Genomic DNA, 60,948 nt, shown 5'->3' with positions numbered 1-60,948 from the left:
ACTCTGTAGATCAGGCTGGTCTCGAACTCAGAGATCCACCTGTCGCTGCCTCCCCAGTGCTGGTATTAAAGAAATGTGCCACCACTGCCCAACCTGATACATTTTCTTAAAACAAAACCAAAATAAAACAATCAGAAATCTCAACAAAATGCATACACAAGATAAATAAATGTAATTAATTAAAAATCCAAAGAACAGAATGCACACATAGTAAATAGTTAAATGTAATAAATAACTGAAACAAGAGCAACAACAAGACAAGGCAGTGAGCAGTGTCCTCCATGGTTTATTGTCCTGACTTCCCTGAGTGACGAAGTGTAACCTGGAACTGTAAGCTGGAATACACCCTTTCCCTCCTCAAGTTGCTATTGGTCAGAGTGTTTAATCATAGCAGTAGACTAGTACGGAAATGAAACCTGGTGTGGAGACAGATGTCAGGAAGATGGAAAGTTTGAGGCTAGAGTGACATAGTGAGACCCTCTCTTAAAAGTAATAAGGGGCTGGGCAGTGGTGGCACACGCCTTTGATCCCAGTACGCAGGAGGCAGAGGCAGGCGGATCTCTGTGAGTTCAAAACCAGTCTGGTCTACAGAGCGAGTTCCAGGACAGCCTCCAAAGCTACAGAGAAACCCTGTCTCAAAAACAAAAAACAAAAAACCCAAAACCAAAACAAACAAACAAAAAACAACCTACCCCCCCCAAAAGCCATAATGTCTTGTTTCAATGGGAAATGAGGTACGCTATGGATTTAGGTCAATTGGTAGAGTGCTTGCCTAGCATGCACCAAGCCCTGGTTTGATCCCTAGTATGTAAAAGCTGGGGTGGAGATAATACCTGAAGTTAAAATCCAGGTCCTTCCTCAGAGCTGGATGCGGCTCGTGGCTCTGTTTCTAATGTAAGTATAGACTGTTTCCATCATTGTGGAAACATCTACTGGGAAGCATTGTTTTAGAATTTCTCTGCACATTAAAGTTAAAAAAAAAAAACTCTCAAAAATCCATGCAGTATCAACTTTCTCCATTTCTACTCCAGGGGTGTTACCCTTTAAACCCAGCACTCCATATTGCTCTGTCAGCTGATTCTCTAGGCTCTTTCCACATCAGCACACAGCAATGTTCTTCTTTCTTTATTTCAGTGGCAGATCAGTCCAGCAAATGGGGCACGCTATTTAAGCAGACCCCACCAGTAGGTAAAAGGTCACTGGCCATCTTTTGCTTATACAGACAGTGCATGGTGGAATGAATGTCCTTTGTTCATCTGTCATCTTGCATATGTGTAAAGGTCCATCAAAGATGACCAGAGGAATCAATTCTAGAGCACCAATTTGATCATGCTCTGTTCCCACTGAGCACACACTGCTTCTGCTGTCCTCCTAAGCCCCTGGAAAAATTCTACCCATTTGGGCACACTTGGCTTCCCTTCACTGTGATCATTTTCCCTTTCCCTTTCTCAGGCTGGGATCCTGTAAGGGAGGCACAAGGCCAGGCCAGGCACATGGAGCTCTAGATGCTTTCGTTTTCTTTTATTTATTTTTTAAGTGTGTGTGTGTGTGTGTGTGTGTGTGTGTGTGTGTGTGTGTGTGTGTTTGGTGTGTGCACATATGTGTGCCTGAGAGCATGTACGTTTGACAAATGTAGGCAAGGGCCAAGAAGGCCAGAAGAGGGGCGGTTGGGATACCCTGGAGTGGGGGATTACAAGCAGTTGTTACAGGCAGTTGTGAGTTAACTGCTGAGCTGCCTCCCAGTCCCTTTTCCTCCTTACTTTAAGTCTCTTATCTAAGTGTTACACATCCTTCAAGGATAAGTCAAAGGGCTTCTGTCTTCCTTGCTGGATTTTCTCATTAGTGCAGGTCAGCCTTGAATTTATCACCAAGGCAGGCCTTGAACTTGGTGATCCTCCTGCCTCAGCCTCACAAATAATTGATATTACAGGCCTGTGTTACTCTACCTGACTGCCTTCCTGGATTTCACCAGCTGTCTCCCCCACCCTGCCCTGAATGTAGGCAATTTTTTTTTTTTAGACAGGACTTCTCTGTGGCTTTGGAGGCTGTCCTGGAACTTGCTCTATAGACCAGGCTGGCCTCGAACTCATGGAGATCCATCCACCTGCCTCTGCCTCCTGATTAAAGGCGTGTGCCACCACCCGGCCGAACACTTGATTCTTCTCTTAGTTTCTGGAGATAAAGAAGCTCTTTCCAAAGAAAGCAAACACTGGAAAATCTTTTTTTTTTTTTTTCTTCGAGACAGGGTTTCCCTGTGTAGCCCTGGCAGTCCTAGAACTCACTCTATAGACCAGGATGGTCTTGAACTCACAGATATCCTCCTGCCTCTGCTCCCCAGGAAACAAAGCACTAAGTGCAAAGCAGAACTCTCTTCCTCAATGCAAGTAGGTCTGAGAGGTTTAGAAAGAAGTCAACTCTCTATGTGGTTAAGTGCCACCTAATATTTTAGTACCTTTGCTCATCTATCGTTTTCTTTTCTTTTTTTTCTTCTTTCTTTCTTTTTGAGAGTTGGTCTCTGCATAGCCCTGGCTATTTTAGGAAGCACAGGGATCAAAGGCAAGCACCACCATGACGGCCTTTTATCCATCATTTAGAGTCATCTCACAGGCTTGGTAGTGGTGGCACAAGCCTGTTATCCCAGCACTAGTAGGCAGAAGCAGATAGATCTCTGTGAGTTCCAAGCCAGCCTGGTCTTCATTGTAATTTCCAAGACAGTCAGAGTTACATAGTAAGACCATGACTCAAAAAAATTAAAAAGAAAGGAATAGCAGGGCTGGAGAGTTGACTCAGTAGTTAAGAGCACTTGTTGCTATTGCAGGAGACTTGTGTTCGGTGTCCAGCACCCCCATGGCAGGTCACAACTGTCTGTGACCCCAGTTCCAGGGGACCTGACACCTTTTTCTGACCTCCATGGTGTACATACAAACATGCAGGCAAAACACTCATACATATAAAATAAATCTTAAAAAAATTAAGGAAAGAAAGAAAAAAAAATGCCCCACAGAACTGCCCACTGGCCTGTCTGATGGAGGTAATACCTCAACTGATGTTCCCTGTTTCCAAATGACTCTAGCTTATGTTAAAAAAAAACTCACCAGCACACCAGATAAGGTGAAAAATTTCTGTAAGCCTAGCACTTGGGAATCAGAGGCAGGCAATCTCTGAGAGCTCAAGGCCAGCCTGGTCTATATAGCAGGTTCTAGTGAATCAGGACTATAATGTGAGACCCTGCCACACAGAAAAGAAAGTAATAATAATGATGATGCCGAGGTAGAGAATAATTGAGGAAGATACCCAATAGCAACCTCTTGCCTCCACGAGTAGAGGGAGCTTTTGTCCCGTTTGTCCCCACAGCCGTTTAGTCCCAAATAAATACAAAGAGGCTTATATTAATTATAAACTGTTTGGCCAATGACTCAGGCTTCTTATTGGCTAGCTCCCTCTTAATTATTAACCCTCCCCACCCCCTGCCTTTTTTTGTTTTTTGAGACAGGGTTTTTTTTTTTTTTTTTTCCTGTGGCTTGGGAGGCTGTCCCGGAACTAGCTCTTGTAGACCAGGCTGGTCTCGAACTCACAGAGATCTGCCTGCCTCTGCCTCCTGAGTGCTAGGATTAATAGTGTGCACTACCAACGCCCAGACTTATTAACCCATTTTTATTAAACTATATATTTCCATGTAGTCTTGACTGACTGGAGAATGCCCGGACCTGTTACTCCTTTGGCGACTACATGGTGTCTCCCTGATGGCTCCTCTCTTCGTCCTCTCCCTAGAATTCTCCTTGTCTGGTAGCCCCACCTATACTTTCTGCCTGGCTACTGGCCAATCAATGTTTTATTAAACCAATAAGAAAAACATATATTCATAGCACAAGACAGGATATCCCCCATCATTCACATCCCCAACACACAAATGTACATACACAGAGAGAGAGAGACAAAGAGGGCTATCCAAGGATGGCATCCCTGACAAGTTGAGTGGTATCTGAGGAAGGGAGAGGGCTGGCATGCCAAGCAGAAGGCATGAGTTAAGTGGGTTTGATTTGGAGGAAGGGAATCTTAGCCACACAGTGTCCTGCAATGGTAGGTGTTTCAGACATGAACCTCAAGTACTAATGAATCCTATGAGTCAGCATTGTCTTTCAGGAGTGCTGTGGTGGTCAGGTCCTGGGCCTTTTCTGTCCTGCCCTGATAGCTACTGAGCCTGGCTTACTAAGAGGGCAGTGGGGGGACAGGAATGGCAGAACCAGATTCCAGCATTCCATCCCCTTTCAGATTCCCACCCCATCCTACAGCTCACTGGGCAGAGAACATGGTGACGTTGAAGGAATGGGCAGGGCTCCTGGACCACTTTGAACGTGGAGAGGGCCTAAGAACAGATAACATCGATAATAGCAGCAGGTTCCTCTTATGGAACCTTAGCTGCTGTCAGGCCAGGCCCTGACACTGGGCATTCCTCAAACATCACCGCACAGGGCTTCTTTGGGCCATTTGGGAGAAGTCAGGCTGTAACACACACACACACACACACACACACACACACACACACACACACTCCAAATCCCCGCCACCACAAGGGCCTGCACATCTAACCAGAGCTCTACTTTCTGACCAGCTCCCAGTCTGCCCCGGGGCCCTGAGAAAAGAATCTTGCTGTTCCTGTCTGCCAGGTCTGCAGCTGACACAGGTCCAGGCAGGCCCTGGCCTCCCCCTTGGTGACTGGGGATGGCTCAGTGAAAGAATCAGGTTTTGCCGGCTCCAGAGCAGAGCTGAGTCAGGACTTTTCCTGGGGTTTCCAGGGCTGGGCCTTCACTCAGCCCAGCATTGGGCACCCTGGATCCCATTCCCTACTTCACTCCCTGCCACTATGGCTCTTCTGCTCCAGACCTGCCTGCCTGCTGAACCCCACCAGGCCCTTCAGCATGGAGCCATTCACTTTCTGTTCCTCATAGTGAGACTGTGAGCTTGCTCTCTGAAGTCTTTGCTCACACACGTCTCAGCAAGGCCTTCTCTGGCTGCTAGGACTGAATCCTCACTCCAGCCCTTTCCCCCTTTGCCCTATCCCAGCCCTCTCTTCTCCATAGGCCCTTTACTGCACGTCAAGCCCTACACCTTTTGGGTTTTTTGTTTGTTTGTTTTTGTTTTGTTTTTGTTTTTTTGAGACAGGGTTTCTCTGTGGCTTTAGAGGCTGTCCTGGAACTAGCTCTTGTAGACCAGGCTGGTCTTGAACTCACAGAGATCCACCTGCCTCTGCCTCCCGAGTGCTGGGATTAAAGGCGTGCGCCACCAACGCCCGGCTACGTTTTGTTTTTATGAGCCATGTTCTCATGCAGCCCAGGCTAGCCATAAGACTATATATAGTATATAGCCAAGGCTGGCCTTGAACACTGATCCTCCTTCTACCATCCAAGCTCTAGGATTACCAGTTTTACCACTGCACCAAGCCTCTCTACACATATTTTTGCTCAGAGCCCCCAACATGTCAGAGTTTGGCTTTTTAGCTGCTTACTGACTTTCTTTTTGTCCAGCACCAACAATGGTACCTGGTATAGAACAAGTTTGATTAATAAATAGTTTTTATATGAATGACTACAAAAGCCCTGGGGTAAAGCCCACCACACTATGAGGGACCACAGAAGAGTCTGAGGGGGCTGATGTAGAGCACAGAGTGTCACTGTCAGGGTCAGCACAACATCTGAAGGGCATTTTGTCCTGCGCGTCTGCACTTTGACCCCAGCTGTAATCTCTGGCAGGGTGGGTGTGGCTTTTGTGTAACCTTGTGCATGTTGGGCAAGTAGTCTGCTTTTGAGGTTCTCTCCCAACCCTTGCAGGGTTTTCTTTCTTTCTTTTTTTTTCTTCCTTCTTTTTAAAAATTTTTTTTTTGTTTTTTCATGACAGGATTTTTCTCTGTAGCTTTGGAGCCTATCCTGGCACTCGCTCTGTAGACCAGGCTGGCCTCAAATTCAGAGTTCCACCTGCCTCTGCCTCCAAGTGCTGGCATTAAAGGCATTTGTCACCAATGCCTAGTCTCTTTCTTTCTTTCTTTCTTTTTTTTTTTTTTAAGACTTATTTGTTTATTATGTATACAGTGCTCTACCTGTATGTAAGCCTCCATGCCAGAAGAGGGCACAAGGTCTAATTATATATAGGTGGTTGTGAGCCATCATGTGGTTGCTGGGAATTGAACTTTGGACTACTGGAAGAGCAGCCAGTGCTGTTAACCACTGAGCCATCTCTCCAGCCCCCTTTTTTCTTTTTTCTTGTGTGTGTGTGTGTGTGTGTGTAGGCCAGGAGGTACCTCAGTTGGAAGCTGTTCTGCCGGAGCCATCAGCCTTGTTTTTTTTTTTTGTTTTTTGTTTTCATTGTTTGTTTTATTGAGACAGATGCTGTCTATGTAATTCTGGCTGTTCTGAAACTTGCTATGTAGATCAGGCTGGGCTAGAACATACAGAGATCTGCCTGCCTCTATCTCCTGGGTGCTGGGATTACATGCATTTGCCATCGTGCCTGGCAGAGGTTTTATTCTTAATGTTAGAAAGAGGGCTGGAGGGGCATCTCACCTCCGTTGGTAGAATCCTGCCTGGCACTCCCTAACCCTTAGGTTCAGTCTTACAGCACTTCATAAACAAGGGGTGGTGGCACACTCCTGTTATCTTGGCATTTGGGAGGCAGAGATAGGACAGTCAGGGGTTGAAGGCTACATAGTGAGTTCAAATTTGCTGGCATATATCCTTAAAGAAAACATTAAAAGCAGGCAGGTCTCTTGAGTTTGAGTTCTAGGACAGCCAGGCTATACAGAGAAATCCTGTCTCACCAAACAAAAGATTTAATAGTTGAGTAAGATTAAGCTGGATAACCACGGCTGAAGGCAGATTTGATCCTGTGAATGTATTTTGCTCTCATGAACATTGTTAGATCCCCCGGAAAAACTCAGGTATCCGGGGGTCCCAGGCCACGACCTCGGTCATCCCAATCACCAGGCAGATTCGAGAGCTTGATGCAAACTGCACGAGGCTTTATTGTTTTTTTAACGAGTTAGCTCGGGTCTTTCACCCACCCGCCATGGCGGATGGCTAGAAAAGACACCTCAAACTGGCTGCCGAGAGATCTTGTAGGGCAGCGTAAGGGGAGTGTCTAGGGGTACGCACAGGTTCAGGATTGGTGTGCCTCCAGGCTTGGAGGGCTTGCCCTGTGTTGTTTGGCCAATTGGTTGTTATGGCCCATAGGCCCTCCCAGGGTGGTTGCTATGCTCTGCGAGTCATTGCTGTGCACTTGTCCGTAAAGCACACCCAGAGCCATAAATCATAGCGCCACCAGCTAACTTCTGATTGGTTCCTTGCCACGAGGCAGGCACCTAACCTCTTAGTGACCAAGGCAAGGTTATAGTGAGCATGTGTTACTGTCATGACTGCCGAAATGGGGGGCTGGTCCCTTCAAACATACGTTGGGAAGACTGATCAGTCTGCTTCGGCAGTCTCAGTCCTACTACACAGACACAGAATGCCTCCGGGAGCTGCCAGGACCCTCCAGTGACAGTGGTGTCAGCATTACTGTGATCCTGATGGCCTGGATGGTGATCGCAGTGCTCCTGTTCTTACTGAGGCCTCCTAATCTGAGGGGCTCCAGCCTCCCCGGAAGCCCTCCAGTCCTCACAGTGGACAGGACCCGCCCCTCCTGTGGAGTAATGTTGATGTGGGAAGCAGAGATTGTTAAACACTGTGCACGACCAAATGACTGAAGATGACCAGAGTACTCTTAACTCTCTCCTTTTCCACCTGCAATTTGAGATGATATTGTTTTCATGAGCTTCTAGAAATTTCACTTGCAAACCGACTTTTGCTTCTGTGTTGCCACAGTCCTTATTTACCGTATGCCTGAGTACATGATTCTGTTGGAAAGTCCACAGGGCTTGTTGATTGGCCTAAGCTTAAAACATTCCACTCGTGGTCCCTGGAACCGTGATCGTAATGTCCATGGTGGTTTCTGGCCCAATTGAAGGAAATTTGAGATTTCTGCATTTAAGTATTTTAAGTGGATTTAATAGATTTCATAACTTTTTCATAACTTTTTATTTGGTTTGAATGACAGAGACACACTGTATTTACTTTCCTTAGCAATTTATTTGTGGGTGGCAGTTTTCTGTAGTTCTTGGGGAAGTGATGCTTTTAGACTCCCTTAGAGCCTACAGCTGAGGTCTGGGGTGCAGCTGGCTTATGTGGCTAGACTAGGAAAGGTGAACTGGTTCTTTACTGATTTTTTAAAAATTATCATTAAAATTTCTGATATTAAGAATCCATAGTTTAAATAAACATGATAGATTGGAAAAAAAAGAAAATATAAGTTCATCCTTGTAGATCCAAGAGAACTAGATCTGAAACTGCCTCCATCATTGCCCTTCCTCTCCCTGTCTTTCTGGTCAATCAGGCTGGTCTGGAACACTCAATTCCCATCTTAGTTTTGCTCTTAAGTGCTGGGATTACAGACACACACCTTTGTGTGCCACCACACCCAGCACTTACTCTAAATCTCAATGTCCTTTTTAAATTGTAGATTTATTCATTTTACTATCTTATGTGTACAAATGTTTTTGGTTGGAGTCTATGTCTGCGAAGCATGTAGACGCTGGTGCCCATGTTAAGTCACAAAAGGTCTTTAAATACCCTGGAACTAATTATGCACAGTGTGAGTCACCATGTGGGTGCTGGGACATGAACCTGGGTCTTCTGCAAGACCAACATGTGCTCCTAACCACTGAGCTATCTCTCTGGCCCTCAATTTCCGCTGAAAAAGGAAACCAGAAAAAGTTCTTTCTGCAGGTGACTGACAGGTTTGAGAGAATGTAACTGATTCTTTGGTGAAGGTCGTGGCCAATCACAGTCCAATAAATATGGACTGCTGCTATCCACACAGCCACCATTGAAAGGTTCAGGCATTATGCAGGCCTGCCCCTGTTACCTGGTAGAATCCACTCAGGCAGTACCCTGGTCAGCCCAGGGTTCCATGGGAACTAAGTCTCCCCCACGCCGTGTAAAGGGCCCCTTTAAAAGACAGACCCCTGCCCACTCATGCCCTCTTCTGCCTTTCTCTCTTCTGTTTCTTCTCTTACTCTCTTGTCTTCCTCTCTCTCCCCCTGCTCTCTCCCTGCTCTCTCCCTCTCCCCTTTAATTAACTATAGTTAATGTATCTCTCGTTCCCATGTCTCTCTCTTGTGCTTTTTTCCCCCTCCATGAGTGAGGCAGAAAGACGTAACAGGAGAGTGAGAGACATTTTGAACAGGAGCATAAGAGTTCTAGGTAAACAGGACATTCCCATGTGAAAGAAAAAGAGTAACAACCATCCCCATCTGAGGATGGTGCATCTTCAATCACAGAGTTCTTTCATGCACTGAGTCAGCACGTTTTTACAGAGCATGTGTTGTGTGCAGGCAGACCTGTCTTCACAAGCGGATTTCCATATAAGGTATGTCACAGACAGTGGCCCTGTGGTGTGTACCCTCCCACTTCCTGCAGGTCCTACCCTGGCAAGTCAGGCTGGGAATGCTAGCCACAGACGTGGTTTGCTTTGGAGAATGGTGCCCTCTGCTGGGAGAGAAGGGAAGTCCCTTCGGGATAACCGCAGCAACTGATCGCTGAAGGTGTCCCTAGCAGTTTGGGAGTTTCCAGGAATTATCTCGATGGAAATTCACTTTTCAGGAAGGATTCATGTACATGGATACCTCACCAGGCCTGTCACTCCCCCAATCTCCCGTAGCAGTAATGCTAGCGATCTCACTTACTCCACCCTCTCACCACGAGCACCCAGATGAAAACTAGTTTGATCACCTCATTTGCAGAGAGCTGAAGTGATTTGCCCAAGGCCTTATCCAGAAGTGCAGGATCTGAATTTGACCTCTGAACCATACCTCCTTAGGAAAGTTGTATATGGTGGTGCACACCTTCAATCACAGTACTTGGGAGGCAGAGGCATTGGATCTCTGAATTTGAGGCCAGCCTGGTCTACAGAGAGAGTTCCAGGGCAGCCAGGACTGCACAGAGAAACCCTGTCTCAGGAAAGAAAAAAAAAGTTGGTGGGAGGTGGGAAGGAAGGCTCTGTCTTCACTTTGTGGGGAGATGCCCACAGAGGTCCCCAGCCAGCCAAACTAGATACACATGGGGTGGGCTGCTGGTGGGGCTTTCCAGGGGGACTGCCCAACTTTGTCAGTGGTGGCCTGTCACCCAGCTGACCTCACAGACAGCCCCTGCCTTGGCTGGAACATGGTCAGTCTCTACTTGGGTCTTAAAACCCCTCTCAGCCTATGCAATGACTGGACATGTGGAATTACCTGCACCGTAATGGAGGGGAAAAAAACAGCAACATAGCTTAGGTCAGCCACAGGTAAAAGGCCTGTTATGAAGTGAGCCAGGCTGACTTTACTTGGGGTGAGGAGAGCTTGTGAGGAGAATGCAAGGAGGAGGCTGAAGAGATAGGTTCCTCACAGGAAAACTCCAGAGCTTATTTTGCTGCTATTTGTTTTGAGACAGTCTCACTATGAGGCCCAGGCTGGCTTTGAACTCTCACCCCTCCAGCCTCACCTTCCCTCTACTGGGATGTTTGGCATGTGCCACCACATCCATCTTTAAAGATTCATTTTTTTTTCTTTTTTCTTGGGCTTGGAGCTTTTAGAAGTCTGGGGAGAGATTTGAGATTTGACAAGAGTGGACCTGAGAGGTCATCATCCCAGGTTGAACTCTCCACTCCAGACAGCCCTGACCTCAGCCAGAGCTGCATTCTCAGCTCTCATCACCAGATTGGAGGTGACTATGAAGCCTCTACAAAGATGGATGCCCTGGACCGTTTAATGTTGTTAGAAACAAAACCAAACCCTAGAGTTCATGTTCACAGACAGTGGTGAAAGCAAATCAATACCAAATTGGGTGTGATGGAGACAACAAAGTGACCCACAAACTGTTATGTAAAAGTGTGGCTCAAAATGTGGGTGCAGCTGGGCGTTGGTGCCACAAGTGCTGGCTTTAATCCCCAGCACTCAGGAGGCAGATGCAGGCGGATCTCTGTGAGTTCCAGGCCAGCCTGGTCTCCAGAGCGAGTGCCAGGATAGGCTCCAAAGCTACACATCCAAAGCTACACAGAGAAACCCTGTCTCGAAAAAAGAAAAAAAAATGTGGGTCCAACACCTAGGGGGTAAACATTGGAGGATTCACACAGCTACAAAAGCATAAAAGATTAACCAAATACCCAGGCAGTCCTCATTAGCAGGGCCGACTATTAGGGGTGTGCTGATTATTTCTCACCAGGAAGTTAGAGATGGTGACTCATTCTCTGGAAATATTTTTCTTTTGTTTTAAAAAAATTACATTAATATTTTTAGTTTGCATGTTCATGTGTGTGTGTATCCTGTGTGTGTGTGTGTGTGTGTGTGTGTGTGTGTAGGTCTGGGGACAACTTTAGGAAGACAGTTCTCTTTCTACCGTGTTGGGTCCCAGGGATTAATGAATTCAGGTCATCAGGCTTGGCAGCAATCACCTGCTGAGCCATCTCACCAGCCCCTGGTTCTTGTTATAGAACCCCATGGCCAAGACCTCATTTTGTAGATGGGAAGCAAGTCCAAGGCAGAACTGTGTGGCTTGCACCCTAACCGCCTATTCCAGGCCTGTTTTTCCCAGATACTCAGGTTGGTGATTTGTCCCATAGTCAAAAGACTCCAGGTTCATTCACGGAGGCCAGGTTTGGCTGTGAAAAGCCACTTCTCCTCTGACACCCTCTGCAAGTCCCAGGGGAGAAGCCGGGCCAAACTGTGGCTGTTTGGCTATTCGGTTTGTGACTAGCTGCAGATTGGATTTCCCTGCTTCATTCAGCCTCTGAGAGGAGAGCCAAAGATAAGGGGCAGCAGGTGTGACTGGCTGGGACATCCTACCCTTCCACACCTGCTTATCAACAAAGACAGAGGGCGGACCAGAGGCAAAGGGGCTCAAAAGAACAGGCAGGAGCAGCCTTGGTCAGGGGGCTAACATACAACAGGGCAAGGAAGGTGAGAAACCTACATGATTCCCTTAAATACTTATTATATTTTGATGAGTGTGCCAGCACATAGGTATGCAGGCCATGGTGCACCTGTGGCTGTCACAGGACAACTCGGGAGACTCTACCATGTGGGTTCCAGCATCACATTCAGGTTGTCAAAGCTGGTGGCAGGCACCTTTACCTGCTGAGCCATCACATTGGTCCCATAAATTCCCTTTTGACTTCTTCATCAGATGACAGTAGTTGTCAGTCTCCATACCAAGCCTACACATGCACCCAAATCACTTGGGGCCTGTGTACCTCACCACTGGCTCCACCATGTGACAGCCGGGGCTTCTGAGCCCAGGACTGGATTTGAAGTACAGTTGCTTTAAAGATTTAAGCATTCCTGGGGCTGGAGAGCAGTTTAAAGCAATTGATGTGCCTGCAGGGGACCTGTGGTCCAATCCCAGTGTGACAGGACAAGGCATGCGCTGTTTCCTTCATCTCATATTCCTTCAGAGGCCATTTTAGGTTTGACTAGAATTTGACCTCCTTGATTGAGAATCTCATGAAAAATTACCCAACTCTATTCTAAGAACCCAAGGGTCAAGATACCCCAGGTTATCTTTCTTTCTTTCTTTTTAAAAAAAAATTATTTATTTGTAAAATTATGTACATGGGTGTTTTGCTTGCATATATGTTTGTGTGAGGGTGTTTGATCCCCTGGAACAGGAGTTACAGACAGTTGTGAGCTGCCATGTGGGTGCTGGGAATTGAACCCAGGTCCTTTGGAAGAACAGCCAGTGCTCTTAACCGATGAGCCATCTCTTCAGCCGCCTCCCCTCCCTTCCTCTCTCTTTCTTTCTTACATATACAGTGTTCTGCCCCCATGCATGCCTGCATGACAGAAGAGGGCACCAGATCTCATTATAGGTGGTTGTGAAACATCATGTGGTTGCTGGGAATTGAACTCAGGACCTCTGGAAGAATAGCCAGTGCTCTTAACCTCTGAGACATCTCTTCAGCCCACCCCAGGTAATTTTTCTTGGTTTCTGCTAAACCGACTGCTTTTGCAAACCTCTCCCTGCAGCTAACTGCTTATCTTAGCATCTGTTAAGCTACCTGCTTGCACAAAGCCTCCCCCTGAAGCTGCCAAACAAGAGACCAAGATTTAGTTTTTGCCTTTAAAAGCTCCTTGCTTTAAAGGCTGGGGGCTGCATTTTGGGTCCCAATACCTGAGTGTAGTCCCAGTCAGCTAGAATAAAGACTTTCAATTGGCTACAGACTGCATCTGCCTGGTCTTCTCTGGTGGGCTCCCCATAACACCAACACCCATATGGCAGCTCACCACATGCTGTGATTCCAGTTCCAGAGGATCTGATACCCTTTTGTGGCCTCCCTGGGTACCATACACACATGGTGTACATACATAAATGCAAGCAAAACATTTATATACATAAAAATAAACATTAGAAAAGAATTACCCACTCTTAGGTGTGGGGTCTCAAACATGTAATCCCAGCATTTAGGAGGCTAGGGTGAGATTATCATGAGTTTGAGGTCAGTGGGTTACAGAGACCATTCTCCAAAAAGAAACAAATGAAAGCCACTCTCAGGGGAAGAAACATCCCTTGTAACATCAGCAATTTCTTCAGCCCCACTTTATTCTTTTCACTCACTGAAAAGAACAAGTTTGTTGATGGCCATATTTAATGCAATCAGTCTTTTCTGGAGAGAGAGATGGCACAGTGGTAAAGGATGCTGACTTCTCTTCATGAGGACCTGGGTTCAATTCCCAGCACCCATACAGCAACTCACAACTGTCTGTAACCCCAGTTCCAGGGGATCCAACACCCTCTTCTGGGGCCTCTGTGGGCAAAGGGGGCACTAGGCACACACATTGTATTGAGTCATACATACAGGGAAAACAGCCATACACATAAAATAAAGCAACAACAAAAGAACAATTATGGACTTCACTTTAAAGATGATATCATCCTTACTCCCTGGCAGTATCAGGGACATTCTAATTTTTAATTCTAATTTGACCAACGCTTTGAGTGAATTCTCTAATTTCCCATTTTGCTTGGCTTTGACACATCATTTTTTAAAAAGTTAAAAAATAAAACAAAACCCTCTCTTTACTGCAGGAAAGTCCCCTCACCCAGAGGATTACTGTGAGCCCAAGTTTAAAGAAATCGCAAAGTTAAGTGCTGTGGTGCTTGGGAAGTCTTGAGTAAGTGGTTGTACTTGCCATGTGACAGGTTATCAATCCAGCCAACAGTATGTTTGTTTGTTTGTTTGAGACAGGGTCTCACCACAAGCTCTGGCTGGCCAGGAAAGCATTTTTTCTGAGGCAAGAGCCTTGATATATAACCCAGTCTGACCTCCAATTTGAGAACTGCCTCAGCCTCTTTGTGCTGGGTTTACAGACACACACTACCCATGATCTGTCTTCCCCTCCCCCTGGTCACCCACCTTAGTGACCTTGAATTCCTGATGTCACCTCCCGAGTGCTGTAATTACAGGCTTGGGCCACTCAGTTCCAGGGGAAGTTAACTAGGGTTCTCTCGGGGCTCTGAAGCTGCAGGAGGGGAGGTCAGTGTTCCACCCCCTGACTGTTACAGCATTACTTCCATTATTGCCCTGGAGCCCACAGGGCAATAAATCCTGGGCATATCTATACCACCAGGGGGAAGTTGAGAAGTCAGGGGGTTTGCAAGAGCTTATTAAAAAGTCTAAAACCCACCAAACTGAACTGTTCTCATAAATGCATGGTAAGGCAAGAGAATTAGATTAGATAAGCGCTTTGTTTCAAATTCATTCCCCTAGCACCTCTGGGAAAAATTTGTTTAATAAAAAAAACCTCTAGAACATTTTTACACGATTGTCATCACTCTCCATCTACAGGACGCAACAGAGAAAACAAAAAATGCAAGACAATTTAGACATACTCAGTAAAAAAAGAAAAATAAAATAAAGCAGTGATCCATCTCAGTGAGTGAGGCCTCAAGGCTTGGAGATCAGAGAAATGCACCAGGACCAGTGAGCCCTGCAGGCTTGTTTTCCAGAGGGGTTGAGGGGACACTGACCCCACCGCCCAGCCTCTAACTTTTTGAAAATCGCATAAGGAAAAAAACAAAACAAAATAAAAAAGCTGCAGGAAGAGGCCTCTTTCTAAAAAGAGGGAACCATTGAGTAGAAAGTCAGGATGGGCATCAGAGCAGTTGGCCCTGGGGCTGAGCACTGTGTGGCAGGCAAAGACCTCTCAGTTCAGCCTCTGAAGCAACCCTGCCCTCAGCTGAGGGGATCAGTGACGTCAGTGCCACATCCTTCCATCTGAAAGGCTTACAGTCCAGCCTTCATGTCAGAGGCAGTGTGCTATGCACGTCACTTCCTGGCAAGCTCCGGAGTCCTTGGCTGAAGTGGAGATGCGCTGTGACCTGATCTTTAGTTCTTGCCTGGACAGCTTGGCAGGGCAGCCTAGTCATCCTCACCACCACCATACATGTCAGCCAGTTTCTTGAATCGATTTCCCCATTCATTAAGGTAGTTGTAGTCCTGGTCCTGGTCGGAGGCGGAGGAAGTGAGGGAGCTCAGGGAGGCAGCATCTGAGCCGCTGCCCTCATAGTCAAACACTAGCAGGGAGTCGTAGGGCGGGGCCGTAGGGTCCGTGTTAGCAGCCTTCAGGTTCTAGGGCAACAGAGCACAGCAGTTAGGAATGGCAGGATGGCGACCTTTGCCAGCTGCCTGGGTTCTGGCATACAGTGCATCTGCTGAACCTCAATATCCCTACCACCTCCACCCCAGGCAAGGTTGCCTGGCCTCTGCCCCCAAGGCTTTGAAAGTGGAATTTATAGAAAGTATTTAGCATAGCAGCTCAGGGCAACCAAAGCCAGTGGGCAAAGACCATGACTTTGAAGTCAGACAAATCAAGCCAGAAACTCAAACAGTTTTGAGACTGGGCAAACCTCTCAACTGCTCTATGCCCATTTCCCATCTGTAACACAGTGATGCCCCCGTGGCTTTTGAGGAACTGAGTACATAGAAAACTCTTAGTAGGCTAGTACCCAATAGTTGGACATCGTCTTTATATGTGCACACGAGGGGATTAAGACAGAATTTGCAAACTATGTAGAAACTGTCCTCATCTAACAAGAGGCTCAAAGCATCTTCTCTGAGCCAGCAGCCCTGAGCAACATTTCTAGGTGTGAGCACCCGAGTGTTTGATGTGAGCACCCATGTGTCTGATGCAGCTTTCCAGGTGTGAGCACCTGTGTGTCTGATGCAGCGCTCTTCCAAACAAAACTCAAGTAGAGAGGCTTGCTGCTAGACTGCTTCCAACAGGCAAGAGAGGCAAGCAGGTCTGTTTCAATCTCTGCAGAAGACAGGAACAGAGGGTGGAAGTTGGGGCTGAGGAGAGAGAGAGAGTGTGTGTGTGTGTGTGTGTGTCTGTGTGTGTCTGTAGATCAGAAGACAATTTAGGGAGTCTGTCGGTTCTACAAAATAACTTATTTGGGGAGTTAAAGCTGGGTTTGGGTCATATGCAGATCAGTGGAGGCCCAGACTTGGGAAGTGTGTGTGTGGGGTGTCAGAGGCTCCAGTGGTCTTGAAAATTCCCTGGAGGATTCCAGTGCCAGGCAAGTTTGGGGGCCTCTGTCAATCCTTGAAGTAATCCACAACAGCTTCCACAATTTTCTCCGCATTATAATCTTATTTATTCCTGCCAGGCAGTGGTGGGAATGCCTTTAATCCCAGCACTCAGGAGGCAGAGGCAGGCGGATCTCTTGAGACCAGCCTGGTCTACAAGAGCTAGTTCCAGGACAGGCTCTTGTCTGCCTGCAAGCCAGAAGAGGGCACCAGATCTCATTATAGATGGTGGTGAGCCACCATGTGGTTGGTGGGAATTGAACTCAGGACCTCTCGAAGTACAGGCAATGCTCTTAACCTCTGAGCTATCTCACCAGCCCCTCTAAAAAAAACTTTTAAATAGGTTGGAGTTGGAGTTGGAGTTGGAGGCCAGCCTGGTTTACACTGAAAATTCCACGACAGCCAGAGCTACATGGTAAAACCCTGTCTCAAAAACCAGAGGCTGGAGCAATGGCTCAGCAGCAAAGAGCACTCACTGGCTGCTCTTCCAGAGGAAAGGGGTTCAATCCCCAGCAAACCATATGGGGGCTCACAACTGTGTGCAACTCCAGTCCCAGAGGATCCACCCTCTTCTGGTCTCTGGGGATACTGTACATATGTGGTGAATGAAGACAAAACATCCATACATTTGAAATAATAAAATAATTTAAAAACAAGCAACAGAAAACCACACACACACACACACACACACACACACACACAGAGAGAGAGAGAGAGAGAGAGAGAGAGAGAGAGAGAGAGAGAGAAAAGAGAGAACCATACACACCCAAACCCTAAATCAAACCTAGATTGTCTGATTCCAGAATACTTTCCTAATAACTCAGTGTTTGATATATGATGAGACTATTTCTACAGATTTGGAGTTTATGGAGCAGGAAATCGAAGCCCACAGATTCTCTCTGAGTATTCAGAGATCACACAGTTGGGGTAGAGCCAGGACTTGAACTTGAGTCAATTCAGAAAGCCCATGTCTGTTCACCCATGCGACGTGCACTTGACAGAGGGCTGCTGTGGGCTAGTCTGCCATGACTCACCTCGATGATGAAGTTGCCAATTTCATCTGGGTTGGCTGGCCGGGGACGGTACATGGGTGTGGGGATGAAGGTTGGTGCCACATCATTGCGGAGAACCACCTCAGGCCTGGCCTCTAGCCCCCGGTGGAGTTGGGTGATATCATAGTCCTTTGAGAAAACAAATGCAATTGTTGGGTTGAGAATGTGCCCCATTCCCCACCAGTTGTATCTCCCCCCTCTGATGCTCTGGAAGTAGCCAGATATCCCCAAATCCCCCATTTCAACTGCCCTCCCCCCAATTTAAGGCACATTTGAGAGCCACTTAGCTGGGGCAAAGAGACTATGGTACTGGATACCCTCCCAGGAGAGGGAGTTGGTGGCCAGTTCTGCATGAAGACAGATGCCTCTGCCAGGGCTAGTCAACATAGCTAACAGAAGTCGTTGGGTGGCCCCAACACTTCCATCATGGGCCTTGGGAGCATCCATATCTGCCTCCTAATCCCTCCAGTGACCCACCTGGTCCTCTTCACCACCACCCTCTTCACCATAATAGAAGACATTGTCTCGGGTATCATCCTCTGGGAGCAGAAGGGGCTCTTTGACCTTTCTCTTCTTTCTCACCAACAAGAGGAGCGCCAGCAGAAGGGCTGAAAGAGTGGAGAAATGTGAGTACTCCCCCAACCATGAGGTCGGCCAGGCAGGCCCTCAGAGCATAGTGCATTTATTTATTTATGGATTTTTCAGAGAGGGACTCATGTAGCCAGGATTAGTTTCACTGTCTAGCTGAGACTAGTCTTGAACTTCTGATTCCCTTGTGTGATGGCCATTCCTGGTTCTCAACTTGACTACATCTAGACTAAAACCCAAGTATCTGGGCACCTGTAAGGGATTATGTCTTAATTAAAATCATTTGAAGTGAGAAACCACTTTTTTTTGTTTGAGACAGGGTTTCTCTGAGAAACAGTTATGGCTGTCCTAGAACTCACAGAGATCCGCCTGGCTCTGCCTCCCAAGTGCTGGGACTAAAGACCTGTGCTACCACCACCTGGATATTACTCCAGATATTTTGAGGTGGGAAGATCCACCTTTAATGTGGACCATACCTTCTACTGACAGGTAAATAGAGGACATGGAGGAAGAAAGCTTATTCTTTTTGCCTGCTTGCTCTCTTCTGGCTGGCAAGTCCATTTCTTCACTGGCATTTGAACCTACTTCTTCAGGATTCTGGCATATATATATATTGAAGACCAGCTGAGAAACCCAGCCTCATGGACCGAACAATTACTAGATTATTTTTTTTAAGTTTAATTAATTAATTAAATTTATTTTTCTACTGGATTCTCGAACCTTCCACTAATAGACAGTCAGTGTTGGATTAGCTGGACCACAGCCTATAAACCATTCTAATAAATTCTTTATATATTCATTCTATAAGTTCTGTTTCTCTAGAGAACCCTGATACTCTGCCTCCAAGACCTCCCAAATGCTGGCCCACAGGAATGCGCTACCATATCCAGTTCCATTTAGATTCAGAACCCTCCAGTGTCTGTCCCTTACACACATCCGCCTTTAGGTCTCCAATAAATGTCACCTCCTCCTGGAAGCAGCATGACTCCGACCCTCCCACCTGTAATCCTACAGCATTTACCACATTAGACTTTCCACAATGGTGGTATTGAGGGGGAGCCCTCTACAGTTACTTTCCATGAGACTCTCAGTCATTTGATATCCTCTAAATTAGCCACGGACTTAAAGGTAAAATAACCGAGTGTTGGTGGCACACACCTTTAATCCCAACACTCGGGAGGCAGAGGAAGGTGAATCTCTTGTGAGTTCGAAGCTAGCCTTGTCTACAGAGCAAATTCCAGGGCAGGCTCCAAAACAATACAGAGAAACCCTGTCTTGAAAAACAAAAACAGAAAAGAAAAGAAAAGAAAAGGTAAAATAATGTGATGTTGATATACCATAGTAATTGATCTAGTTGCAAATGCCAAGTTGGAATTTTAAGGAAAGGACTAGAAATGTTTATGTACTTATTTATTGTTATTATCATCATTATCATCATCATCCAAGACAATTTAAATGTATAACAGCTCTGGCTGTCCTGGAACTCATTTCTTTTTTCTTTCCAGAGACAGGATTTCTCTATGTAGCTTTGTAGACCAGGCTGGCCTCAAACTTACAGAGATTCGCCTGCCTCCCACGTGCTGGGATTAAAGGTGTGCACCACCACCACCACCACCACCACCACCACCAGGCCTGGAGCTCATTTTATAGACCAGGCTAGCCTCGAACTCAGAGATTAGCCTGCCTCTACCTCCAAAGTACTGAAATTAAAGGTGTGGGCTACCACATCCAGCTATTTGTTATTTTTTAAGTTAGCACATAAAGTAAGGGGTTTATCATGCCACCTTTACACAAGTGTTATTATACTTTGTTCTCATTTGTTCCTGTCCCCACTGCCCACTTGTGTTGGTCTCTTTTCCTTCCCCACATAGTGTCCCTTCTGCTTTCTTATTACACGTAATCTACTACCTCGTTCTACTTCCTCCCCTTGGAATCCCCATTCTAGTTTCATACATATAAACACACACAAATACACACATGCACACACACAAATGTATTTACATATGTAATTCTAAATCTGGGTACCATATGAGAGAGAAAACATGTGGTAGTGTCTTCCTGAGTCTAGTTTACTGCATTTAGTATAATGACTTCCAGTAGTATTCATTTTCCTGCAACTGTCATGAGAGAAATTTGTTTTTAATGCAACACTTCTGCTTTCTGGTCCAGCGATTCTTACACTGTGGCGTGTTTTAAAAAACCCCAGGGCTTGTTAAAACAAGGGAACTAGGTCTTACACTTAAGTTTCTGGATCGGCAGGTCTTTAGGATGGCCTGTTTTTTTAAAAGCAGGTTTATACAGCAAAGGACAGCCAGCTGGAGTAACAAGAGGTTGCCTGAAACCGAGAATCTGCCTTTCTAACAAATTCCTAGACTCCTCAGAGCAACTGTGTATACCTCAAAATGACATGACAGGAAGACATTACCCTGGCATATTCTGCAAATTCCAGAAACATCCACCGATTAAATGGTACTCATAGAATTTGGAGCTTAAGAAATTGATGAGTTGGGAAGGAGACAGACAGCTCAGTGGTTAAGAGCACTGGCTACTCTTGCAGAGTACTGGGTTCAATCCCCAGCATCTACATGGAAGCTCAGAGCTGTTTACAGCTCCAGTTCCAGGCTATGTAAACCCATTATAGCTTGTACAGACACACATTCATTGTACATACATTCAGGCAAAAACACTCATACACATAAAACTTTTTTAAAAAGAGAAAGAAATAGATGAAAAATATTGGATGTCCTCTTAGTCTCAGAAATTTTGAGAAAAATCAGGTCTCTTCACTACCCAGTTGCACATGGAGGCAAATGGTACTCACTCAGCAGAGCCAGGACAGCACCCAGGATGGGGAGGATGAAACCACCCTTCCAGGGGTCGGGGCAGTTCACCACGTGGCCATGGCAGTCACACACTTTGGCCCTGATCATGGTTAGCTGTTCCCTGTTGCCATGGTCAGACAGAGAAAGGTGCAAATCATATGTGTCTTGCTTCAGGAACTTCTTCAGGGACAAAGCCACCGTGTCTCCTGGAGAGACAGAGAATGTATTAGTCGAGGGATGTCATATGTGGTGTGCTCTGGGTATCAGATGATACAGGATTGAGAAGAGCTCAGCACTGATGAGCAAGAGGCAGTCTTTGTCTAAGTGTAGCGCTGTGATGGAGTGCCTGCTTAGCATCCACGAGGCTCTGGGTTCAAGCCCCAGAGCAAAAAAGCAAAACAAAACAAACAAGATGTCTCCAAAACTCTGGCTAAAGTAAAACTTAACATTGTGAGAAAGAGTATTGGGTTACAAAAATTACTTCATTTGTAGTTACCTTTTCTTTACCATCGTATTACTGTTGTGTTACTGTTGTTGCTGGGGTGTGTGTGGGGGCTGGGGCATGTGTGTGTTATGTTACACAAGTGAAGAACAGAAGAGTCTTTTGGGAATCAGTCTCCTTCTTCCACCTCTGCATTCTGGGAGTCAAACTCAGGTCTGCCAAGTTGTGCAACTCTTTTACCCTCTGAGAAATCTGGCTACCCCACAAAATGAATTAATTCATCTCTTTCTCTTTTTTTAATGTGTATGGGTATTTTACCTGCATGTATGTGTCTGTACATCTGTGCACCACGTGTGTGTCTGATGCTCTTGGAGGCCAGAAGAGAGCAGTGCTGCATCCCCTGGAACTGTGGTTACAGACAGGTGTGAGCTGCCATGTGGTTGCTGGGAATTGAGCCTGGTCCGCTGGAAGAACAGCCAGTGCTCTCAACCACTGAGTCATCGCTCCATCCCCAATTAATTCATCACTTTAAAATTAATTAATAAATTATTTTTATAAGATAAGAGTTTTACTCTGTAGTTTGGGTTGGTGTCAAACTCATGGCAATTCACTTGCCTCAGTCTTCTGAGTGCTGAGATTACAGGAGTGAGTTGCCATGCTTGGTCGTCATTTTATTAAAAACAAAGAAGAAAGCAATTATAGTATTAGCAAAATGTGAGGTTCTGGTAAGTCATGTGATATTGGACTGATATTCTTGCTATCATCAGCTACTAGACTATTCTTTGCCTCAAAAAAATAGAATATAAAACAGGGAATAGTGATGCATGCCTTTATTCCCAGCACTTGGAAGGTAGAGGCAGGAGTATCTCTTGAGTTTGAGGCCAGCCTGGTCTACAGAGTGAGTTTAGGGACAGCCAGAGTTATACAGAGACAATGTCTCAAACATTATTCTAAGAAGTAGCTAACTTAATAGGTTAATATTCACATTAATTGGTTACCTATCTTTTTTGAGACAGGGTTTCTCTGTATAACTCTGGCTGTCCTGAAACTCACTCTGTAGACCAGGCTAGTCTCAAACTCAGAGATCCATCTGCCTTAGCCTCCCGAGTGCTGGGATTAAGGATATATGCTACAACTGCCTGGCCTGTTACCCGTCTTTTTGTTTGTTTGTTTGTTTGTTTTTTGAGACAGGGTTTCTCTATGGCTTTGGAGGCTGTCTTGGAACTAGCTCTTGTAGACCAGGCTGGTCTGGAACTCACAGAGATCTGCCTGCCTCTGCCTCCCAAGTGCTGGGATTAAAGGGTGCGCCATCTATTACCCATCTTTAAACAAGTATTTTATTGTATGTGCATGTGTGTTTTGCCTGTGTGTATGCATGTGCACAATGTGTGTGCTTGGTGCCCATGGAGGTCAGAAGAGGATGCCAGATGCCTTGACACTGGAGTTACAGATGGTTGTGGGCTACCATGTGGGTGTTGGGAATTGGTCCTGGGTCTTCTACAAGAGCAACACATGCTCTTTTTTAATTTTTAAATTTTATTTAATGTGTACAGGTGTTTTTCCTGCATGTATGTCTGTGTACCACATGCATACCTAGTGCTGTGGATACCAGAAAAGCATATCTGGTCCCTGGACCTGGAGTTGCAGGTGGTTTCAAGTCACCACGTGGGTGCTGAGAATTGAACCAGTGTCCTCTGGAAGGACAGCTAGTATTCTTAATCGCTGAGCCATCTCTCCAGCCCCTGAAACTACTGAGAAATCTCTCCAGCCCTGGTTACCTAATTTTGTTTGTGTTTTTATGGTGGATGTTGCTATTTGCTTGTTCTTTTGAGACAGGGTCTTATTATATAGCCCTAGAACTCACTAAGTAGATCAGGCTGGACTTGAACCCACAGAAACCTGCTGCTTTTGCTTCCTGAGTGCTGGGATTAAGTGCAATCATGCCTAGTCCTGTTTGTTATATTTTTGAAGACACCTTTTAGGGCTCCTGAGGGGTTTCAAAGGCTGATATAAAACTAATGAAGAGCACTTGATGGCCATTTTTGAGACCATTAATTCTGGGACCGACACCCACCCAGCTGAACTGGCAGCCTGCTGCTACCACCACTGAGTTACCTTTCTCGCTGACTTCTGCTCTCCAGTAGATGTCCGAATCATGTGTTAGCTGGGCCTGGAAAGGGGAGGAGTTGGGGGACAGGTCCTTGTCCGTGATGTTCAGTACTTGAGGCACAGGGCTTTGGTTACAGATGGTGATCTGGCGGGGTTCTGGGAGTGGACCATGGTCGTTGATGTCGGTAAGTGTTAGCAGGAGGGTCCCAGTACCAGTGGTGGGCGGGTTCCCTGTTTACAATTACACAAACAGCCTTTTCAGCTTCTGCTCTTGCTTAGTTGGTGAATGAACCAATGTGAAGTTCCCCCAAGGCCTACTCAGTCAGCCTCCACGTAGCTTCTGGTCACCACACCCATTCCTTACTAAGTTCCTCCATACACTAAATTCAATTCATTGCAGATCAAATCGGCAATGGCAGATCTATGACAATCATACCATAATTCTAATTTGTGTCCACAACAGACATTACTAACAAATCACAGTGTAGCAAAAGCTACTACATTTTTTTTCAGAGTTAAAAATTTATGATAGAAGACATTGCATCGAGGCAGAGGCAGGTGGATCTCTGTGAGTTCGAGGCCAGCCTGGTCTCCAGAGCGAGTGCCAGAATAGGCTCCACAGCTACACAGAGAAACTCTGTCTCAAAAAACCAAAAAAAAAAAAAAAAAAAGACATTGCATCATATTTATGATAATATGATAACACTGAAACATTGAAGTACATATAAACTACCCACTGTCATCTGGTAGCTCCAATGATATAGTAATTTTTTTATGTGTATATATATATTTATATTTGTATAAAAAGACCAATGATAGCAATATGTTATGCATCAATAGCAAAAAGCTACTACATTCAGACAGCTATTATAATAGATCATAGAGTAAAACTTACTTGCTACCTCAAGCTAGTACAGTTGTCTATTGATCAGCTTCAAGAAACCTGAAGCTTCAGAGAAACCTGCCTCAAGGCCTTGGTTGACTAAATGTCAAAAGATGGCATAATATCGTAAGACCCCTTGGCTATGGTGCGACAACACTAATCACTTGTATTCCCAGCTGTCCTCGTCAGTCAACCATCAGTAGAAACTGACAGGCCAATTCAGAGTTCAGGGAACTAAAAATAAGCTGAAAAGGGAGTGAGTCCTCAGTACCTTGCCTATCTCTTGGGAGTCAGAAAAATTAGGATCATAGCAGTGAGGCCTTTAAATCCACATTGGTTTGTCCATCCCCTCTCTCCCACCATCTCCTGCTAAGGAGGGAATATGCTGTGCCATATGCCCTGGGTACCACATTATGCCCGTCGAAGGACTCAGTTAAAGCTCTCACCATTGTCTGTGGCCAAAACCATGACTTCATAGATGTTGTTCTTCACAAACCGCTCATCTTCACGATCTAAGATGCCTGCAGCTGTGACCTGGCCACTGTCTGGGTCCATGGCTAGCCAGCCAGCTGGGTCCCTCAAGATGTGATAGCTGGACAGGAAGTTGAGAAGGGTCACAGCTAGCATACATAGAATTCTACTATTATCATTTAGAGCCTCCTCAGACCAACCACAGAGCCTTCAGCCTTGAGGACGGCAGGAAGGAGGGGTCTGGTGCACGGATGACGGTGTTAGTACTGAGCAAACTTTACAGTGAATGGAACAAGCCACCCAAGTGTACCTATGCACTTCGCTGACCTGGTGCCCAATCCCCAGGTACCTGATCTTCTGCTCCTCCTTGTCTGGGTCCTGTGCAGTATAGACACAGACCAATTCTCCAATAGAGATACCCTCCTGGGCCTCAATGACTTTGGAAGGTGGGACAAACACAGGGGCCTCATTGACATCTTCCACATGGACCACTATAGTAGCAGTGGCAGTTGGGAGCTTCACCACAAAGGGATCCTCGTTGGTCACCTCTACGTACAGGGTGTGTTGGTTCTGTGCCTCAAAATCCAAGCCCTAGGAGAGAAGAAGAAGCTGAGGCAGCATTTTGTGAGGTGGCCTGTGGACAGAAGGGTCACAGTGAAGGGACCCTGTCTCTGGCCAGCAACAATCCTGCCCCATCCTATTCCATGTTTCCCCAAATTCCCTGTGTTTCCTAAGGGGAAATCTACTGGGGTCTCTCAGACCACCCCAAAGACTTAGTGAGGCCTAGAAGGTTCATTCCCAATGGGGTGGTGATGTCCTCTCTAGGACCGCTGAGAAGCTGTGGGGCATGTTAGCCATGACCAGGGTGCCTCTGGTAACTAGTCTGGGTAGGATGCTGCACCACACCAATGTTATGGACAAAGAACCACCTCTGTGTCTCTTGTGACTTCCCAAGTCCCCATAGTCACTCATATACTCCCTGGAGTGAGAAACCTGCTTATAATTAGAGCCAAGAACATGTTTAATATATAAAGCAAGCTTTGGTGTGGTTTTAATATAGACTGAGTTCTTAAGGAATGCAGCTTCTGAAAGGGGGCTTATAATTTAATTTGTTCAGGATGTTTTCAGTTGTTTATTCTCTGTTCTGAATACCAGTGGTGGTAATTCGTCACCAGGCCAGCACACAGGACCCACTGCCCTTGGAATATTCTACAAACAAATCCAAGTATCTGAACACTTCACTGTCTTTCTGGTGTGGCTATGCTCAAACGTAGCTCACAGGTCAAAATATTTAGGAATCTTTCCTTCTGTTTTATAATTCTCTCTCTCTCTCTTTTTTTTTTTTTTTGGTTTTTCGAGACAGGGTTTCTCTGTGGCTTTGGAGGCTGTCCTGGAACTAGCTCTTATAGACCAGGCTGGTCTCGAATTCAGAGATCCACCTGCCTCTGCCTCCCGAGTGCTGGGAAAAAAGGCGTGTGCCACCAACGCCCGGCTATAATTCTCTTTCTATATATACTATAACCTTATAACACGCACGCACACAGCACAAGGTTTTACTATATAATCTTGACTGTCCTAGAATTTTTCTTCATTTGTTGTTTTTCAAGATAGAGTTTCTCTGTGTAACAGCCTTGGCTGTCTTGGAACTCACTCTGTAGACCAGGCTGGCCTTGAACTCACAGAGATCTACCTGCCTCTGCCTTCTGAGTGCTGGGATTAAAGACATGGGCCACCACTGCCCAGCTTGGGCTGGAACTCTTAGCCATTGAGCTGTCTCTCAATCCCTGGCCTGGAACTCAATATGCAAGACTAGGCTGTCTTTGAACTCAAAGATCAAAGGTCTCTTGAGATTAAAGGTATATGTACCACCTGGCTTTATTTAAGTTTTCTTTCCCTTTTTTTTTTAAAGAAAATTGAATTTATTTTTATATTTTACTTTCTAATTGAGTATCAGCTTTAGTCAAGAGGTTTATTTATTTCTTATTTTATGCGCATTGGTGTTTTGCCTGCATTTATGTCTGTGTGAGGGTGTCAGACACCCTGGAACTGGAGTTACAGACAGATGTGAGCTACCATGTGGGTGCTGGGAATTGAACCTGGATCCTCTGGAAGAGTAGCCAGTGCTCTTAACCCATGAGCCATCTCTTCAGCCCTTTAAGTTTTCATTTTTGTGGTGCTGCTAGGAATCAAACCCAGGGCTTTGCATTTACTAGGCAAGTGATCTATCACTGAGCCAGAACCCCAGTCTATTTTTTCTAGAAAGTACTAAGTTGGCTAAATTGTGTTACATATGAACTTCATTCCGTAACATAAGAGGCATTACTACAATGAATGTTTCAAAAGAATGTATCTGAAATAGTCTTTATTCATATATTAACTCATTTTGTTTGCTTTAAGGCAAGGTTGGAATGAATGGCCTGCTATGTAGACCAGGCTGGCCACAAACTTACAGTAATCCTCCTGCCTCTGCCTCCCCAGTGCTGGGATTACAGGTGTGTATTACTGTGCCCATTGGAGGCAGTTTTAAGAACTGCTTCTCACACCAAGTCATTCTCTACTGTGAACTAGAAGGACAAAGTAAAGACAAATCAAGGCCTTTTCTGTGTTCTTTGAGATAAGGTCTTGCTGTGTAGCCCAGGCTGGCCTCAAACTCATTAAATCCTCCTGCCTCTACCTTCTGAGTGCTAGTAAGTAAGTATGTCACCATGCCTAAATCAGGCCCACATTCTTTTTTTTTTTTTTTTTTTTTTTTCCCCGAGATAGGGTTTCTCTGTGGCATTGGAGGCTGTCCTGGAACTAGCTCTTATAGACCAAGCTGTTCTCTAGGCCTACATTCTTTTCTGGTGCTGAAACCTGGGATCAAACCAGAGATATTTATTTATTTATTTATTTATTTATTTATTCATTCATTCATTCATTCATTCATTCATTCATAGTGTTTTTGAGACGGGGTTTCTCTGTGTAACAGCCTTGGCTGACCTGGAACTAACTCTTGTAGACCAGGTTGGCCTCAAACTCACAGAGATCTGCCTGTCTCTGCCTCCCCAGTGCTGGGACTACAGGCATGCCCAACTAGGCCCATACTTTTGAATCATCAATTATTACCTTTTTTGTTAAACTAATCTAATTGTATAGATCAGATTGGCCTTGAACTCACAAGGTAGCCCATGCTAGCCTCTAGTTAAAGATCCTCTTAAATGTTGGGATTACAGACATGTGACACCATATCACATGCTTGCCTCTTAAAGGCTCAATTTTATTCAAGTGTTCATTTATTTAGGTTGCTTCATAGCTCAGGCTGGTCTCAGATTGGCTACATAGCTGAGAATGAATTACCCCACCCTGTTCCCAAAGACTTTTTTTAAAGATTTTATTTATTTATTATGTTTATGACATTCTGCTTCCATGTATATCTGCACACCAGAAGAGGGCACCAGATCTCCTAAGGGATGGTTGTGAGCCACCATGTGGTTGCTGGGAATTTAACTAAGGACTTCCGGAAGAACAGTCAGTGCTCTTAACCTCTGAGCCATCTCTCCAGCCCTCCCAAAGACTTTTTGACCCAACCTCACCCTGTATCCTGATAAAAACAAGACCAAAAGAGAAAAAGGCCCTGAGCTACTCTCCCAAGCTCCAAAACAGTCAGACCCTGTTTCAAAAGCCCAAATAAGCCGGGCTGTGGTGGTGCACACCTAAATAAGGGGTTCTTAGCATAACAGCAAGGGGACAGTATCAAGGGTCACACTGTCTTGGTGCAGTCCCCAGTGAAGGCCCAAGGGAAGCGGCCTGAGGCAGGTGTCCCTTTGCCCTAGAAGCCCAAACAGACCTACCTTCTTGGTTGTCAGGATGCCTTGGTTGGTTTCTGGGTGAGTGGTGATGGTAAAATGGTCCCCATCATCACCTCCCACAATTCGATAGGTGGCACGCCATGCCGGTGAGTTGGGGGCATCCAGATCAGTCACTGTTAGACTCTGCACCTCATGGCCCACTGCATTCTCAGGCACCCAGGCCTCATACTGTGGAGGGAGATAGATGGGACACAGTGTAATCAGAGCAAAGACAGGAGCCATCCCAACTGGCTGCTCCACTCTTTATCAGCTGGGAGCTCTTAGTCTGCTGCTGGGAAGCCCCATGGTCTTTTCACATTTCTGGACCACCAACCCATAGCAATTTTCAGGACACACAAGTACAGAGAGAATCCCAAGCATCAGAACAGACATAGAGACAAGGCCATACACTCTGGACCCACTTTCCTTCTCTATAAGGACCTGAAACTCTGGACTCTTCCAGTCTGGGTGTCCAAGCCCCTACTGTGCAGAGCCACCCTCCCTAGGGCAGAGAGCAGAGGTCCTAAGGCAAATGGTGGACTGACCAGGAAGTTTGGGCGCAGATAACAAAGGACTGGAGAGTCAGCTTTCTTTTAAGTTTTAGGTTTTTGTTTGTTTTTTGAGACAGGGTTTCTCTGTGTAGCCCTGGCTGTCCTGGAACTCATAGAGTTCTGCCTGCCTCTGCCTCCTGAGCACTGGGATTAAAAGTGTGATATGGAGTTGAAGATGACTCTGAACTCCTGATCCTCCTATCTTTACCTACCAAATACAGTAATTACAGGCACCCTAAGTCTTCATGACAATTTGTGTGTGTGTTTGGTGTGTGTGTGTGTGTGTGTGTGTGTGTGTGTGTGTGTGTGTGTGTGTGTGTGTGTGTGTGCACGTGTATGCAGGGGTGAGAGGTCAACTCAGGTATTGCTTCCCAGAAGCTGTACACCTTGTTTCCTGAGACAAGCCAGGGAGCCCCAGGAATCTTACTTCCACCTCCCCAACAACCTGGCTTTTCCCTCAGGTCTCCATGCTTGCATAGCAAACACTTTACAAACTGAGCCATCTCCACAGAGTAAGTTTTTGATGAGGCCTAAATAGTCTTCCAAGGCTAGAAATTTGTATACAAATGCAGGGGAGTACCTGTCACTTCAACTGATGTTGAGATTTTTTTGCCTTTTAATTTTTTATTACATTTATGTATGGGGGTTGGGGGGTACATATGTGCGGTAAGCTTATGGAATCAAAGGACAGAGCCAGTTCTCTCCTTCTACCATGTGGGTCCCGGGATCAAACAAGTCATTTAGATTAGTGGAAAGTATTCTTGCCCACTGAGTCATTTCTCCAGTCCTGGCATTGAGTTTTCTGTTCCAGAAGCTATGTGAGTTTATGGGCAGGTATAGATATGAGGTAGGTAAGTTTTCACATGACAACAAGCCCTGAACTACCTGTAGACTGGACAAGATCTGTATTCAGATCATTACACCGAAAATTCAGAACTATCTATTAGGTATTTATCATTATCTCCATTTCACAGATTAAGAAAGTGGGCATGGGGGCTGGAGAGATGGCTCTATGGTTAAGATCACTGACTGCTCTTCCAGACGTCCTGAGTTCAATTCCCAGCAACCACATGGTAGCTCACAACCATCCATTATGAGATCTGGTGCCCTCTTCTGGTGTGCAGATATACATGGAAGCAGAATGTTGTATACATAATAAATAAATAAAATCTTAAAAAAAAAGAAAAAGAAAAAAAAAAGAAAGTGGGCACAGAGGGCAGTGGTGGTACACACCTTTAATCCCAGCACTCAGGAGGCAGAGGCTGGTGGATCTCTGTGAGTTCGAGACCAGCCTGGTCTACAAGAGCTAGTTCCAGGACAGTCTCCAGAGAAACCTTGTCTCAAAAAACCAAAAAAAAAAAAAAAAAAAAGAAAGTGGGCACAGAGTGGCCCAGTGGTTTGCCTAAGGTTACACAGCCAGTAAGTAACAGACTTGGGACTTGGTTTTGGAGAAGCAGCCAACCTCAGTCCTTTATGTGATGAGGAATGCAGGAAGGAACTTACCTTTTGTGGCTCAAACTCAGGAGCATTGTCATTGGCATCAAGGATTTCCACAATGGCCACTGCTGTGGTGGTAGAGCCCTCTCCATCCATGTCTGTGGCCTGGATGGTCAATGTGTACTCAGGGACTTTCTGGGGAGAAAGGAGCAAAGAGGAAGCCCACTCTGAGTCCAGTGTGAGGGGCTGCTCACCTGGGAAGCAAGACACTGCCTTGGGGGTATGTATGGATGCAGAAGCCCCTGGGGGTGTGGAGGCAGGAGAAGCAGTCCCCCCTTTCACCATTTCTCCATTCCTTGGCCCACCTGTCACCTACTTCCAGGGAATGGACAAGTATACATACTGCCCAACCCTCAGCTGTTCCACATAGGGGCTTGGAACAAGGATCTAGGCAAAGATATTAATTAGGAAACAGAAGGTAATTCCAATATCCAAGGAGCTAGTTCTACTTTGTGGCACACAAGGGACAAATCTGGGCAACATGTAAACTAAATGAGCCATTCGGACAGGAAATGAGAACTGCTCTAAAGCCTGCATTTTACAGCTGCCTCCTCACTCCCAGGGGATCTAGCCAGTAGAATAGGCAGCAGGCCACTGGCCCAAAATGGGACAGCAAAAGTAAAGGCAGCAGCAGCCAAGCCAATGAATGCAGCTGAGTTGGGTCGCCACTGCCCTGCCTTGACCCTGGGACAGCCACAGGAGCTTCTATTCTGAGTCAGGCTTTGGCACGTAGTACATTCCCAAAGGCTACTTACCTCCCGGTCCAGGCCACTGGAAATGACACTAATGGTCCCAGTGCTTTTGTGGATGGTGAACATGAGGTCATGTGGCTCCTTTGGTTCTTGACTATGGATAGAGTAAGCCACCACTCCATTGTAAGTGTTGATGGCATCGTCCTCATCTGTGGCCGTTACTTGCATCACAGAAGTGCCTGCAGGGGGAGGGGACCACTGAGCACCTTTCCCTCTTAGCCCAGTGTCAGCCTGACCTACTCTGGAACCCCATGAAGTTCTGCCCTGCACACCAGAAGGACCTGTCCCCTGCTCAGTGGCAGCCAGCTTCCTGGAACCCACTTGCCATCATGCCTTTCTTTCCTGGGAAGTGGGATCCTCAGTTTAGGCTGGGCATGGCCTCTGGGGACAGATCTTATATCTCCTATCCTTCCAGCCACAGCTGTGATCATGTTAGTGACTTCTGATAAATTTGGAGTAAGTTTTTTGTTGTATTATTTTTAAAGAATGTACTCATATAGCTGGTGGCTCAAGCTTGTAATCCCAGAACTTTGGGAGGTTGAGGAGGGAGGACTGCAGAGTTGTGAGACCCTGTGTCAAACAAATAATAAATTAGCATGCTGTTCTTCAGCCTCCTGCCAAATGTAATGGCTATGGCTCCAGCAGCCACAAGAGCTAACCTAGGAACAGCAGAATAATAAGACAGGAGATCTAGACCTTTAATGGAAGTCCCATTGCCACCTGAATCAATTGCCTCTGGGCTTTCTCAGTATAAAGAAAGGAACAAGCAAAGGCCAGCCTGATCTACACAACAAGTTCCAAGTCAACAGAGGCTACATAGTTCCAAACAAATTGATAATACAACAACAATGAAAGACTTTTAGAAGCTGGGCATGGTGGTATATGCCTCAAACCCCAGCACTCGGGAGGCAGAGGTAGGTGGCTTTCTGTGAGTCCAAGGCCAGCCTGATCTACATGGTAAATTTTAGACCAACATTTTTATCAGTGTTGTGCTCAAGAGGCTAAGGCAGGAGTATCACAAGTTTGAGGCAAGGCTGGGCTACATAGGGAGATCTTGTCTTAAAAAAAAATCAAAACAAGCAAATAAAAAACAAATATTTTAATGGTGGGATTTTCTGTTATTGGTAATCTCTGATCAACTCATCCCTGAAACTCTCAGGCAGAAGGCCAAGAGGTGATCAGTCCAGACCACTCCAAACAAGAAGGGGATCCCAGCCCTGTTCCCAGCACCTGTCACTGAGCTTAGGCACATGTATCTGTTCCCTCATCTTCCATTCCTCTCTTCCCTCGTGATGGCAACTTATTTTTGCTTCTGTAAGTTACATATTGACACTCCTGGGAGCTCCGCAGTCTGTAGAAGTATATACCTAATGCATATACTCTTTTTATCTTTTGTGTGGTGCTGGTGTCCAGGGCCTACCATACAGTCAACATGTGTTCACCACTGAGCTACACCCTCAGTGGCCTGTCGTAATTTTAACCTTCATAATATTTCAAGGCTGATATTCCCATTTGGATTGAAGCTCAGAGGTCAAGGATGTGCCCAAGGTCACAGCCAGTAAAGAGGTAAAGTCCAGATTTAACTCTGAGTCTCTGCAGCTCCCAAGTCTGGCTGAGCCCTGAGCTTCTGGGAAGCTCTCAAAAGTGAATGCCAGAGCTCTGCTACAGGGCAGGCTTGATCAGGACTCATGGGGTGGACAGGCAGTGTGATGAGGGAATCTGACACACAGCCATGAAGTTCCAGGCTGACCTCCAAAAGGCTGATTCCCGACTAGATCTGGACCCAGCTGGCCCAGAGTAGCCCCTCCCCAATCTTACCAGGTGTTTCCCCCTCAGAAACCCTCCCTCTGAAGGTCTCCTGAGTGAACTTGGGCTTGTTGTCATTCTGGTCTGTCACAACGATGGAGATGTTCATGGGCTCCTCCACAGAGGCACCATTCTCAGACACTGCATGGCCAAATAGCTGTGGGCATAGAGGTCTGGGGTCAGCTGGTGTTCTTTCCTCACCAGGCCCTCGGCCTACTTCAGAAAAGACATCTACTTGGGTCCTAAAGGCTACTTACCTCATACTTGACAATCTTCTCCCTGTCCAGTGGCATAGTCAACAGCAACCAGCCCGTCTCCTTCTCTATAGTGAAGACACCCTCAGGGGGACTGTCTGCTCCAGGCCCAGTGATGCTGTAGAAAATCTTGGTGCCTCTGTCCTTATTAGATTTGAGCTGGAAACAAACAAACAAAATGACAGCTGACAAGGTGACAGGTGCCTCAACTGGTGGCACCCGGCAGCAAGAAGCCTTGCTCTTAGGTCCTCAGACAATAACTTCTGCAGACACCAGTATAGCCCAAGCAGAAGGCACAGTCATACCTGATTCAGCCTCTGAGGGAAAGGACCCTTGCCATTCTCAGGGACTGATATTGGGGGCATCACCCACTCTCTCTTGTATCTTCGTAAGATGCGTTTAGGCAGGGAGCTCACTGCAGCCTTCGCTCCCTGCAGGGAAAGATATGAATAATATGTTAGCTTTTACACAAAAGGAGAAAGGAGCCAGGTGTGGTGACACACACCTGTAATGCCAGAGCTCAGGAGGTCCAGGAAAGGTCCAGGAATTAAAAGTAATCCTCAACTAGCTAGCATTTGAGGACACGTGGGACCCTGTGTCAAAAAAAAAAAAAAAAAAAGACAAACCACCCCCAAAAACTAAAAAACAAAACAAAACAAAAAACCCCAGTAATAACACTTGGCAATACTAATAAGGGAAAAGAAAAAAGAAAAAGAAAAAAGAAGTGGAAGCCTCTATTATTTTTTATTGTATATACGCAAGGAATAATTTTTCTAAATATGTATGACATACAGAAGGAAACTGAAGGGAGAGGGCCTGCTCACAGTGGTTATCTGTGTCTTCTCAAGAAGGGTGTGCAGGGGTGTAAGCAGATGGAGACAAAGTTATATGGCTTTAAATATTTTTGTTTTGAACATTTGACTATTCAAAAAACTAAAATGCACTAGGAAGCTGGGTGGTGGTGGAACACGTCTTTAATCCCAGCACTTGGGAAGCAGAAGCAGGTGTATCTCTGTGAGTTCGAGGCCAGCCTGGTTTACAGAGTGAGTTCCAGGGCAGCTAGAGTCACATAGGGAAGACATGGGAAGTATGGCTAAGTGCCTCTTCCCTGTCCCATGGGTTGTCTCTCTAGTGCCCCCTACTGGGAAGCTTCAGCCACTTCTATGCTCCCATTAGCAGTGGATGCTCACAGCTGGTTGGGGGGGGAGGGGGGTGTTAAGGGTTGACTTATTGTGCACTACTATAGCAATCAGGGATGTTGGCCAGCAGTAATCTGAACACAGCGCCTTCTTTTTGTCCTGAAGAGAGACATGGCATTTTACCTGGACTGTCCCACTGTTCAACACAGTGACTTCTCCATGCTCTGCACCATGCATCTCATCTCCAGTGTTTTCAGTCAATGCTACTGTGAGGAAAAGAGAAAGAGGGAATTAGAAAGCAGTCCCCTGACTAGACTAAGGACTACCAAGTGGTGGTACCTGAGGATTTGGTTTATTCTCTTTGTCCAGGTGGTGGTTACAAGTTTCAGGTGGCCTTTCTATACATAGCCTTGCCATTATTTTAGTGCTTTTTTGTTTGTTTGTTTTAAGTTTATTATGTATACAGTGTTCTGTCTGCATGTATCCCTGCAGGACAGAAGAGGGCACCAGATCTCACTACAGATGGTTGTGAGCCATCATGTGGTTACTGGGAATCGAACTCAGGACCTCTGGAAGAATAGCTGGTGTTCTTAACTACTGAGCCATTTCTCCAGCCCCCTCACCATTATTTAAAAAAAATTTTTTTTTAATTTGTATGAGTATATGCCACAGGTGCCCGTGAAAGCCAGAAAAGAGCTGGATGACCTGGAGCTGGAGTTCCAGGTGCTTGTGAGCCTCCTGATGGGAGTGTTGGGAACTGAACTCAGGTCTTCTAGAAGGACAGCATATGCCCTTAACCATTGAGCTATCTCTCCAGCCCCTACATTTGGTTTGGTGGAGGGAGGGAGGACCACCTCATCATCAGTTTGTGTGCCCAACCCCTTTGTTCACCAGGCTAGAGAACCAAGGATGTGAGCATTCATGGCATTAGCTGCAGGTAGTCTTGTTGAGCTACAGCTAAAGGAAGATGATTTCCTTGAGGCTATCTACACAGAGTAGGCATCCAATAATGTGACACTGTACCCACAGACACTTTCTGCAACTTCTAGTAATTTAAGTTCATCACACTTCTTTTGAATTCTACCTGCAAGGCTACTGCTCCTTCCTCCACAAACATTTTATTTATTTTATGTGTATGAGTGCTTTGCCTGCTTGTATCTCTGTACACCAAAGAGGCAAGAAGAGGGGATCGGATTCCCCTGTAACTAAAGGTACGGTGGTTGTGAACCACCACATGGTTTCTGGGAATTGAACCTGGGTCCTTTGGAAGAGCAGCCAGTTCTCTTAACCACTAAGCCATCTCTCCAGCAGTTGGAGTTACTGACTACAAGTCACCAGCATACATCCAAGCTAGCCCTTAGACCCCACTCTTTTACCTTGTGTTGCTGGGGGGCAAGCCCAGGGCTAGACAGGTGCTTTAGTATAGAGTCACACATCCAGAGGAGGATGGGGAGGAACCAGACGCCTGCATGGCTGGTGGGCTGGAGAGGTGGTCGGCAGTTAAGAGTGCTGGCTGCTCTTTCAGAGGATCTGGGTTCCATTCCAAGCACCCACATCTGTAACTCTAATTCCAGGAGATCTGACACCCTCTTCTGGCCTCCATGAACACCAAGTACACATGTGGTACACAGACATACACAAGTAGACAAAACACCCATACACATTAATAATAAAATTTGAAAAAAATGAAAATGTATTCTTCACAGGCTGGGCATGCAGCGCAGGAGTAGAGTACTGTCTCACATATCCAAAGCCCTGAGTTCAATCTCCAGTGCTTTCCCCTTTAAACCAAAAGTGCATGATAAGATGTTCACAGCAGCACTACTCATCACTGCTACAACTGGAAATGGCCCACGAAAGCAGCTCGGACAGAAACACTGTGGTGTCATCACGTTTGGAATGACTCAACTGCAAGGACATGCCACAAGGGGTGGACTCAAGGAGCAGAAGGCTGAGAAACAAAGCCAGATAGAAGGCAGGATGCATGCTTGTGGGGGGAGAAACACCCCCTCCCCCAAACAGCCAAAGCTTGTAGTCCAGACAGACCTGTAATAAAAGACAGAGTAAGAGGACAAAAACAAGCTTGTTAACATATTCAGTATGTGTCACATGGGCGAAGCCTCCGTGTGGCTTAGATAGAACTTTACATGCCTTCCTCAACAATGAACAGTGCAGTTCAAAGGGACAAGACAAAGGGAAGCAGGAAACTGTGGATGTACATCCAGGGAGCAAACTAATGCAGTGAGATTTCTTTACTGACAGCGTGGCTTTCAGAAAGGAGAATTCACAGCCTGTGAGGGGGAAAGCTGGGAGGGCAGAAAGAGCCTCCTCCCTTTTCTGTTCTAACCCAACCACCTCTCCAGCCCCTACATTCGCATCTATACTCATCCATTCATTTTTATTTTTTTGGTGCTAGGTACTGAATCCAGGCCTTGCACCCGCTGACTTTATATTCCCTCACCTTTTTCTTTCCTTTTTTAAAGGCAAAGTCGTCCTGTATAGCCTTGTAGATCAGGCTGGTCTTGAACTCAGAGTTGTCCTAGGAGCACTGGGATTAAATGTGTGCACATGCCTGGTTCTTTTAGTATTTTTTTTTCTTTTGGTACTTTTAAATTGCCTCTTTGTTCAAAAGTATTTATATCCACAAGGCATTTTCTGGGGCAACACATTTCGGTTTCCTGTAGAATGATTCCACCATGTGAAGCTGGGAACCTGGCAGAGCTTATGGAGGTGGATGAAGTCAGTGGGAGGGGCAACAGGGCTTAACAACCATTACAAGCCACCTGCAGCCCACAGAGTCCAGTGTCAGCTTTCAGGAGCCCCAGAGCACACACATTCAGGCAGGATCCTCTTGGAAAGCTGGAATGTGCGAGTGGGAAAGCAAAGACTGCTTGGAGCTGGCCCTGCCTTCTTGACAATATCCTCTCTAAGGAGTCCTGGGCTAACACACTTGGCTTAGGGGAGGAAGGGAAAAAAGGGACCTGGGCTTGATTCTATTCCAGAGGGTCCCAGGACCCTTGAGAAACATCCAGTGGCCCTATCTTTTATTCTATTGCATACCTTTGCAGGCTCTTCTGAGCAATTTTGCATTTCCTTAATCGTAGAAAGACCAGGAATGACAGATATAAGATAAAGACTAAATCATCTTAAACACTGGCAGCCCTGTCTCCTGGTACTTCCCACTAGTACATGGTGCTGGATACTAGTATCTCAGTATCTAGGCTGTCCATCTATTCTGAGGGGACAGTGCCAACAATCAAACAGCCAGCAATCACGTATTAATGGGTGTCTCGGCCTCCCCCGCAGGCTGCATATTCCAGACATATCAGCTCCAACCCACATTCAGCAGGAAGCAGAATACAACCGAGGGGCAGGAGTTCAGGCAGGCAAGGACATGCTTCAAACACCCACTCTGCTGGAGACACTCAACTAAGGGTTTTCTTTCCCAGTCCTGGGAAATAATATCACCTGTAAGATAGGTATTACAGGTTCCAACCCATCGACTAAGTAAATAAGAGGTTGTAGGAGGTATAGGGATGGAGGGTGCCTTGAACTGCCCCAGGAAACAGCTTCAGAGAGAGAAAGTCCCAACAGCTAGAAGGCAGCAGGATCAGACTTCAATCTTGAAGGCAGTCAGTGAAGAACAGAGGTCCAGCAGACTTGGGCTGTCAACTGTATGCCTAAGAAATGGCGTGAGCATATGGAAATTCAGTCTACTCATCTGAAAAATGGGAATAATAATGTGTGCCTGGTCCAGGATAAGCCTTCAATAAAAGGTACGGTAAATCTATGTATGGGCAATTAACCAGAGTGTCTAGATCCAAGTCCTGGTTTTATCAGTTCCCTTTGTATGTTGTGCATATATTTGTCATACATATGTATGGTACATACATATGAGTGAGTGTGCTCATAAACACACACGTGGAGGGAGGCCAGATCAATAAATCAGATGTCTTCTCTATCTCTACCTTATTGCCTTGAAAAAAAGAGTCTCTTATCGTGTCATCCCCATCCCTGTGTTGTCCCTCTGTCCCTGTCCCCCTCTCCCTCGAAGCTGGGCAGGTTGGACAGCAAGCCCTCCACTCCCAATGCTGGCTGGGGTTACAGGCCCACACAACCAAGCCAGACTTTTATGTGGGGGGTCCAAACTCAGGTGTTCATGCTTGCAGATTGAGCACTCTTATCCACTGAGCCATCTCCCTGGCTCCCTCACTCTTTTTTGAGATAAGGTTTGCTATGTAGCTCAGGTTGGCTTTGAACTTCCTATATAAGTTAGGCTAGCCTCAAACAAATAATTTTCTCTCCTCGGCCTTCCATGTACTAGGATAACAGGTATGTGCCACCACACCCAGCTGGCCTTTTTATTTTTAAAAAGATTTTAAAATTTTTTATGTGTACTTTTAAATTTTTATGAGTTTTTGCCCGATTGTTGATGCAGTGCCTGCAGAAGCCAGAAGAGGGCGAGAGATTCTCTGAAACTACAATTACAGATGGCTGTGAGCAGTCACATGGGTACCAAAACCTGAACCTGGGGCCTCTGTAAAAACAGCCAGTGCTCATAACCCCTGGACTATCTCTCCAGTACCTACCCTCCTCTAGATAGTCTTTTTGAGACCACAGAAAAAAAACATCTCCCAACCTGCAGAGAGGTTATCTGTGACTGATGTACCTGAAGAGTGGAGTACAGAAGACAGTAGATGCCCAGTGCTCAAGAACACAGAAGAAAACAGGCTCAGTCTGCCTCTGGAAGGGCTGTCTGTAGGGGGAAGGGGTCTCTGTGGCTCCCTGGAGAGGGCAGAGGATGGAAGTCTCACAGGCATATTGACCTTTCTATGGAAACTTGCTGGGCATCTGTGAGAACTTGAGTCATTTTTTTTGTAAGTTAGGCATCGCAGAGAAACTGCTGAGAGGTTAAGCCCTGGGGCAGACTATTACAACTTCCTCCCAGATGCTTCCTGGATCCTGGCAGCTTTGTGCCACTGTCTCAGACTAAAGCTGAGCCCCGAGCCCAGTCTCATCATCACTCATCCTACTTTGGCCCCACCTTCCTCAAAGAGAGAAATACCCATTCCTGGCTGTGGTAGCTTTGAAGGCCACACATCTTGGCTAACTCATGGGGGCATGAATGGGCTTGTGTTACGCTCTTTCTGAGGTGAGTTGATGAACACCAGTGAATACATGATGCAATGGTTCAAACTTTAAAGCTGGAAAACAAAGACCGAAACAGTTCTGACTTCCACACCCACCCAAGGCCTCCAAGTCATTTGACTGCTGTAGCTGCTTTCCCTACAGGGGAAGAAGTACCTGGTGGACCTAGGGAAACTGACAGCTTTCAGCTGGGATTGTTTCTATAGAAACTAACAAGAATGACCAAAACAAAACAAAACAACAAAAAAAAGGTTGGTGCCTCGAGTGTCTGCTCTAGATAGGAGACACTCAATGGACCTGGGGTTCCTGGCTTAGATTCAAAACTCCTCTCTAAGAGCCTTCCTGTGAAGACTGGCCTCAGATCTTAAACTGGCACCACTATAAACCTTGGGCACGAAGAGTCTAGTCTCCAGGGCCCTGGAGCTGTGGAAGAAAGGAAGCATTTAAATAGATTTATATAAACTGATGGGTATTGTGCTGAGGATGTCTGTTTCCCTTTAGGTCAGAAAGGGCCAGACACCTTCCCTCCCAATCCTAAGGAAACCCTTGAAAGGGGAAATTGGACTTCTCAGCTGCAATATGAAGGTGTTACATAGCTCCAGTGTCCAATTATGTTACATGTTCTGGCAACAGAAAACAAAAGATCTCTCTGAGTACCAAAGACCCATTAGAGTGATCAGGCCTGGCCAATCTCCCTGATGATATTGGGTGTTTGACTAGAAGAAAAGGGATGTATGTATCTGACCAGGGTGTGGCCACATGACAGCCATGAGAGTGGCAGGAGAAACTGCCTTCAAACTCTCTATTCTAGTTTGTTTGGGGACATATCTGCCTCACAGAGCAAACAAGCTTCTGAAGGATAGGGTGGGGAGGGGGAGGCATGTGGTACTGGCTGGAAAGATGCTGGGATTTTCCTAAGTTAAGCTGCATATAAATAAATAACACACTGAGAAATACTAATTATAAGGCCAAGTACTGTGGACTGCTGGGGAACCAGATGCTGCTGTATACTGCTGGGATGAGTGGGAAAGTAAACCGGCACTTTTCTATCAATTAAAAATCCATCAATAAGCCCTTTAACCTGGGTATGGTTCCAGAAATCATTCCAGATGTGGCAAAAACAGACCTGTGAGGATCCCCAAGTCTGTTAAGTAAGAGAAAAGTAAAGGACTCAATAACCTTCCAATGGAATGCTTAATTAGGTTGTATTACAGGCATTCAAATATCTAAACTATAGCCTCACATACTATAAAAGAAAACCTCCCAAGGAAAAACAGTGCTCTACAAAGCAGAGAAAAGGTCACAAAGAGCCATTTATAGTACAGTCCAACAATTATACAATATTAATAGTTTCACACTGCACAAATGAGAAGAGACGGTGAGCCCTGGAACCAAGAAGGCTCTCTGTCTTTGAACCCTACCATTAGGCATCTTCTAAACAAAGGGATACCAAGATGGCTGGTTGTGGTGGCACATGCTTATATACATCAACACCAAAGGCTGAGGCAAGAGAGCAAAAAAAGATGGCAGTAGAAAAAAGTGTTGAGCAAGACTGGAACTGAGCAGACCAATGAAGGCTGTAGGGCAGAAAAGCATGCTGGGAATGTACCCCACTATGCAGGCTGAGAGTGCCTGGGCTTCTGATCCACCCAAGGCGGTCCCAGGGCACGTTGGAAGGTCCATCACCACACTAGCTTCACTGTAGTTAGTCTCCAGCACACTTAGGGGTTCCAGTGCTTCTCCAGATAGAGGGCAGGCCAAGCTCATCCTGAGGTTCTGGAGATACACCCTGACACTACTGTCTTCTGGAGGTCTAAAGGATGTGATTCTCATCAATAATGTACCATAGATCTTAGGATGAAAAACAAAATCTTGCTGGGCCTGGGTGGTGTGCCCCTGCAACCCAGAACTCAGGAGGTGGAGACAGAAGGACTGGAAGTTCATGTGTTCATAGAGCACAGTCCAGGTCCAACCACATCTACCTAAGACTGTCTCAGAAAACCAAAGCCAAAGGGCTAGAGAGATGGCTCAGAGATTAAGAGTACTTATATCTCCTGCAGAGGATCCTGGCTTGGTCCCAGGCACTGACGTTGGGTAGCTCACAGTCACCTGTAACTGGTTCTAGTTCTGACATTCTTTTCTGGCTTCTACCAGCACTAGCATGCGTGTGATGCACACACACTCATGTAGGCACACATAGATACTGTAGCAGTGAGAGTCAATCATTCCATCCTGCAGGAGAGTTCCTTGAGAAGGAAGATAAACAACTTAAGACAGCTTCAGGAAGTACCTGAAACTGACCAGATTTACCACCCCCCAACCCCAATCAGAGTAAGCAGAATCCAGCAGTAAAGAACTCTTAGAAAGCCTGAGCTGCCCAGAAGACTGAGACCAGGCCAGCTGTCTGGAGAAGGCAGAAACCAGCTGGGCTGCCTGGAAGGTTTAGACCAGAGTCCCTTGGAAAGGACACTTTCCAACCTGATGAGCTGTCTGCAGGCAGTGCAGTGAGCTCCAGGTTCCCAGCTTTTTTGAGCTGTCACACATGCTGGGGAGGGCTTTGGTGATGTTTTGTCTATTTTTTGTTACACAACACATACATACATACACATTAAAAAGTAAGTCTTTAAAACAAACAAAATCCCTCAAAAACCATTAATACACAATCCTTACCTCCACTTTCCAGCCACATTCTTCCCCCTTTCTAACTCCTCCTCACGCCCCCCAACACACAACAAGATTTCACTATGTAACCAAGACTGGCTTCAAATTCACATTCCTCAGAGCTTCATCTCCTGGATGCTCCAATACAAGTATGTGACACCTTCTATTAGTAGCTATGTGTGGTTTTATACACAAACTTATTTTATTTCCTCACTGTAGTCCAATTTTACTTTGCTTATTATTAGTAATAACTTTTTTTCTAAGACAGAGTTTTACTATATAGTCCTGGCTAGCCTGTAACTTGCTACTAGACCAGAGTAGGCTTGAACTCATGTAGATCCAACTGCTTCTGCCTCCCAAATAGTGGAATTAAAGGCAAGAGTCAAGGCCAAATGTGGTGGTGCATGAAGGGACTCTAGTCAGCCTGGGCCTGGCAAACATGACTCTGGCAGGCCTGCCCTTCTCCCCAAATCCCTCTGTCTTGCTAAAAACCATTAGATTACATAGATTACATCCCTAAAGCTAGCCACCACGCTATTTCCTCTTCCTGAGGCTGACTACCAAGGTCCAGCTATCAAAGTCCAGCAGTCAAAAGCTCCCTTTGGCTACCCTAATCAACACGCCCAATTAAAATTAAACACCTCATCCTAACATGAGGTTCCCCCTTTTTCCTTTATAAACCACCATTTTCCTATGTACCATGTCTGTCTCCTCTCCATCTAGAGACAGTCCCTTCCCCTTCCCCTCCTCCCTCATCCTCTGTCTGTTGGTCTCTTACTCTTTGCCCTCTGTCCTGCTGGGGTAAATAAATCGTCTTTGTGTAGAGAAAGAACTTGGTTTGAGGACCTGAACTGATATCAATCTATTGCAGTGCACACCTTTAATCTCAGCCCCAGAGCTAGAAATCTCTGTGAGTTCCAGGCCAGCCAGGCTACACAGTGAGATTTTTTTCTCAACAAAACAAAACAAAACAAAAAACAAAAAACAAAAACACGAACTACCATGCCTAATTACTATTATTTTGTTTGTTTTCAAAACAGGACCTCATTACTTGGCTTTGGCTGTCCTGGAACTTGCTCTGTAGACCAGGCTGGCCTTGAACTCACAGAGATCTACCTGCCTCTGTCTCCTAAGTGTTAGGATTAAGAATGTGCACTACTACAGCCAGCTAATTATTATTTTTTGAGACAGTATTTCATGTCACCCAAACTGTACACAAATTCATGTGTTTGAACTTGCCTTGAACTCTTGATCCTCCTTCTTTTATTTCTCATCATGCCCAGCTAATATCTCTATTTTCAAAATACATTAAATTTTTTTATATTTTATTCTATGTGTATGAATGCTGTGCCTGTGTGTGTATCTGTGTGCCCATGTGTGACTGGTGCCCAAGGAGGTCAGAAGAGGCACTAAATCTTCTAGAATTGTGTTAAGAATGGCTGTGGGGCATCATGTGGGTATTAGAACATGAGCCAGGGTCTTCTTCGAGAACAGTCAGTGGTTTTTTTTGGGGGGGGGTTTGAGACAGGGTTTCTCTGTGTAGCTTTTGGAACTAGCTCTGGAGACCAGGCTGGCCTCAAACTCACAGAGATCCGCCTGCCTCTGCCTCCTGAGTACTGGGATTAAAGGCTTGTGCCACCAACGCCCGGCAACAGTCAGTGTTCTTAACCACTGAGCTGTCTCTCTAGTCCCTAACTATTTTATAGTTGAGAAACTAAGGTGCAGTGATTAGATAGTCTGACCCAAGAGCCACAGCTAATAAGTGAACAAATAGACCCAGCCTAAGCCCCCTACATGTCATATTATTGGTAAACCTCATGCAAACTTCAACTATAGAAGTTTGAAATGAGGGGCTGGAGGGATGGCTTAGAAGTTAACACTGGCTACTCTTCCTGAGGACCAGGGTTCAATTCCTAGCACCACATGGGAGCTCACAACTTTCTCTAACTCCAGTTCCAGGGGATCTGACACCCTCTCACACACATACATACAGGCAAAGCACCAATGCACACAAAACAAAAATAAATAATAATAAAAAACAAGTTTGAAATGATTCTACAAACAAAGGCCCCCCCTTTGTGTACAAAGTTTAAAGACATACATATTCTTGAATTAGGTGGTTGAAGCGATAGCTCAGAGGTGAAGAGTCCTGGCTGCTTTTGCAGAGGACCTGGGTTTGGTTCCCAGCACCCACATGGTGGTTCACAACTATCTACAACTCCAGTTCCTGGGATCTGACACCCTCTTTTGACTTTCCTAGGTACCAGCACGCACATGATATACTCACATACATGCAGAAAGAATAACATAGAAAATAAATCTTAAAAAACTTCAACAAAACCCAAATCCCAAATTCTCATATTTAATACAGTCACACAATTATTAAGCTGCAGAGGCTGTGGAACTGTCAAACTCCCATCTTCCCAGAGCCATGCACACACTTCACACTGGTTCATATGGAAACATACATGTCAAATCACGGGTGTTATGATTACTTGAGGTTTTCCGGAATGCACCCTTTACATCAATGCAACTATGCCCTGTGCAAGACTGTCTACCACAACACTATCTGGGATTAAGAAAGAATTTATAAATCTCTTTCAAGAGAAAATAAGATCAGAAGTGAGTTTAAGACTGGAAACTAACTTTAGTGAGCAAAAGACCTGCTAGCAGAATTTGGAGTCTAAAGAAAAGTTTGAGGGAGAAAATGTGTTTTCTTTCTTGTTCTGTTTGAACCTGTTTCAAGCTCTGAGTGGCTGAGAAAATAATGTTGGCATGAATACATTTGGCAGTTTACTTCTAAGTCATTCAATTTTAAACTGTCTTGATTCTTGGTGATTTCAGATGCTTTAGAAATATTCATATTATGGAGTAGTAAAAATATTACTGTGAAAACTAATGATTTTTAAATAGTGTAGATGCCTTATCTTGGGCTTGCAGCACAGTCTGGCCATAAAAAGCTCAGTTCGTCTGGATGGGATTAAGACGCACAGTTCACTCCATCATTTTTCAGCTGCTGTCTTTCCTAATAAGGCGATTCCTGATAGATTTCTAAAAATCCAAACACTTCACAATTTTTGTACTAGTTCCTTCCCACCACCACATCTGTAAAAGATAAAAACAGAGGGCTGGCTCAAATAAATCATGTCCCGTCTACCATTAGAAGACTCCAGAGTGGTTAAAATCAAGATAGATGTGCATTTCACAACCTGGAAAGATGCCTACATCTCTAAGCTAGCAAAGCAAGCTGCGCAGTAACATGTATGCATGACATAGTCCAGTTGTTAGAAATTCCTGCATGCATGCTCACATTTTTGTACAGAAAAAGATCTATACAACGGGGCCATCAAGGCAGCTCAGCCGGTAAATAAGCTTGCTGCCAAGACTAATGACCCGAGTTCAATCGCTGGTGCCCACACTGTAGAAAGAGAAAACCTGACTCCAGCAAGTAGTCCATACACACAAATAAATAAATGTTTTACAAAATTAAAAAGGTCTACAAAATAGGAATATATTAAGCCACTAACAGTGCTTGCCCATAGCGAGTAGGATCTGAAAAAAGAACTATCTATCCTGTATTTATTTATGATTCGCTGCTATTGACAGGGAGTCAGGGATGGTGATGATGGTGGTGGTGGTGGTGGTGGTGGTGGTGGTGGTGGTGGTGGTGGTATTTAACTGACTTCAGTTCCCTCACCTGCAAAACTGGGTGATTGTATCTCCCCAAACAATGTTTGAGACTTTAATAAACTAGGCCATATCAAGTACTTAGAATCATGCCTGTCACATAGAAAGTGCTGCATGTGTAAAAATGTGTATATCTATAGGGAACATATGTGCTCAGGGGTTAGAGAGATAAGATAAACTTGCAAACTACTGTCTCAGAGGCCAAAGGCAGGGATGACACAGGAGGAGTAGGATTTAGTCTAAACTGGGGAATGCAAGAAAATTCTGGAATAAAGACCATAAAGGACAAGGAAAAAAGGGCCTGGGAGCCTGTTGGGAAGCGGGCAGAGGAACTCCATAGGGAGAGGGCAGGGTGTGGGGCTGATGTCTTGTTCTGGCTTGTATGTAGGGAGCTCACAAGCAGCTATTTACCTCATGCCTGAAGGTACAAGACAGGGCTTGTCCTGTGAAGGTAGCTCAGCTAGCAGTCAGCCTGAAGCAGGACACCAGGGATATGCCAAGGGGCTCGGAACCTTTAGCAGACCCTCCAACCGTCTCTAATTGTCTGAGCAGAGCCTTTTCTCCTCATTGCCCTAGGACACTGGAGGCATTCTGAGCTTGTAGATGGAGCTTAAAGGAACTTGCCTCAGGTCACACAGTTTGGGGTGAGCATCAAGATGGAAAATTCCCCCTTCCTTTAAGTGCTCAGATGTATACCGTATGTCTGTCCCTTCTGGGCAGTTTAACGGGAGTCTAAAGGAATGGTCCTCCCGATTCAGCTTCCTGGGCACGATGATTAGACCTGTGCTGTTTAGATGGTAGCTCTTATTTCTCTATAAAATGACCAAGGACGGTGAGATAGGTCAGTGGGTAAAGGTGCCTGCCACCAAGCCTAATGGCCTGAGTTTGATGCCCAGGTGGGAGGAGAGAACCAACTCCTGCAAGCTGTCCTCTGACCTCCAGGTGCCTGCTATGGCACACACATGTGTATACACACACACACACACACACACACACACACACACACACACACACATAACAACAACACAAGACAGATCAGGGAAGGGGCAATGGGCCTCAAGTCTGAGAATAAAAGCCAGGCTTGGTGTGAGTTCAAAGAAGCGGTCAAAGAGAAAGGAAGGTGTTCACTGGGCTTTCTTTCCTAGGATGAGGCATTTCTTAGTAGGGCCAGGGTAGCTGCAGCCTGCAGCCTAGGTAGGTGGTCTAGACCATTGCGGCTAAAGCTCCTGGAACCCAGAACCATGAGGTGGTGGAGAAAAGAGGGGGGGTGGGGTCTCTCAAGCTCTACTATCCAGGGCTAGGGATGGGAAGTGTGAGTCCAGGAGAGGCAGAGGATGAACAGCCAATAGCAGTGTCTACTAAGAATGTCAGCCTGAGCCCTAACAGACCTGGTATTTGAACCCCACCCCCTTCCTAAAGGAGATGCCAGAACTGTTGGACGGAAGTGTTCGCCCTCACCACTCCAGTTTCTGGTGATTAACAGAGGCCAGGGGAGGGGATCAGGAATTTAAGACTCCTGAGTCAGAAGTTAACTATTTCCAATCTTCCCCGAGCTTGTCTGGGGCCAGAGGGCTCGCAATAGTGTTCGCTCAACCACTTGGATTCCCACATGCTTAGTACTGTACACTTAGGGGGCTTCAAAGCCCAATTCCACAGCTTTCTAGTAGATGACACTGGGCAAGTTACAAAATTACTAAGGTAGGTTTCCAATCAAGCTAAATGGGGCCAATTCCACCCAGCCACCCCGTGGGCCCTTTTTAGGAGCTTATTACATAAAGTACAAAGTGTGACTCTGGAAGGCAGTGAGCTCTCAGGAAGCGGCACTTAGGGGCTGGAGAGATGAGTCAGTGGATAAGGGTGCTTCCACCAAGCCTGACAACCAAGTTTGGTGCCTGGATCCCACATGGCAGAAGGAGAGAACTGATTCTTGTAAGCTGTCCTCTGACCTCCTGCACACATGCATCCATGCACACACACGGACACAAAATAAATAGATGTAATAAAAACGAAAGATGGCATTTAGGCTGATGGCTTTTGAACCTTTTCTTGCCAGTTCCTCCATCCAAATAAACAAAGTGAGGGGTAAAGGTCAATGCACGAAATGTCTTCTGGTCCGAGGAAAGCTAGCGAGGAGAGGCAAGGGGGGGACACTGAGCATGAGGTTCGGCACCCTGGCTCAGAGGAAGGCTTCAGCAGGGCTATGACAGTACCTAAACATCTGGCCTGCCTTTCCTGAACATCACCTTGGTGCCTTGGGAGAGGCTCAGACAGTCCTAAACAGCTCTCACTTGCTCTCCCCACCTTACACTCTATGGCCCAGACATATGAAATGATTTAGTCCTGGAATCCATGCTGATCACCTACAGGATCACTCCCAGCCATCTCTCATGTCAAACCTCTAAGACATCACTTCCCATGGGTCTCATCCTAGTATTTATTCCCGTCTGATGTCATCACAATTCCTACCCACCCCAACACTTATTTTGTCTGTCTCCACTTTTCAAAGTAAGTCTTTGAAGATTGGGGGTTTTGTACATTTGTTCACTAATGTATCCCCAGAATCTAGAACAGAACCTGGCACACACCTGCAATCACAGCACTAAGGAGGCTGAGAAAGGGGATCATGACTATGAGGCTAGCCTGGACTACATAATGAGAGAGCCTGTCATGGGGTTGGGGCTGAATTGAGGACTAGCTATTATAATTGCCTGGAGACTGACCTGTGTTCACAGGAAGCTATGGGTCTTGCTAGCCTCTGAATATCTCACACCAAGTACATGTCTAGGCATTGGGGGCCAAATGACCATTTCAACTTGGCTTTAGATCTCAGACACTTCACGGCTTCTACAATGAGGGGTGAACTGGATTTGGCCATGGGGCAAAATGAGAAACCTGCTGCCCTCCCTTGCCCTGGCCAGTATAAAAATCCCTGCCTAGAGAGCCATAGCCCTTGTCAGACTTTGTATTGGTTTGAATGAGAGTGGCTCCCATAGGCTCATATTTGAATGTCTGTTTCCCAGTTGGTGGACTGTTTAGGAAGGATTAAGAGGTGTGCCTTGTTGGTGAAGGTGTGTAACTGGGGGTTGGGCCATACCAGGCCCAGTCTCTCTGTGTCTCCTGTTTGTGGATCAGATGTGAGCTCTCAGCTCCAGCATTATGCCTGCCTGCCCTCACACTCCCTGACATGGTCATGGACTAACCCTCTGAGACTGCAAGAAAGACCCTAATTAAATGCTTTCTTTTAAAAGCTGCCTTGGTCATGGTGTCTCTTCACAGCAATAGAACAGTGATTAAGACAGGCTTCTCCCTTAATGCGGGGAAAGAGCAAGCTTTAACTTAACAGCAAACATAGGATGGGAATCTCCCCCCAAACCGCCCAACAAGGCAATGGACCAAAAACGTGCTGAAAACCTACTGTCTCCTTAGCACTCAGCTATATGAAGAACCAGTCTAGGAGGGTAAGAGCATCCAGAAGATAACAGCTGTGTTAGGATAGAGAACAGATATCAGCTTGATCCAATACCACATATTACTGGGATGCACAGGAGTTCCAGGGTCAACACAGCAAATGCGTTTAGAAAGGGACATAGGTTCAGCAGAAGATGAGAACAAAAATCTTCATGGGTGGAGCATGGCAACACACTCCTTTAGTCCTAGCACTTGGGAGGCTGAGGTAGGTAGATCTCTGTGAGTTCAAGGTCAGCCCAGTCTAAATGAGTTCCATGCCAGCCAGGGCAACATTATGAGACCCTATCTCAAAAAGACAAAAAAAAAAAAAAAAAAAAAAAAAGATGTTCATGAGTGAATAGGGGTATGTATCTTAGTGGCAAAGAACCTGCCTAGTATCCACTTTGAGAGTTCCTGTAAGAACCGTGTGTGTGTGTGTGTGTGTGTGTGTGTGTGTGTGTGTGTGTGTACAGAATACTATTACTAATAGCCAAAGCACCGATAGAAACTATTCGAAAGGTCATCAACAGACTTGCAGAACCACAGATGGTCAGTCACATAATGGAATACAAGAGTGAGACTCAATTGCACTCACACCCAAATCATAGTAAGCATCTCAATATGGGCAACGAAAGAAGCCAGACTCAAGAGCATATACCATATTATATCTTTCTTTCCTTTCCTTTAATACAAGGTCTTACTATGTAGCCCAGGCTAGCTTTGAACTCAAGATCCTCCTGCCTTTAACTTCTGTGCTAGAATAACAGCCATGCATCACCATTCCCAGTTTATATGATCTTTCCTGTTTGTTTCTTATTAGCTTTTTATTTATTTAGTTTTTGGATATGAACATAAGAAGGTTGTTCAGAAGACAACTTGGAGGAATCAATTCTTGCTTTTCACCACATGGATTCCAGGGACTGAACTCAGTTTTGACAGGAGGTGTCTCATTGGCCCATTTGTTTGTTTTGTTTTTGTTTTTGTTTTTTCTTTTTTTTTTTAAGCCGGGGTTTCTGTGTGTAGTTTTGGAGCCAGTCCTGGAACTAGCTCTTGTAGACCAGGTTGGTTTCAAACTCACAGAGATCCGCCTGCCTCTGTCTCCCAAGTGCTAGGATTAAAGGCATGCACCACCATTGCCCAGTGGTCTATTTGTTTTTTGAGAAAAGGTGATATAGTGGGAAATTGCTAATAAGGAGTCAGGTAGAAATACAAGGGTATTTAATAGGGAAAAGCCTTACTTACAGAACGACCTAGCCTGCTCAGGCTTAGACACCTCTTTCAAGGTTTTTTGTTTTTTTGTTGTTTTGTTTTTTTTTTTTTTTCAGTGTCTTTGTCTACCTTCTCTTTTTTATTAATTTTTTTTAAGAGAAAAGGTTTTATATATCCAAGGCTAAGGGTGACCTAGAACTTTTGATCTTGCTGCCATTAGTTCCCAAGTTGCAGGGAGAGTAACACATGCCTATATATAATGTTCTAATGCAGGTAAATTAATCTACAGTATCAGAAGTCAGAATAGTAGTTATCTTGAGAGATGGGTAGCTGGCAGGCAAGGGGCATCTGAATTACTAGTGATGCTGTTTCTTGGTCTGTGTGTTGGTTACACAGGCATTTTAAGCTGGTAATGCCAATATGCTAATTAATTCGGCCCTTACCTCTACAAATTCATTCTTTTTTTAAAATTACATTTATTAGCCAGGTGCTGGTGGTACATGTCTTAATCCCAGCACTTGGGAGGCAGAGGAAGGTGGATCTCTATGAGTTCAAGACCAGCCTGGTCTACAGAGTGAGTTCCAGGACAGCCAGGACCACATAGAGAAACCCTGTCTTGAAAAACCAAAAAGTAAGTAATAAATAAATTACATAAATAGTTAGTTATGGCAGGGGGAGGAGAGAAAGCCAAATACCTGGTATGCATATGGAGGTCGGTGGACAACCTGAAGGAATAGTTGTCTCCTTCCACCATGTGGATCCCAGAGGTCAAATTCAGGTCTCTGAATTTGTTTTGGGGACAAGTGCTGCCATCTTGCCAGTCTTCAACATGTGTTATTCTTCAACATCAAGTCTCTTAACAGAGACTGTTTGGTATCAGGACAGAAGTCTCCCTGATCTTGACAGGGAAGGACTTCTCCCCTCCTGTCACACCCAGTCCAAACATTTTACAGAACTTAAGCTTCTGGCCCTAATTACTCATGGTTCATCACAAGCAACACCTTCCTGATACAGTAGGGAGGTGAGAACACTCGTTCTGGGTAACCTAGGAACAGAGTGCTATGAGAGGAGGTGACTAGAGGTTTGAGACCTGCTCCCCTGACACAATGGATGGTGATATTGGGCAGAGTCTTCAGCAACAAGCCCTCCCCCCCTTAAGCCAGGCAAGCAGCTGGCGGGGTTCCAAACCCCAGTTCCCTACCATTCATTCCTCTGAGGCAGATTTATGGGGCACTACAGATTCCCCTTGGGCTTTGGAAGCAGCCAACCAGGATTTACATTCTGGACTTACTGCTAACTACCTCAGTGACTCCATTTTACATCTAAGGGAAGGTACCAGCACCTGCTTTGCAAGGCAGCCATAGCACTAAAACAGCTCACACCAGACCGGAAGCTTCCCAAAGGCAGACACTGTTTAATTCATTAACTATTAGATGTAATTCTAGAACAGACCCGGAAACATGCAGATAGCAACTACACAGTTTACTGAAAGAATAAAATGTAATTCCAAAGTAAAGGGTGGTTTTTATAGTAATAGCTGAGCTAAACACAACCATCTTAAACTAACTCAGGCTCAGCCAAGTTCATTAGTGAAAGTTGAAGCTTCCTATGATTAGCTTCCAATCTAACCCAAAAGCTTCCTAAGAGTTGGTTGATACTGCTCAGGGGTCACAATTAGGACCTGGGTGTCTTTTACCAATGGCATGAAGCTGTTTCTCTCAATTGCTTAACATCAAATATGGGTAGGTGGCTGTGGTTCCTCACTTCTGACCACTGCTCTCACTCCTCACAAGATCCCTCTTCTCACTTCTCCTTCATCTCTGCTCTGAGATCACACTTGAAGGACTAGGGAGCCCCCATTGGGAGGGGCCAGAATAGGGGAAACAGCCCTACTATCTTTCCTTCCAGATTAACTTCTCTAGCCAAGTTCCTAATACTAGGACCCTGAGAGACTGTTTCCCCATGGAGAAATGTTTTTGGAAAATCCTACAACAACAACAAAAATCTGACTAGCTGAGCATGGTGACATATGCCTTTAATCCCAGCACTCAAAAGACAGAGGCAGAGCAGGTGGGTCTCAGCAAGGTCAGCCTGGAGAAATAGTGAATTCCAGGCCAGCCAGGGTTACATAGTGAGTCCTTGTCTCAAAAAACCGAACAAACAGGGCTGGAGAGATGGCTTAGACATTAAAGGCTAGGCTTACAACCAAACAACAACAACAATCAAAGAAACAGAAGACTAAGTGCTCATAGGAGTAGGGATTGTGACTGGTGGCTGTGAGGATTGAGATTCAGCATTCATTCTGATTCTTCCTCCTACACAACATGGAGTCAGAAAATTCTTCAAATCCTAGCTAGGCGCTGAAACCATGACTCTGATAAAATCATAACTACTAGAGCTTCTTTTGTAAAATGGGTTGGGCAGCCGGGTATGGGAGCAGAGGCAAGATCTCTAAGAGTCCAAAGACAGCCTGATCTACACAGTTCCAGGAGAGCCAAGGCTACATAATAAGACCCTATCTTTTAAAAAAGGGGGTAGAGGGCAAAAAATAGGCTGACCTTCACAAAGGTTGTCTTGATTTCTTCCAAAGGACCTACGGGGCCTTGGGCAGGCAACAGGAAGAAAAGTTCTGTCTGGGAGCCTCAAAGATGTTTACGAACTGTTGAGCCCATTAATACCAGGAAGCCATACCTTTGTTTCTCCACCTTTAAAGCTTCTGGCAGGGTTTGGCTATGGGGTTTCTCAAGCTCTAACTCTGAGATTAAGACCTCAAAGTGTTTAATATTCACCTTCCCTGCTTCAAGGGAATGATAGGAGGGCAAAGCAAGCTCAGAGTTGTAGAAGGGCTTTGAAGAAGAAGGCACACACAAACAAGGTGTTAATTATACCAGTCATTTCTTTGAGCTCAACTTCATAGCCGCTTGTAATATTCCTAACCCAGGGGCAAGGAGGGATGGTTGTAATATGAAAAGTATTGTTTGTTCGGCCACACTTGAGGGTTTGTTTGTACCCACAGGATAACCCTTTCTATCTTGTCAGATTCAGGGACATTGATGTTCTAAAGTGGGAACTAGGGTGGTGATAGCAAAGTAGGAACATCTCAGCAGCTGAAGACCATGAGTAAATACATTGGGGAATAAGACATATATTTTTGTTGTTTGGGAGTTTCATTCATTTCAATTTTTAAATTTTAGTTTTGCAGGGGCTGGAGAGGTGGCTCAATGGTTGAAAGCACTGGCTGTTCAATCCCAGCAACCACATGGCAGCTCATGACTGTCTGTTAACACCAGTTCCAGGAGAACTGACACCTTCATACCAATGCACATAAAATAAAGTTAAATAAAATTTAAAAAGTAGTTTGCAGTGCTAAGGATCATTCCCAAGGCCTCGTCCTGCCACTGAGCTATATCCACAACTGTATTTATTTATTTTCTTTAAGAGATGGAATCTTGCTAGGCAGTGGTGGTACATGCCTTTAATCCTAGCTCTCTGGAGGCAGAAGCAGGCTGAACTCTGTGAGTTCAGCCAAGGTGACATAGTGAGACCCTATCTCTATAAAACCTATTTGTGGCTAGTGTGCATCCCGGAGTCTATTCTCTCCTTCCTCTATGATTTCCTGAGATTGAATATAAATTTTCAGGCTTGCCCAGCAAGATTTTTCACCTTAGAGTGTGTGTGTGTGTGCTTGGGGTAGATGGTAGATGGTTGATGGGGTTCACAAGGCCAACTTGCTCTACAGAGTGAGTTCCAGGACAACCAGAACTACACAGAGAAACCCTGTCTCAAAAAAAAAAAAAAAAAAAAAAGATATGGAATCTTGGGTTGGAGATTTAGCTCAGTGGTTAGGACCTGCAGTTGCTCCTGCAGAGGACTTGGGTTCAGTTTCCAGCACTCATATCTGGTAGCTAACAAGCACTATACCTTCAGTTCCAGAGAAGTGGAGCCTTCTTCTGGCCTCCGTGAGCACACATGTGGTGGACATACATACTTGCAGAGTCTCTCTCTCTTTCTCTCTCTCTCTCTCTCTCTCTCTCTCTCTCTCTCTCTCTCTCTCTCTCTCTCTCACACACACACACACACACACACACACACACACTCTCTCTCTCTGTCTCTCTAAGGTGAAAAATCTTGCTGGGCAAGCCTGAAAATTTAAATTCAATCTCAGGAAATCATAGAGGAAGGAGAGAATAGACTCCGGGATGCACACTAGCCACAAATAGGTTTTATAGAGATAGGGTCTCACTATGTCACCTTGGCTGTCCTGGAACTGGCTCTGTAGACCAGGCCGGCCTCAAACTCAAGAGAACACCTGCCTCTGCCTCCTGAGTGATAATACTAAACACATTCACCACCACACCAAACTAACTAAAAAAAAGAGAGATATTGGATTTTGCTACATTTTTTATGTTGGCTCTCAATTCCCAGGGTCAAGGGATGCTGTCCCAGCCTCTGGGGTAGCTGGGACTACAAGCATGCTGTCTAACTTGGACAATCTCAACATACTAGCACCATACCAGCCCAGAAACTTGCTCTATAGTGACTTCCCATTTCCAGGGACATCTACCCCAAGCATTGGTAATGTTTGCAGGGAAAAGCCCACTCTTTGTCTTATAAACCAGGTGCGTTCTTGGCACAAACCTACCATTTTCACAATCATAAACCAGACATCCGAGAAAGCAGAATTACCTTAAGAAAAAGAAAGTTTTAAAATTGGTGACATCACCAGGAAGCACTGGCCAACTCAACTATGTAATCAAAAACCTGATCAGCACTTATCCACAACCTAGAGCCAAATAAAGTGACAGCTAATCTGATTATATATATCTTCAGTAAGAAAGACATTCACAACTCAAAGCGTACCTGCTAGGAATACAGCAGAGAATGTGATGGTGGGGTGGGGGTGGGGAGGTGGATTTGGCAGAGGTCTGGTTAGCCATAGAGCTTCCTCAGGGAGCTGGAATTGGATTTGGGGCCTTGCCCAAGTTAACATTTTTACAGGTTGGCTCAGTTGCAGTTTGTTAGCCCGCCAGTAATAAACCCATGTGCAAAAATTTAAAGTTTATGAGCCATGGCCTCTTAATGCCTAGGCTCCGGCTCCCTACAGCCAAGCCTTTAAGGAACCTAGCCTCGCCTGGGTGTTAATTATTTTGTCAATCTGCAGTTATTTGAGAAAAGTTTTTTTTTTTTTTCAGACTGAAGGGCCTCACTATTTTTTTTTTTTCTTTTTGAGAAACAAAGGAGAGTCCCTTAAGCTTATACACCTCCATATTTAAACTGTGAACATGTGTATGTAGGGGGAGTGTTTGATGGAAGCACTAAAAAAATGCTAGGTGGCAAATGTTTTGAAAGTCGTTTTAACTATAGATTCCCTCCCCAGAAAAATGCATGCAAAAGTTCTCTGGAACTTCACTCAAGGATCCGGAGTTACTCCTGATTTAAAAACGCGGGTTTGAGCTACAGAAACAACTCCATTGTCCCCCCACCAGCTGGTAGATGCTCGGGTCTCATGGCACACGGGTTCTCAGCACCAAATGGCCCTCCACTTTCAAGTTTTTTTTTTTTTTAACTTGAATGGAGAAAAGTGCAACAGAAAGATCAAAATGTGCTTTGATCGTTCACTCACAGTCTCCGTCCGGCTTGGGACACAGATGCGTCCCCCACCCCCACCCCCGAGACTCAAGAGATCGAACATCCTACTACCAAGATGCTTGGAGTGCGGCACCTAGTGTGTCTCCCATGCGTGATGGCCTTCTCCCAGGTATGCCAGGCCATCCGCAGGCAGGCTGCACGGGCGCAGACCCTCCGGGAAGCGCAGGGTTAAGAGTGCATTCCAGCCGGGGAAGAAGGGGGGCGGGGAGGGCAGCCCAGAGAAGAGAAACAGACCCCGTCTGTCTGTCGGAGACACAAAGCACGGTTCACAAAGGGGGCCCGAGGAGGGCGAAGGGGGCTGGCCGGGGCACCGCTCATCCCCACACCTGCGCGGGGGTGGTGGGAAGAATGTGCATTGCGCATTCCTCGGCTGTGGCCGGCGCGGGAGGTTTTCCACGTCGGGGCTGGGTGAGGGGCTCTGCCGCGAGGCACTAAGAGGTCAAGACAAGCAGCGGCCAGGAGGAGCTGGACGTTAGTGGGCGCACGGTTGCTCAGTCTTCTCGAGCCCATTCCAGCCCGGGAGCCACTTTCTGAGCTTACTCAGGAATGTGAGGTGGTCCCACAGGTCCCCAGCTCTGGTCCGGACACCCCACCGGAGGGCCACAGCAAAGCAGACCAAATGTGGTCTTCCGTACAGATGTTTCATCCAGGCTGGCTCCAGGAGAGTCTTACCTTTCCCCAGCGCTAGGCTGGGCTCCAGATCAGTTCCTCCCACCTCCAAGGTCACTTCAGCCTCCCCGAAGTCCGCCAGATAGGGCTCGGAGGCCAAGCTTGGTAGCCAGAAAACCTGTGTCTGAGAGCAGAAGGGTTAAGAGGGAGGCTTGAGTCACAGGCGTCCCCGGTTCTGCACACCCATCCATGGGAGTCCTCCCTCGGTAGGGCTCCGGGACAACCTTGGCCCCAAGGAACACAGCCTTGGGGTCCGTGCCCCACCACCCCCACCCGACGCCCGCAGCGGGAGAACCCCGCCCGCCCTCCAGGGAGCAATCTGAGTTAGGACTAGGGCAAGGCACTGTGGTACCTGAAGCAGAAGGATCAGGGAGGCGAGAGGTCCACTAAGGAGTCCCATGACTGGAGGGAAGTGAAGAGGCTGCCGCGGTGGTAGGGACCCACTCCGCTAAGCTCTTGGTAGAGCTTTGAGCACCGCGGCTCGCCGGAGCCCGCGGGAGGAGGCCAGGTGCGCTCAGGTAGCTGCTGATTGGTCCAACGTCACAAGGTCCCGCCCCCTCGCAGGTGGGGCCGTGGCTCGCCTGCTAAAGGCACCCTCGAAGTCCCTGCGGATCCTCCCTGCTTCCCTCCTGCGTCCTCCCTGCTCTTCTGCAACTACTTCTGAAAGGTATACCCCGTGGTTCTCGCAGGTTCTGGCTTCACTGGAAGATATTAAAACAAAACAAAACCCCTAAACCACTCCACCTCAGCCTCTGCGGCAAGGGAAGACAAGTATTCCATTGCTGGCAACTGCAATGGAAAAAAAGTGGAGACGCATCTGAAACCCGACAAAAAACAGAGGCTCCCCATTCATACTGCCAGAGGCGTTGTGTTCAAAGCTTTGATGGAGGCAGGGCGTGTCTTCACACTAGCTATAGCGGAGTCGGCCCCCTGCCACTTTCTCCACCTCCCACGGGAGCCCGCTGGGAGCCTGGGGTTTTGAAACTGGCATCGAGGTCTCAGAGGACCGTGCGGCCATATACGTTTGAGAGAATAGTTACTTCCGTTTGCAGCTGAACAAATGGAAGGAAGCAAGTAGAGAAAGCCCCAGAGTTTGGAAGTGACGAGGTAGGGAGACGGTTATTAGTTATTAGCCCCAATATTTTCAGCACCCCTAATATAAATGCTTTCTTCCCCAATATAATTTTTTCCTCAATTTTATTATTTATGCAAATAATGGAGACTTTTATCTTTTTTTGGGGGGGGCGGGCATTTCCAAAACAGGGTTTCTCTGTGTAACAGCCCTAGATGTCCTGAAACTAGCTCTGTAGACCAGGCTGGCCTCGAACTCACCGAGATCCACCTGCCTCTGCCTCCCAAGTGCTCGAATTCAAGGTGTGTACCACGACCACCCAGCTGGAGATTTTTATCTTATTTCTTGTTGTGTATATGGGCCCACTGTACACATGAGCGAGTCAGAGGAGGATTTTGTGGAGTTAGTTCTCTTCTTCCACCTTTAAAAAGGTTCTGGGGATTGAACTCGGTGCATCAAGATTGTGTAGGAAGTGCTTTTCTTGCTAAGCCATCTTCTTTGCCTATTTATTTATTTATTTATTTATTTATTGAAGTAGGATCTTACACTGTAGTCGAAAACTGGCCTTGACTTCATGGCAAACTTTCCATCTCAGTCTCCTAACTGTTGGGATTAAAGTCACAACCCAACATGATGAGTTTAACAATGAGGATTTTTTAAAAATCTAGTGTATCTCTGGCTGGCCTTAAACTCAATATACTGCTGGGAATGGCCTTGAACTTCTGATTCTCTGACCTCTACCTTCCTAGTACTAGGATTTCAGCATGTGTCCCCATGCCTGGTTTAGGTGGTTATAGGAATTGAACCTAGGGCTCCATGCATGCTAGTCAAGCAGTGTGTCATCTGAGTTACAGCCCCAGTCCCAATAATGGCATTTTTAAATGTAGGTTTTATCAGCCTGAAATACTGTGCATGATCTGAAAACTACCTGCTGTGTAATACAGCAGGTAGACTCATCCCTTGGAAGACACCTCTCCTGGTGAGCTGGGACTTGTTCTTCTATCTTGGTCTTTCTACTATATTGGACAAGAACAGATGAACTTGAGGTACTCTGGGGCACACAAGTCCCTTGGCAAGCATAGGCTCCAACTGTCCCACTCTACATGCCCTTTCCCTATATAGGCAGCTTCCCACACCCCCATCCTGCCTCTCTGCAATGCTGGAGATCAAACACAAGGCCGAGTAAAAGCGGGGTGGTGGTGGTGTACGCCTTAATCCCAGCACTTGGGAGGCAGAGTCGGGTGGATTTCTGTGAGTTCGAGGCCAGCCTGGTCTCCAGAGCGAGTGCCAGGATAGGCTCCAAAGCTACACAGAGAAACCCTGTCTCGAAAAACCAACCAACCAACCAACCAACCAACCAACCAAACAAACAAACAAACAAAAACCAAGGCCATGTACACGTCAGACAAGTGCTCCAATACTGATCTACAGCTTGGCCCTGGAGCTGAGCTTTCTGAACCAACCTAACTTTTTTCCCCCTTATTCTCTGAGCTCTCCCCATCTTCCATTGCTCCCTGGAGAACCCCAGGATTATGCCTCTCCTTCTCCCTGCCTTCTCCTCCACCTAGCTCAGACATAAAGGTTTATTCATAGTTTTTTGCTCTTCACGTATTTACCTTGAAGGGATCAGCCTCGTGACAAGGAACCAATCAGAAGTTAGCTGTGGTGCTATGCTTTATGGCTCTGGGTGTGCTTTACCGACAAGCACACAGCAATGACGCACAAAGCATAGCAACCACCCTGGGAGGGCCTATGGGCCATAACAACCAGTTGGCCAATCAACACAGGGCAAGCCCTCCAAGCCTGGAGGCACACCAATCCTGAGCCTGTGTGTACCCCTTATGCTGCCCTATAAGATCTCTTGGGAGGCCCTGGGAGCTGTCTTTTGCAAGCCATCTGCCATGGTGGGTGGGTGAAAGACCCGAGCTAACATGGGGTTAGCTTGTTAAACTACAATAAAGCCTCATGCTGTTTGCAGCAAGCTCTCTAATCTGCCTGGTGATTGGGGTGACCGAGGTCGTGGCCTGGGATCCCAGATACCTGAGTTTTCCGGTGTGTGTGTGTGTGTGTGTGTGTGTGTGTGTGTGTGTGTGTGTCTAACATTTGGGGGCTCGTCCGGGATTTGCGACCACCCCTCACCTGAGTGGATTCGATCTTGGAGGTAAGATGATTCGAGCTCACAACTTATATGTTCAATGTTATATGTTTGCTTGTTTTTGTTGGTTTGGTGCCACTTGAATTTGCTGTTTTGTTGATCTGAGCCTGCGCAGGACTCGTGACTTGTATTTGTATAATTTGGACCATAGGGAAAGCAGACGTGCGAGAAACTGTGTTTCTAGAACCCTTGGTTCCGCCCTGGACGAAAGTCCGAGGGTTGTTTGTAATTTTGGTTTGGGGCACCATTTCTTTGCTGAGCGGTTTGTCCTGTCCGATGTCTGTCCTGTTTTTGCTGTTTGTGACTGTCTCCATACTAACCACCCCATCCCTGGATTCCACCTCAACTGTGATCGGCAGATGTGCCAGGAGGATTACAGACTGCTGCTCTGAGGACACCCAGGAGGTACGA

At 46.0% G+C, this 60,948-nt stretch overlaps 1 protein-coding gene across 2 annotated transcripts; it reads right to left on the bottom strand.

Moving 5' to 3' along the window:
- Positions 1–15,480: 15,480 nt before the first annotated feature.
- Positions 15,481–57,710, bottom strand: Cdh3 (cadherin 3). Of its 2 annotated transcripts, none has more exons than XM_035441445.1 (16): positions 57,663–57,710; positions 57,314–57,428; positions 35,024–35,106; positions 34,007–34,132; positions 33,705–33,860; positions 33,460–33,604; positions 31,645–31,820; positions 30,896–31,024; positions 28,845–29,030; positions 25,364–25,605; positions 24,990–25,135; positions 23,667–23,891; positions 21,109–21,315; positions 18,177–18,307; positions 17,682–17,828; positions 15,481–15,690 (listed from the first exon to the last, which is right to left on the bottom strand). In XM_035441445.1, exons 1-16 carry the CDS (start codon positions 57,708–57,710, stop codon positions 15,481–15,483), a joined length of 2,472 nt encoding a protein of 823 aa, XP_035297336.1. The 2 variants fall into 2 exon arrangements, with proteins under 2 accessions (XP_035297336.1, XP_035297337.1); XM_035441446.1 differs by having other exon boundaries at positions 35,024–35,103.
- Positions 57,711–60,948: the final 3,238 nt, after the last annotated feature.

The sequence above is a fragment of the Cricetulus griseus genome, chromosome 3, assembly GCF_003668045.3.
Source record: "Cricetulus griseus strain 17A/GY chromosome 3, alternate assembly CriGri-PICRH-1.0, whole genome shotgun sequence".
Classification (NCBI taxonomy): Eukaryota; Metazoa; Chordata; class Mammalia; order Rodentia; family Cricetidae; genus Cricetulus; species Cricetulus griseus.
The sequence above is the reverse complement of the archived record's forward strand: the minus strand, read 5'-3'. Positions and strand labels throughout refer to the sequence as shown.

Bases quoted from the DNA above. Each gene is read 5' to 3' on its own strand.
- Cdh3 (XM_035441445.1), bottom strand. From the start codon at position 57,710: ATGGGACTCCTTAGTGGACCTCTCGCCTCCCTGATCCTTCTGCTTCAG. The intron at 29,031-30,895 runs GTAAGTTCCTTC...CTCCCTCCACAG, and splicing joins CTGAGTTTGAGCCACAAAAG to TATGAGGCCTGGGTGCCTGA. The intron at 25,136-25,363 runs GTACCTGGGGAT...CTTCCTGTCCAG, and splicing joins AAGGAGGAGCAGAAGATCAG to CTATCACATCTTGAGGGACC.